The sequence below is a fragment of the Heterocephalus glaber genome, unplaced genomic scaffold, assembly GCF_053883595.1.
Source record: "Heterocephalus glaber isolate CG9 unplaced genomic scaffold, H.glaber_assembly_v1.0 deba00001428, whole genome shotgun sequence".
In the NCBI taxonomy this organism is placed as follows: Eukaryota; Metazoa; Chordata; class Mammalia; order Rodentia; family Bathyergidae; genus Heterocephalus; species Heterocephalus glaber.
In genome coordinates this window covers 25,813,585-25,885,027 of record NW_028258293.1, presented here as the reverse complement: position 1 = coordinate 25,885,027, position 71,443 = coordinate 25,813,585, and the positions used below count along the sequence as shown (strand labels likewise).

General features: G+C 39.4%; 6 protein-coding genes across 7 annotated transcripts; 2 read left to right on the top strand and 4 right to left on the bottom strand.

The window, feature by feature from the left end:
• Positions 1–3,556: 3,556 nt before the first annotated feature.
• Or51d1 (olfactory receptor family 51 subfamily D member 1) lies at positions 3,557–4,831 on the top strand. The gene has a single exon (XM_004863453.2). It carries the CDS (start codon positions 3,809–3,811, stop codon positions 4,829–4,831), a length of 1,023 nt encoding a protein of 340 aa, XP_004863510.2. The 5' UTR covers positions 3,557–3,808.
• A 3,546-nt stretch (positions 4,832–8,377) lies between these two features.
• On the top strand, positions 8,378–19,467 carry Or51e1 (olfactory receptor family 51 subfamily E member 1). Of its 2 annotated transcripts, none has more exons than XM_004863340.4 (2): positions 8,378–8,733; positions 15,967–19,466. In XM_004863340.4, the coding sequence occupies exon 2, from the start codon at positions 16,009–16,011 to the stop codon at positions 16,963–16,965; it is 957 nt and encodes a 318-aa protein (XP_004863397.1). In that variant the 5' UTR covers positions 8,378–8,733; positions 15,967–16,008; the 3' UTR covers positions 16,966–19,466. The 2 variants fall into 2 exon arrangements, with proteins under 2 accessions (XP_004863397.1, XP_087067964.1); XM_087211838.1 differs by lacking the exon at positions 8,378–8,733 and adding an exon at positions 11,168–12,005 and having other exon boundaries at positions 15,967–19,467.
• Positions 19,468–22,061: 2,594 nt separating this feature from the next.
• On the bottom strand, positions 22,062–28,765 carry LOC101697584 (olfactory receptor 51I2-like). Its single transcript, XM_087211404.1, has 2 exons — positions 28,706–28,765; positions 22,062–23,090 (listed from the first exon to the last, which is right to left on the bottom strand). Exons 1-2 carry the CDS (start codon positions 28,763–28,765, stop codon positions 22,062–22,064), a joined length of 1,089 nt encoding a protein of 362 aa, XP_087067530.1.
• A 354-nt stretch (positions 28,766–29,119) lies between these two features.
• Positions 29,120–35,305, bottom strand: LOC147828028 (olfactory receptor 51I2-like). Its single transcript, XM_087211403.1, has 2 exons — positions 35,084–35,305; positions 29,120–30,554 (listed from the first exon to the last, which is right to left on the bottom strand). Exons 1-2 carry the CDS (start codon positions 35,303–35,305, stop codon positions 29,553–29,555), a joined length of 1,224 nt encoding a protein of 407 aa, XP_087067529.1. The 3' UTR covers positions 29,120–29,552.
• A 9,779-nt stretch (positions 35,306–45,084) lies between these two features.
• On the bottom strand, positions 45,085–47,554 carry LOC101711499 (olfactory receptor 51E2). Its single transcript, XM_021243336.2, has one exon. The coding sequence runs from the start codon at positions 47,511–47,513 to the stop codon at positions 46,560–46,562; it is 954 nt and encodes a 317-aa protein (XP_021098995.1). The 5' UTR covers positions 47,514–47,554; the 3' UTR covers positions 45,085–46,559.
• Positions 47,555–58,671: 11,117 nt separating this feature from the next.
• LOC101697957 (olfactory receptor OR51C1) lies at positions 58,672–68,646 on the bottom strand. Its single transcript, XM_004863455.2, has 2 exons — positions 68,638–68,646; positions 58,672–59,601 (listed from the first exon to the last, which is right to left on the bottom strand). Exons 1-2 carry the CDS (start codon positions 68,644–68,646, stop codon positions 58,672–58,674), a joined length of 939 nt encoding a protein of 312 aa, XP_004863512.2.
• Between the last annotated feature and the right edge of the window lie 2,797 nt (positions 68,647–71,443).

The following is a 71,443-nucleotide window of genomic DNA, read 5'->3' as shown; positions in this document are numbered from 1 at the left end:
GAAAACAGAGTAAAGTGGACCCATCAAGATTAGGTGTCAGTAAAGTCTCAGGAAGGAAGTTTAAACAGACACTGAAGGCTAAGAATGAATTAGAACAAGGAGTGGGATGAGTGCTTTTACCATGAGGAAAACATATGTACGTGAAGGCCAAAAATGAGAAAAAGAATTAAAGTTGTGGGACCATTTTGGTATATCCGGAACTCAGCATACAAAAAACAAGGCAAAGTGATTACAGATTGGAATGGAAAAGCTGAATGGAATAGGCTCATGGAGGCCTCCTGAGCTGGGTTTTGGAATGTGAACTTCAGTCTTTAAAGGTAAGAGAGTTTACCATCAACTAAATTTATGTTTGGAAGATCATACTGGCCACACTGTAGGCCTTGGAGATTAGTGTTGGTGGGAAAGCTCTTCAGAGAGACTGACCAGTGATCAAACTATTCTGATGATCTAGGGAAGAGATTATCTTGTCTTGGACTGGTGTAATGCCACAGGAGACAGAGAAAAATAATCTGATTCACAGTATTTCTAGGATACAGAGTAAAGAGCACTTGGTGACTGATTGTGGTTGGGAGGGAGAGGACAGAAAGAGGGAAGAGGAAAGGATGATGGGCTGGTTCTAAGCTTCTGGCTTGGGCAACAGAGTCATTATTATGACTGAACAGAAACAGGGAACATGATTCAGTTTGGGAACCAGAGATATTGAGCTTAGTTGATAATGAGTTTAGAAATGAGTTAATGTTGAGTTTGAGGTGCCCCAGAAACTCCTACATCCATGGACACTGCCATTCTTAAGTTTAGAAGAGTGGTCTGGCCTATTTGAGTGATAGAAGCTATGCAAACAAGTAAATTGCTCATTGTTGCTGTATAGAGGGAAGAGATAGCATCTACCTTCACCATATCCTTGAATCATGTGAGAAGTACAGGACAGGAAACCTCTCCATAATCCCATCCTGTTGATATTTACTTGTGTTAGTCACTTCCAGCTCCTAAATGCACATTTAAAAAGCTTTCTGTGGAGCTATCAATTCTTCACATATTGCCCATTTCACTGCTTCTGTTCACATGCAAGCATCTTAAGAGAGTGGTCTGCATCCACTTTTTCCATTTCTTCCCAAACTACTCACTTTCACTCTGCAGCATTAAAGAATGTCCTCACCAACACATTCAAGCAGTTCTCAAGGCAACCTATGACTTTATACTTTACTTCTCAACCAGTTTTCTTTGACACTATCTCAATCACGTTTCCTCCTACTTCACTGGATCCTCTAATTTTTTCAAAGAATAACAAATATTCACTGGAGAATTGCTAGTGTCCTATTTTTGAATCAAACTGAAGTTTGGTGTGGTTAGTACATTAGTAATTGATTATAATTAGTAACTGGGCCCAGGTCTGTTTCCTGCACAGCTCCACATTCAAACCACTGTGCTATCCAGTCTGTTTTCTGGAGGGACAGAAGAGGTAACTGGTAACCAAATGAAGAAAAGGCAGTTTGAGAGGGGAGGGAGAGAGGTAATGTCCTGTGTTGATTACAAGACTGCAGTTCCCCAGGGTGACCACAAGAGGACAACATTAAGAAGCGAAAGCCCCCCCCCCCCCCCCCAAACAGCAGCAAAAGGCCATCCTGTTCCAATGCAGCTCTGGATCCCCTTGGTTGGTTTGTTCTGAATGTGAGCACTGGTAGACCACTGCTTCCAGCCACACCCCTAATTCCATTCCAGTAGCTCATCTCCCAGCCCTGTTATTTCTCTTTTCCCCTCTACCCTAAACACCCCACTACTCACCCAGTTTCCTAAACTGGTCTCAGAAGAATTGGGTAGGAGTCTGGCTCAGTTTTCCCCGGACACTAGAGCAGAGCTAAGGTCCCAGTTCACTCCATGGCTACCTTCATACTCCCTGAGGCCCCCAGAGCAGATACTTGTGGGTAGTGGCTGAGGGCTGAGGCACTGATTGCAAACGTGCAAGGCTGGAGCAGGGAGGAGAGGGAAGGGAGGTTTGTTTTGGCTTTGGGAAATCCAAGGACTGGGTGCTGTCAAGGAAGCTGGGCCTTGGATCACACTACCCAGCTACTGAGACAAGACCTGACAGACAGCAACCTTTCCATGCCACAGTAGCCCGGATCGCAGACTGTGTCCAGTGATAAAGAGGAGTTTCTTCAAGCTTCTCCAAGGCATCTTCCAAGCTTTGCCTTATTCCTTGGCCAGAACTGCCCAGTTCTAACCTCCTACCCTCCACTTAAGAAGCAGAGAGCAAGGGAAATTAATTCAACCAGGAAAAATGTAAAGTGTGTGTGTGTGAGTATGTGTTTGTATGTGTATGTATTGATTTTCAATGAATGGTGGTGATGGATAATGAAGAAGGAAACTGAGAAGCTGGGCTGGAAAGTTAAGTTGGACCCACACTGTGAAGGGCCTTGTATGCATACCATAGAGTTCTCACTTTGACTTGAAGGCTATGAGATTCACCTGTATCTTGCTAAACTGTGTAAGATGGGTTGGAATAGACAGGGTTCAGAAGCAGGGGGATGAATTAGAAAGGTTTTACATAATAAAGGCGGAGGGATTGATATAATGACATTGAGGGAGGGAGGGTGTGTCAGATAAGAGGAAAGACCCCACTAGACTAGTTCAAAAAGCGAAGTCACACACAGGGGTGAAAGGGCAGATAAGTCGAGATGGGGCTAGCTAGCTGCCGAGACTTCGGTGACCTGGGAGCTGGGTGGCACCATTCACTGAGCTCAGGACCAGAGCCAAGGCACAGGTTTGCAAGGGGTCTTATCTGGGGCAAGATGAGTGTGAGCCTCATAGTCTACTCTGATGGAAATGTTAAGCAGGTGGTAGTTTATATGGCTGGATTTCAGGGCAAAAGCTTAGAGCAGAGAGGTCAGGAAGAAGTTGGGCCTGAAGTGATATGAGATCAGTAGGGAGAGAGGGTGGAGGAAGGAGTGTGCCTTTGACTACCACAGAGCGATGACAACAGCACTAAATGATTCTCTTTCCATGTCTGGAATGCATCTGGCTTCCATGTCCCATCCCAGCCAGGATAATTTGTTAGTGACTGTCACGTGAACCTTGAGAGATCTGGTGGCAGATTTGGTTCTATACTTTGTCCCAATGGTTAAGACAGTTCCCTGTCACCGTATTTCCCCACTCCCAGGACACCAGAACAGCTTTCCCCAATTTTCTTTGATTAAGAATAAAATCACTTAGGGAAAAAAGACTTGTGTTTTTTGAAACAGATCTTGGAAATTTTGATTATCTGGGGCTTGGAATAAGTCCTGGGGTGGGGGTAATGGGGTTTACAACCAATTATATCAGGGAAATTTGAGAAATACCACACAGACCTAAATATAAACCTGTCTTAAAATCTAGTCCCAGATCAGTCCATGCTTCTGGCTCTAAATCAGATTATAGTAGGTCTTACAGTCAACCACATACTGAAACTCTGACTCTGGACCTAAAACTAAAAGACCTAGGATAGCAGTGGAAGATTTCTGCACACCTGTCTATCCTGATGGGGAAGGGCTAAGAGCAGTAGCGTGGTCAACAATGTGGGCTTTAAAAATAAAGGACTCTTAAATGTTTTATGAATGAGCATGTACACATTGAGACTAATAACACTAGAATTGTTTTGTACAGCACTGGGGCCTTGGGGAACAGGATAAGATTTGGGGTATTCAGGAAGGTGTGTATAAGGAGAATTAAAGTAGAGGGATGCTGGGGTTCAGAATTGCTAGAAATATTTAGTCCTCTTTGCTACTGTTACTGTTCCAATGTCTTTCCCTTAGGAGCCCTTTCTCTTTTCTGAGATATGACTGAATATTTCTTTTTTTTCCCTTTCCTAGACTCTGGATTTGGGATGCAGAAGTTACAGCTCTTGGGGCCTGTCATGGCCACTCCAAATGGAACTCTGGTCCACCCAGGCTATTTCTTACTGGTGGGCATCCCTGGCCTGGGACCTAACATACACTTTTGGTTGGCTTTCCCACTGTGTTTTATGTATGCCTTGGCCACTCTGGGCAACCTGGCCATTGTCCTCATCATTCACGTAGAGAGGCATCTGCATGAGCCCATGTACTTCTTCCTGGCTATGCTCTCCACCATTGACCTGGTCCTCTCCTCTGTTACTATGCCCAGGATGGCCAGCCTTTTCCTGATGGGGATCCAGGAGATTGAGTTCAATGCTTGTCTGGCTCAGATGTTCCTTATCCATGCTCTGTCAGCCATGGAGTCAGCTGTCCTGCTGGCTATGGCCTTTGACCGCTTTGTGGCCATATGCCACCCATTGCACCATGCTTCTGTGCTCACCAGGCCTGTTGTAGTCAAGATTGGACTAGCTGCCCTGAGCAGGGGATTTATATTCTTCTTCCCATTGCCCTTCATCCTGAAGCGGTTGTCATACTGCCGAACACATACTGTCACACACTCCTTCTGTCTGCACCAAGATATTATGAAGCTGTCCTGTACCGACACCACAGTCAATGTAGTTTATGGACTCTTTATCATCCTCTCAGTCATGGGTGTGGACTCCCTCTTCATTGGATTCTCCTACATCCTTATCCTGCAGGCTGTGTTGGAGCTTTCCTCTCGAGGGGCAGCACTTAAGGCTTTCAATACCTGCGTCTCCCATCTCTGTGCTGTCCTGGTCTTTTATGTGCCCCTCATTGGGCTCTCGGTTGTACACAGACTGGGTGGTCCCACCTCCCTGCTTCATGTGGTCATGGCTAATGTCTATCTACTGCTACCACCTGTAGTCAACCCCATTGTCTATGGAGCCAAGACCAAGGAGATCAGTTCAAGGGTCATTCATATGTTCTCAGGAGGTGACAGGTGAGAAGGATACCCACCCCAGTGTCCTCAATTTTACCAAAGAGGAGAGGATGAGCGTCTGTCCAATGTCATGGTGATTGGAACATCCAACCTATTGGGCTGTCTGCTTTCTGTTGTCTAAATAAATCTTTTATTTCTGTCCCCAGGAATGATTCAGTACAGAATTTATGACCTTGTCTACACAGGCCATCCTGGAGAATGACTGCTATAATCCCTCTCTTAGGATGGCCTTGTCTTCTTCCTCCTTCCTAACTAGAAAATATACACAGTTTTGACATAAGAAGGCTATAAATGCCACATCTTATGATTCACTGATGTATGATTTTTAATTATGCTTGCTCCCATGTGTCTCTGAATCTGTGTTGGCTATAAACTTTATTGCTTATGCCCCAAAGTGGTTACATAGTTGTAAATAAAGGCTAATGAAGGTGTTTGGTGTAATAATTGGAGGGAGCCTGTAACAGGGGAGGATGTAGTCGACATGAAGTGTTTACATTTCTTTATGCATGTGAGTATGTTTTTGTGTAATCTGCCAATGTCTATCACTGTAACTATGTGAGGAGTAATGGTTGTGGATGTAAGTGGTATATTTATATGGGTATATGTGTGTGTATGTGCATGAGACAGAGAGAATGAATGAATGAATGAGAGTGGAACATGTGCCAGCTGTGTCCAGGTGAGTGTGGTACCTGTACTGTGGTACATATATGTTTTATAAGTTCTGTTTCTGATTATACCTTTACTCTGTTTTCATGATATCTGAGTTAGTATGTGATAGGCCTCTATGGGAGAATATTTCTATGTGCATCTGTTTGTTGGGCAGTGTTTTTATGTGTATCTGGTGAGAATGCGCCCTGTGATTTAGAAATCTAAATCTTTCCTTTTAGATTAGATGCATGTAGAATGTGGTGCACACATGTGTGGACTGTGTAATATTGGGAGGGTTTCACCTTTCAGCATGTGTGATGTTTATGTTTGGGTATATGTCTATCGTGAAAACTATTTTTGATATCAAATTTTTCGTGTGCTGCTACATAGGCCTTTAGACAGATGTGGGTGGAATGTAATGTCTGAAGTATGTGGCTATGTGTGATTTGTTTGTGATGATTGTATCTTTGGGTTTGTGTCTCATGCTTATGTTTTAGGGCCCTTTCCTTTGTGTAACAGGTATGTTTTGTGGCACAAGACTGAGTATAAGTTTTGTATTCATGAGCATTGCTTGATGTATGATGTCTGTATGGGTGGAGGCAGGGGATTAAATAAGTCTAATCATAAGAAGCAAGAATAATTTTCAATGTTGAGAGATAAACCTCCAAGAAACCTAAATTCTTGGTCTGGGCTCAACCAGAGGTTATTCTGCTGTGATAGATTTTACATGATGGTGGTCTGTTTATTCTTTATCATAGAACTTACATATCCATGTGACAGTTGTCTGTCTCTCCTGAGGGTGGAGCCCATGCCTTATGCTTGTTTTCAGAGCCTGGATCCAAAGTGTTGGATGTTCAGCTGGGGCTGCTCAGCAAGTAAAAGGCAGAATGGGTTCTGGTTCACTTTAAATAAACAGATTCACTCTTGTTTCCCTATCAACCCTCATTTCTTGTTCCTCTCTCTCTAAATTATTTTCCTTAATTTGACCTGTGTTACATGAGGTCTAAACAGTACTTTCCCCAGCTATTAATAATCAGCTAAGATCTATAAATAACATTATATTTTAGATCATGTTTCTACTCCCATTTTAGTTAAGCAAACCAAAGCTCTAAGAAGTTAAGTGACTACTTAAGGTTGAAGAGCTGAAACCAGGACAGTGACTCAATGCCAATTTTTTTCTTCACTTGAACCTCAGATCTGAACATTTTGTTAATATGTACTAAAAGGTACAAAAGCTTTGATTGGTGGGGCTACCTGAGGACCATGCCCTCATGGTGTACCCCATTTCCCTATGATATCTCTACCTAGCTTGGCTCAGGAAAGAATCTTTTGAGACTTTATTTATTTAAAGGATGGCACTTAGCCTCCCACAGCCATCTTTCTTAGGGCAGATAATTCTTCAAGTAATACTCATAATTTTTTTTGTTCTGATCTTAAGAGGCAAAGGGGATCTACATCTTCTCCCTACAACCTTACCCCTTCCAAGCCCATCAGTTAGAGTACATAATAGTGCATTTAGTCTTGGAAAAATATTTCTGACAAGTTTTAGAGACCAAATGAGAGACCTGTGTTCTATAGAGGCTCTGGTTTATTACATTCATCTCAGAGCACAGAATTAAGGTTACCTCAAAATTTAAGGTTACCTCTAATCTTTCAAAGTGATTCTTTCCCTAGCTTTAGAAAGCCTGCTTACAGGCATATACTGATCAGTACTTGGCTGAATTCTTGAGGAAGATCTACTTATATCTAGTATTCCCTCTCTGTGTGTGTCTCTCATCTCTAATACTTTACCTTCAAAATATAACTAGGTTAGTCTTCCTGAATCTTTAATTTATCACCTCAACTCAGGGAGCCCTCTAGCTTCTGCCTGGATTCATTTTGCCTTTGCTGCAGCACAGAAACTTTTTCCAGGCAGCAAGCTGGCAAACTATGGATCACATTTGTTTACCTTGTCTTATTTCTCACTGTCCTTCACTGACTGATGCCTAGTATCTTGAAAATTATTTTATATAGGTAATCTACTGTTTCATTTCTTCAGGTTGATATTACTTCCTATTATTCCATCTTGGATGGAAACAGAAGTCCTTAGGGCACTTTGAAAAAGCCTTTTTATCTTCTAAGCTTATGGGAGGATCAACGGAGACAACAGAGATGTCTAAGGCGGTGGCAGAAAGTGTCAGGCTGCAAGATCCACAGGGAGCAGGAGCTCTTGTAATCAGTAATTTTGATGTGGTTTGAGTTAGAATGGCCTTGTTTGACACTGTCTTTTTTATTGAGTTAGCATGCCTTATGTTGTGAACTCATAACTATGATACCGGTGAGTTAAACCAAGTAAAAACCATGATGCTTTCTTTATCGCAGACATAATTTTAACTTATTTCAAAATTTAAGGTATTCAGTTTCACATTCAAATGGTTCTCTGTCTAAAAATTCTCTTACTATTTTTGCCTTTAAGAGAGACACCAGATGGCGTTGGTCTTATATGGCTGGTGTTGGGGGTAGGGAAGGTTAAAGAGAAAACGTCCTTCTTCCTCAGCCAGAAATTTAGTAAACTAAGGCGGGGGAATGGGAGTCCTTGGGTACCCCTGTAATGAGCTGGCCAGACACAAGAGCCAAGCTTTGGAGACAAAGAAGCCCTAGGACTTTGGGAAGGGAGGTTAGGTCCATTAGGTTCAGCGTCCATCAAAGGAAAGGCAGGGGAGAGAGAAAGCTTCAGGATGGGAGAAAGCTGACATTTAATCATGAGGTCCCTTTAAAAATTTACGTTGTCGTTCCTCTGACTGAGTGTGATAAGATTATGAAGAAATTTGGAAAAAGGTCATCAGAAAGACTACGGAAAAAATGGGTTTCATTAGCTTTTTCTTACTCTAACTTTTCATTGTGAACTAACATATATGCCAGCTCTCAAAGGCCCATTTGAGAACTCTAGAGACCCACATTATCCACTGCTCCTCCTTTCCCATACTACTAGGTAGAATGTGGACACTAAGAAGAAAATCTTTATAGAATGTGGACACTGAGAAGAAAATCCAAAATCACAGTTGGCTTGTGAGGGGTATCTGCTGATGAACTCTGGACAAAATCCTGCATGCCCAGAAGGGAGGAGCAGGAAGGAGGAGGGCAGACTGAGAATAAATAACCCCTGCCAGTGAGACCTCAAAGAGGAAGTGGAGACAGAGAGGGCTGGGCTTTAGCACAGCCTGCTAGACTTCTTTTGGAAGAGTGCTGGGAAGAACACACTCCTGCAGGACAACTGAGGTGAGTGCAGGAGACCAGGGGGTATATCAGAGCATGTAGGTTCCTCTAGCTAGGGATCTTCCAGCAGGATTGCTGAGAGAATGAGAAACCAGGCTGTGAAGAATCAGTGTACAGGGTGGGGCTGGGGGATGTGGAGGAAGCCTTCCATCCAAAGGATGACAGTTTTAGTAACTTCTATGTTTGTGTGTGAAGGGGAGCATTGGGTGTTCCATGTTGCCTAAGGATAGTTTTCAAGCAATTTTTCAATGACCAGTGTACAGGAACAGCCATCTAAAGCCTGGCAGGGGCATGCACAAATATGAAAGAGACAGAGAACACAATTTGTTGGGGTTAGATTTGGGTTGGATTGGGGTTGGATTGGTTTAAATGTGTAGACAGGGCCAACCCTGGTGTTGTTAGTGTGGCTGAAGCTCAGTCTATGATTGAAGATCAGGCTTTGGGTAGGGTTATCTTGCCGCCTCTGAGCAGGGTAGATAGATGCCCATCCTATACTTTGCATCAGGAGTTAGGCTGTAGTTGAGATTGGGATTTAGTGACCTGCTGGGGCTTCAAGCCTCTTTAGTATAAGCCTAGTATCAGGGTTCAGTCTTCAGCCTATTTTTTTTTGTCTTTCCTGGTACTGGGGATGAACTCGGGACCTTGTGCTTGACAGGCAGGCCCCGGAACCACCGAACTAAATCCCCGGCCCTCTTCAGCCTATTTAAAAGTGGCTTAAGGTCTACCCTGCAGTCACCTCTGGCTTTGTACTCTTTTTCCCAGCCATCTAAAGTACTTGCAGCTTTCCAAACAAGGTCTCTTCTCTTTCGCTTTGGGTCTTTGCCTTTGCCGGAGGGCACTTTCAAAAATAAATTAGATCAAGTCCATTGCTTAAATTCCTCCATTCATTCAGAATTAAGCCAAAGCTCTTTGCCATGCCTCACAGACCCCTGTCATCTGACCTAGTCCTTGCCTTCCTCTGCCCTAATCTTAAAGTCTTCAGTGTTCGGGCCACCTTGACCTTTCTATTCCATGAACTACCAGACTCAGTCTTGCTGAAAGACATTTTCCTTGTGTGGTCTCCCGGAATGCCTGGGATGCTCTTTCCTCAAATCTTAGAGGGGCTGGCATTTTCTCATCACACAGCTCTCAGCTCACATGTAACCTCCTCAGAGGCTTTCTTTGGCCCTCACCTCAACTCCACCTTTACCTGAAATTTTCTTGCCCATTTCTTTTTTTGTTGTTGCCTTCTTAGTATGTGAGTTGCAAGAGAGCAGTGATCTTTCCTATTTTGTCCAGTGTTTGATCTCCAGTTTTCATACTCAATTTGTGTTTTGCTATCTGTGTGCTGCTGTCTCTACACTCACCTAACTCCCTGGTTAACTGAAACTGGTTCTAAAAGCATGACTCAGTATCATCTTTTTAGGGAAGCCCTCTGAACCTAAAACTTTTGTAAGCTATTGCTGTCTTTGCTTCTGAGATCTTGGTGCTTGCCTTGTCCTAGTACTTACCCCGATGTGCTGTGATGGTTGAGTGTTTGTCTCAATTTCTCCCACAGAGGGGTGGACCTGTATCTTTGTTTACTCTCTTCTTCAGTAACTTCAACACTTAGTGTACAGAGTGGCACAGAGGAGCCAGCCAGTCAATAATTGTTGAAAAAAAATCAATGTATTGATCAAAGTTCCATGTCAGTCACTTCCCTTTTCTTGCATTTATCAACAGGCGGGCACACACCACACTAGCTCTGGACACTGACATATAAGTAGGCCAAGCTTTGCAAGCCCCTAGAACACTTAACTGGTCCCACTTAAGAAGGGGTGGTGATGGTGGGGACCTGAACCCTAGATGTCTACATAAAGTGGTATAAGGGGACCAGTCTGACTTGAGTGAATAAGGTAGGGTGAGAGCTTCACAGTCATTTTCAGGTTAGAAATTGTACTCTCATCTTTCCATTATTAGCTTAGCAATAAAAAAAGATTGGCCAATATTCTGCAAAGGTTCATCTGCATCATCAGATTCAAGCAAGGTATGGGACACAGTGGATGAAGATAATTTGGGTGATTCTTGGGAATACTACCCTCGTGAAGTCTAAGGACAATTTCTTCCTCTCCAAGAATCAGGTGTCTGTCAAGCTCCTTCAGTCTTTTACAGCCACAGCATTGTCCTTGAGGTCAGTCTTGCCTCTTTGGGTCTGGCAGCAAGAGCCAGAGGCTCCCAAGTCTGTCTGAGATTACCTTCAAGAGTATTCTCCTTCAAATATCCCCACAGAGGCTGAAGCAGCACCACAGGTCTTCAGCCCATTACTCTGAGCATGGAACATAATGAGTGTTTAGCTAGATGATGACAGAAATCACAAATGCCCTCCTTTTCCTTCTTTTATCCTTTTCACACTGCACCTAAGTGGGGAGAGCCAGTCAGGTGTCCTGAGCTATAGAATGTTCCTTTCACTCATGAGCCCTTTATTTTGGATATCTTGGAAATTAACATGAACCTTGTCCTTATAAAGTATTTTACTCATCTTATAAAGACTGGGAGAGAGGCAAGTTAGTAGCCTGGAATACTGGAAAATCAAGCATTTGGCATTTAGGGCTCTAACTAAACATCGATGTCTTTATCTACCAAATGGGATGAATACTATTTGACAGATTGATGAGAGACTTTAATTAGAAGGAGGTAGAGGACAAAGCATTTTCATCACCACTGAGGGGCCTGCCAGTATCACAGCTAGGGGAGTTGGGGCTGGAAGAGAAGGAGGGTGCCTCAAGTTCTCATCCAGGAAAGCTCTCTTTACTGTCCTCTTAATTACCCTTCTAAGATTGTTCCTGGGCCAGGTGTCTTACTTACCAAGCACCTGCTCTACCTTGCCGCTGGGTGGTTTTTGTTAGATTCCAGAAAGTACAGTACAGCACAACTAAATCCCAGAATAAGGGAAAGCATGCAGGTCTTGGGGTTGTCTAGGTGAAGTTTCTACTTTACGAATCAATTGTTGAACACTGGGAATGTTATTTAACTTCTTGGAGCCTCAGCTTTTTCCTCTAACGCAGAGGAGACATACAGATCTCCTATCATGCATAATTGTTGCTGGGTTACAGATAATATTTTGGCAGTTGGTACAGTGGCATTTTATAGGCACTCAGTGATCTGTTAATACCATAGAAACAACAAAATAAGTGTTGGGGGTGACTGGCGGGACACAAGAAAGGCTGAAGAGCCCTGGCCCTCTTCTCCATCAGCTTTTCCGTGGGTCTGTGAGAAAGAAGGAATTGAGAGCCGGGGAAGAACGTGGAAATGAGCAGGTAAGGAGCGCAGAGCTGGCACTAGAGGGCAGACTACCGAAGGCCAGAGGGAAAGAAGAGGACTGAGGCCCTCAGGATGAATTTCCACTCTGTATAGTTGGTAGGGCCTGCTCCCCACTTTCCCCAAAAGCCAAGATGTTCTTCATAATTCTCCAGGGAACATTCCAGGGACATGCTAAGACACTTTGGCTTTTTAGAGAAAATGTTAAACACAAAGCTGTTCCTTGGGGATTAGGACAGTGTGTGGGCTCTCTCAAAAAAATAGAAAAAAATATACTTTCTTAGTTTATTTTTCATTAATTGTGTTTTGTTTTTGAAATAGAATGATCTAGTTCCAACTTTCTCCCGAGTGCTAAACCGTCTCTTGAGTATATGTGAATAGTTCTAATTACTAGCAGATGTTGAGGCTGGAAGGCCACCTGGGAGTCATCTCTTCTCTCTCCTGTCTACTGGGGAGACTGTGGTGGTCTGGGGTGCCTCAGGGTTGACAGTCTGAAGAATGATATTTGCGCCTTCTGTCTGGCTTCCTGCCCGTGCCTTCATTCCTTTTCTGCTGACATTTTATCTCTAGCCATAGCTGCCCAAGCACCTCCCAGGCAGGCCAGCTGGCTTCCCCTTTTTGATTTCTGGCATCTTTTATATCAGTACCCAGCCTTGCCATTGTGAAGATTTATTGCTATAGGTACGTGTGTATGTGTGTGTGCGTGTGTGTGTGTGTGTGTGTGCGTGCACGAGTGAGTAGAACAGGTGTGTATAGGAATTAAGTGATTGAGGTGATTGCGAGAAATAAATTTTTGGAAGCTTCATACATTTTCATAGACCTTGTTCCCCGCTTTTATGGAAAATGCACTGTGATTATTTTTACAATGCCTTTTGACGTTCTTTATCTCATATAATTTCACCGCAGTGCTAAGAGGTTGTTATTCTTCCCTGCATTATTTAAGCCATGATTTGCACTCCTAGCCCCAGGATTCTGCTCACCACATCAGTCTACGCTCAGAGGCAGTAAAGCTGCACATGGTAACCCATGACCCCTTCCCAGTATGTGTGTTTCCCAACACAGCATACTTTTGATCGCGGGGAAGCCTGCACTAGCAGGTATGTTCATGTGAAATTGCTAGATGGCAAGGGCATCTGGCCCTCGGAAGCATCAGAGCCTTCTTGCTGATGTCTCCAGGTTAGGGACCCCAGGTCTCCCTTCTTTTCAGCCCAACTGTGCTGTACAACCTCTGCATTTCTGCTGCAGTTGCCCTCTTTTCTATATACCCTCTCAGGCCCTCTGGCTTCCTGGGTGAAAAAAGGCTCTTCTCTTTGACCCTGAAAATTCTTGTTCTGAACTTAAGATTACCCTGAACTGACCTTGAAAATATTCTTTCCTCCCTCTCAAAAGTCTCTTAAGTTCAGGAATCTGGCAGTGCTACCTACCTCTTGGCTGTGTTATCCTCATTAGATACTCATGGAGGGATTCTTCTATTGATAAAGTTTATTTTCATCTTCAGCAAACACCAATTTAACATGAATTAATGAATATAATAGGATCTTTGGCATTAAGGAGTTCATGATTCAGCAGAAATAAATATAATGATAATTACACTTATTACTATTAGGGTAAATATATAAAATGAGACCTAAGTAAAATACTTTGGGAGCACAGAGCAGGAAACATTTAATTATACCCAAGGGAAAGCTTAGGAAAGTAGTATAGGATAGAGAAAGTAAGCCAGGATATGAAAAATGAGTGTGGGGGGAAGTAAAGGAGGGAGATCCGGTATGACAGAGGGATGAGAAATAAACAAGACAAAAAGACACAGTTATGGATATCAGTGCTACATTTATGAGGCAGCATGTATTCCAGTGTGGCTGGGGCACAGGGCCATGGTGAGGAAGGTGAGGAGAGACCTAGGGTCATAGCACATTCAGAAAGGATAGTCATGTTAGCCGTGTTCTCAGAATTGTAATCTTCATTCTAGAATCCATTTAGTTTTCAAGAGTATTTTTAAAAACAATAGGCAGTGGTCTGACTTTATCCGGTTAGGTTGCTGGATTTGTGCTGAAGGAAAAGTTTTTAGTAGAGGCCTAACCTGATAGAATCCTGGTCTAGCTTATGTAACTGGTGACTACCATAAAAAGAAAAAAATAAAATCTGGAGGAAAACAGTCAATAACAACAAGAATTATTTTTCATACTTAGTATATGTGAGAAGTTGTGTTAAAAGTTTTGCCCTCATTATCTCATTTAATCCTTACATTGGCCCTATCAGGCCGGGAGTATTAGCATTTTAAAGATGAAGAAACTCAGGCTTAGCAAGTTAAATGATTTGCCCTGTATTGCACAGCTAAGGATTGGGATTTGAATTCAGGATTAATTTCAAGGCTCATTCTCCTATTAGCTACACAATGATTATGATGTACTTTACAGACAGCCAGGTGGACCTTTTTAGTAAGACGTTAGAATTATGAATCTGAATCACAAAGAGAGTTCAAGACTCACTAAACAGACCAGGAACTAGAGTACAGCTGTGTGCCTCTGGTGTACGTGTGTAAATACATTTGAAAACTGCAATGTACCTAATCTGATTAGGTGTACATGAATATTTCCTCACAGAAGCAAGAAAGGATGGGGCAGAAGGGAGTCAGCTAACTCTCTTAACAGAAGGATGCAATCTGAGATAGCCTGAGTCTGATATCCCACTTGAGCAACATCTCCATTTTATAGCTAGATTCAGTTCAGATTCAGCCTGAACCCTGCTATAGCCTGAACCCACCATCTCCGGCTTTGAATTCTAATTGAGTCAGTTCTGATCTCAGGATGAGTGGGGCTCCTAGAAGCAGAGCATGAGAGAGACTCTCATTCAGATGACATAAAAGTGGCCTCCTGTTAACTTGGGGGACTATGTTCCATGTCTCCTAGTGGGTACTTGAAATGGAACCCTATATATACTATGCCTTTTCCTATACATACATAGCTATGATACACTTTCTCTTTTTCACCCAAAGGAAACCTTTAGGACTCCTCTTTGGCATATCCAAATTACCAGCATCATTCCACTTAGAGGCAAGGAGGCTGGCTTTGTGTATCCTTAGGTCGGGCAGTCCTTGGCATCTAGCAAGGACAGTTCTCTCAAGGAGAGCTGTGAGCCCTTAACACTGAACACCCACTGCAGGTGGGAGACAGGTGCTCTGGGTCTGGATGAGATATCAATGGCATCCACTCTGGTTATCATTTTCAATTTTCTGATGTAACCTGAATACTATGGACAAGTGTAAAACTTTGATTAGACATTTGGGCAAGGTTGAAATAGAGAATTAGAATTCAGGATTAAATTCCTGTCGGGATTTTATTGGAATTAGGTTTATCATAATAAAGTTGTTATTATTTTGGGGTTAAGATTTAAGTGGCCATTAGATATTGGGTTAATGTTAAAGTTATGGTTAAGGTTAGAAGTGGGGAGATCAACAGATTAGTGATGAGGTTAGGTTTCAGTGTTAATCTGTGTTAGTGCTAGTATTACTATATTTATATTGGAATTCATTTTAAGATGGTGAAATGATATGATTAGAATTTACTATCAGTATTAAGTACAGGGGAGCTAAAGATACAATAGGAAAAAGGAAGTGATTTTATATCTATTTATTATCTATCTATCTATCTATCTATCTATCTTAAATCAATGTATATTTGGTAAGTAGCCTTTCTTTGAGAAATAACTTAAAATATAATTACAATTTTGTCTTAGTATTTCACTTGTTAACAAGACTGACTGTGCAGGTGGGGTTCTGGGGTTAGTGAATAAGAGTGGGTGAATTTGTATTTGGTGCTTGTGTTAGTGTTAGACTGAGTTTAGATAGGAGCAGAATTTGGATGGGCAATGGAGTTAGAGTTTGGGGAAGAGAATAGAACATCGGGATGAGGGAGTTTGGGATTCTTGAGGACCTGACAATGGCTTATCTTTGCATTCCAGCTGCTACGTGCCTGGCACTGGCCTCAGCCCAGCTCCTTCACTATGGTGGTCCCCACTGGCAATGAATCCAGTGCTACATATTTCATCTTAATAGGCCTCCCAGGGTTGGAAGAGGCTCAGTTCTGGCTGGCCTTTCCATTATGCTCACTCTACCTTATTGCCGTGCTAGGTAACTTGATGATCATCTACATTGTGCGGACTGAACACAGCTTACATGAGCCCATGTATATCTTTCTTTGCATGCTTTCTGGCCTGGACATCCTCATCTCCACTTCGTCCATGCCCAAAATGCTGGCCATCTTCTGGTTCAATTCCACTACCATCCAGTTTGATGCTTGTTTGGTACAGATGTTTGCCATCCATTCCTTATCTGGCATGGAGTCCACAGTGCTGTTGGCCATGGCCTTTGATCGCTATGTGGCCATCTGCCATCCACTACACCACGCCACTGTGCTTACATTGCCTCGTGTTGCCAAGATTGGCATGGCTGCTGTGATACGGGGTGCTGCACTGATGGCTCCCCTGCCTGTCTTCATCAAACAGCTACCCTTCTGCAGCTCCAATGTCCTTTCCCATTCCTACTGCCTACATCAAGATGTCATGAAGCTGGCCTGTGCTGACATCCACGTCAATGTCATTTATGGCCTCATTGTCATCATCTCTGCCATTGGCCTGGATTCCCTTCTCATCTCCTTTTCATATCTGCTTATCCTTAAGACTGTGTTGGGTTTGACACGTGAAGCCCAGGCAAAGGCATTTGGCACTTGTGTTTCCCATGTCTGTGCTGTTTTCATATTCTATGTGCCTTTCATCGGATTGTCTATGGTGCATCGTTTTAGCAAGCGGCGTGACTCTCTCCTGCCTGTCATCATGGCCAACATCTACCTGCTGGTTCCTCCTGTGCTAAACCCCATTGTCTATGGAGTAAAGACAAAGCAGATCCGACAGCGCATCCTTCGTCTTTTCCATGTGACTACACATACGACAGATTCCTACTGAACAACTTTCTTTTCACTCAAAGTCCTCCAATTCAGATTTTTCACATCAATGTTTTGGAAGACAGTATTAAAAAAACAAATCTCCCTTAACAGAATACAACTCAGATCCTTCAAAGATGAAACTGGTTGGGAATTCTCTATGTGGAAGGGGATGGGAGGACCATACAATCCCAATATCCATTTTTTCCATATTATATTCCCCTTAGTTTTTTCTTCCTATGATTATTAAAATTCTGGCATAGTGGTGGCTGGAAGATTTTCATTTTAACATTCAGTCCAGATTGAAGTTGCTTTCTCTGGTGGTCCACAGGGCTCTGAGAAAAGGATAGTGCATCTGAAGGACGTTTGCCAAAGGCCTAAGCATGACAAAAGGAAAATAAATACAAGAATCCAATAAAATTAGGTCATCTGGTTTAAGACTCCAACTTTCTCTTCAGAAGTCCTAATATTTCTGGATCTCATGAAAGAAGATATGCCTGGCTTTTTTTCTTCAAGACAACCTCCACAGAGAAGAAATAATTGCTTTTTCTTGGGGCACTGGGCTCCAAAGAGAAGGTTGCAAATAAAGTCTTAAAAATATCATATTGGCCTGTACTTTGTTCAGAGAATGAAAGATAACACATTTTGTTCTGAAAGTTTCCACAGCCTATGAACTCTCATTTCCTTATTTAATTTTAAAAATCAAATTTTTGATTTAGGCAGAAATATTAGCACCCTCATTGTACAAAGAAGAAATTAATGTTTCATGGGAAACAGTAAATTGCATAGGATCACATAAGCTCAAAAGAATTAAGACTTTTAATATTCAATTTTACAGCATATGACAGGATTGGTAGACCAGTGTGTTAGGTATTTCCAGAGTTTTGCATTTTCTAGATGAAGCATTTAATCACTCATTCTGTGTTGTATTGGGGAGTTTCCTGTCACATGGCTTTAATTCTAATAGCTCTTGTTCTTCCTGATTTGGTTGCCACCATGCCTATATTGTGGAAGCAGGAATAGGTTTGGGGAGTTCTCAAATAGTGATTTATTTGGGAAATATTGTGACTAGCAGTGGAATCAGGGACATCTAAGAGACCCTTTAGGAAGAGAAGTAGCTGAGACCATCCAGCAGCCCATGGAATAATGGCAGGACTTGTTACCACAGACCAGAGAGTCGAAAGCAAGAGGCACCATAGGTTTAAGTAGGGCCAATAGCCCATATGGCTGGACTGCAAGCAAGACTGACGGAAAGTTGGATGGGTAAAAAGTGAAGAGAGTCTACACACAGGCACTGCATGTCCTCACACGTCCCCAGGGCTTTGAGCTGTCCTGCAGAGGAAGGTCATAAAATGAAGGTTGTTCAGCAATGTCAAGTGAAAGAGCAATGAAGACTGCATCCTTGCTGGCTGTACTTAGCATGAGTTTGGCCCTGTGGTCCACCTGGGAGCCCTATAAACCAGGCACAGCACTTTTAGAAGGGTGGTGGGCACCATGGGAATATAAGTACGAGTGGATTAGACAGGAATTGAGATCACCACCCATGGGGAAAGCCCTAACAGACCCAAGGTGAGGCAGGTGAGTGTGAGAGCAGGCAGCATAGTGAAGAGTAGAGCATGTTGCCAATCTGAATTTTCTTGCCATAGCTAGAGGCACAGAGGCCTACCTGGTAGAGAAGCATAGAAACAGCATATGCAATTTCTTGGACTGTGATGGAAGAGATGATGATTGTGGCCAAAATGAAATTGGCTGGGCCCAGGTGAGTGGTGGACAAAAGAACTAGTAGCATAAGATGGGGTCAGTGCAGGCTTCAGTCACTTTGAATTACATGGAGAATTAGTTGATCTCTCAGAAGTGTGCTGACTCTGGAGTTGAAAAAAGAATAAAGAGAGAGAAAAGATGCATTTTCTTCTTAATAGGAAAGCAATATATGATCATTGTAATAAAAAAACTTCATACAATGTGAAAATATAACAGAAATAAAAACATAATAAATATCTCCAATAAAGTTGTTACCTTAAAAGAGTTAAAAAAACATTGTTAGCATTTTGGTGTTTTTGTTTCAGATTTTAAATATGCATCTGTCTGCATGCTTCTGAATGGGCACAAGATGGATATGTGTGTCTGCTTTATATTTGTAATCCTTTTGGAGGTAAAATAGAAGGATAATAAACAGATGAATCAGACCCATTTAAAATGTTTCTAGGGATGTAATCTTTATCCTAGGTTTTAGAAGGACAAAGATTCATGAATTTGGTCCTGACTGACCGAATTGTGTCATGAATCTAAATATACCCACCACAACTACCATAACTGCCACTCCCTTCCTGGTGTTTGGTAGAAATCTCCTAACCTCTAGGCCAGACTTCTGGTGATTTAGTTCATGAATACTCACTGAGATTCCCTGGAGGGGTCTAGAATAAGAACTAGGATGAAGAAAAAAAGTGCTGATCCTTTTAGGAGATGTGATTGCAAAGTTAGGTTGCAAAGTTGAAACCTCCTGCTTTTGGCCCCACTGTGTCAGCCTCTTGGGCCTTTATCAGGTCCTAGGGAAGTCTGAGTAATAAGTTGAGGTTATTTTTCTAGATTTTATCTAGAAATGTTTCATAAACATGTCTTGTGGACTTCATTTTGACTACCAATGCTCTGTCCCAGACACTGCCACAGCCTGCACATACTCTCTTTTTTTGATGGCAGCAAAGATTTTTTTAAAGTTAGGAAAAGAAACAGGCTCTGGAGAGCAAGTTTGTGCCAAGTAAAAGTAGGAAGAGAAGTACACCCTACAGGTTGAGGGTGGGCCACCATGCAAGACAGCGAAGACAGTGGCCCACACTTTTTATCTGGAACATCTTTTGCTTCGGTCCCAAATCCCAAGTAGTTTACAGAAGTTTTGGCAAACGTAACTCTGTGATGGTCTTAATCTGCTCCTTAGAATCCATTAAACATCTTTTATTGTCTCCTAAATAGAGCCCAAACTATTAGAATAACAGCGTATCCTAAAGTAGATTTCCCTTCCCTTTTATATCCGTTTTCGTTCTATTTTCCCAGTATATATCCAGTTTTCAAAAAATGTTATTCTGATATTTTAAAAGACTTATTGTCTCTCGGTGATTTCCTGTACATTTTTTTTGTTTAGTATTGGGGATTAAATTCAGTGGTACTCTTCCACTGAGCTACATGCCTAGTGCTCCCCCCCCCCTCTTTTTTGGTACCAGGGATTGAATTCGGGACCTTGCGCTTGTGAGGCAGGCGGAGGAACCACTGAGCTAAATCCCCAGCCCTAGCCCTTTTTAATTTTTATTTTGAGATAGTTTTGCTAAACCTGTGATCCTTCTGCCCCAACCTCCCCTGTAGCTGGGATTAAAGGTGTGTGAACCATTCTTGGCTTGATGTCATGTAGGTGTAAGCTTTGGTTTGACTGTTTCCTTTGAATTGCCTGTGCTATTTTAATTGTACTAATCACTCATAAATTGAAGCTCTTTGTGAATCGTTAAGCCAAAAAAGTATACATTGTTTGGTGTTTCCAGAGTTTTCATACCACTTTACAACTGGACTATTTCTAGTTCAGAAAAGTTTGAGTGATAACTGAGCCATTGAGCTGTACCTATTCAAGTTAACAAACCATTTTATACCACTCCTTACATTAATTTGCAATAAGCTTGCTGTGTATGAGGAGGGCCATCCCCTTCTGCTGTGTCTGGGTTTCTGGACACAGGTAGACCTGAATTTGGGAAAGGATCACAATTGTACCATTGATTTAAGGTTTTAGTATTGTTGTTCATGGTTTATCATTTAGACACAAAACCCTCCAAGTTCTTGCCTGGAATCTTAGAGCTTTTTACTTTAGACTTGATTCAAAGGAACTGAAGCTGATGCAGAATTAAACTGTGACCCTGCCTTTCATACTCCTAAGGGAGCCAACGGTAATGTAGGGCTTTTAACTCCAAGTGAAAGAAAGTGAAGGATGAGGGTAAGGAAAATCTGGAGATCTGAAATGAGGACATAAAAGACAATTCCTGACAGAGGTTACAGGAAGACTCTATGCTGAGGCTAGTGGCACCATAGCACCTGCCTAATACATTTATTTATTCAATAAACACTTCTGGAAGAAAAGCTATAAGGAAAGGAAATGTATCAGAAAGAGTAGCACTAAGGAAAAGAATGAAACAGAGAACTTGACCATATGGAACTTCTACTTATTATATTTCTCCTTACAATAAGTGCTAGCTTGCTCCCTGACTCCAAAACATTTTTTTATTTATTTCTGCCATTGAAGTTATAGGTCAGAGTGGTAGCAGAGATAAAAAGATTTAACTGATTAGTCTTCCCAGTTCCAGTCTTCTTCATATGTTCAACACAATCCTAGTGTGCAATTCATACTACTAATTTATTTTATAAGAAAAATATTTAGTAAGTGATTTTTATGTACTAAGTACAAGCAAAACTATTTAGCACAATATGCGGAATCCTGTACAAATTGGTCATCTACCTTTCTGGCTTCATCTCCTCCCCTTTCTTCCTTAACCCATGCCGTATCCATGTATAAAAAGATAGCATAAGTGGTAGAGGGACAAAGATATGCAAGAAAGCCAACTTCCTCAAACATATTCACTTCTTCAAAATGTGGGGACTTTTTTTCAGATTGTGATTTTTTTTCTGTTACTTACTCAATTTCTACCCCACCTAGAAAAATAGTATGCATTTTTCAAGTTAAAATAAAAATTATTATATCTGGTATGGAAGTTTCTCAATCTTCCAAGGCAACTTCTGTCAACTACTGATTTGCTTTCCCTAATCATCTCTTGTATATTGCTTTATTAATGGCCTTCATTAGACTATAGTCTGGTTGTGCCTTTACATGCCTTTTACCTGGCATATAACTATGAATTTCTAGAGATAAAGGATCACATTTTAGGTAATTATAAGTCTTCGACTTTCATCACTGCTTCTTTACAAAGTAAATGTTGAGCCTAACACTGCAACATAAATAAACCTGACAGTCTTTCTCCTATCTTAGCATGGATAGGGATTTTCAGAGTGTGCTGAACCTAACTGGTTCCCATAAAGCACCAGCAGTCTCTTTTATTTTATTGAGATACTATTATGTTCTAAATGTCATCAGCCTTGGCCTTTCTTCCTCAGAACCCTGAGCATGGCCTCCCTGATGGGCCTGGACTTGACACTGTAGATGATGGGGTTCAGCACAGGAGGCACCACCAGGTACACATAGGCAACAAGAGCATGTACAAGGTGGGACAGGTGCCTCCCAAAGCGGTGGATCATGGACACACCTATGACAGGGATGTAGAACACCAGCACAGCTAAGATATGGGAAACACAGGTATTGAGGGCTCGGACCCGCTCCTTGGGAGATGCCAGCCCCATCACTGTATGAAGGATAAGGGTATAGGACAGGACAATAAGCAAGGAGTCTAGACCCACAGTGGACAGAACCACATATAGCCCATACAGGATGTTGACAGTAATGTCAGCACAAGCCCGTTTCATGACATCTGCATGGAAACAGAATGAATGTGACAGGATGATCTTGCCAGGGCAATAGTTCAGCTGCTTCAGCAAGAAGGGTACTGGGAAGAGGGACAGAGTGGCTCGAGTCACAGTGGCCATCCCAATCTTGATGATGACATTATTTGTGAGAACAGCTGCATAGCACAGGGGGTTGGAGACGGCCACAAAGCGGTCAAATGACATGGCCAGGAGCACAGAGGACTCCAGCACAGAGAAGAAGTGCAAGAAGAACATCTGGACCAGGCAGGCATTGAAGCCAATGAAGCGGTAGTCAAACCAGAGCACAGACAGAGTGGTGGGCAGTGTGGACAGGGTGAGGCCCACATCGCTGAGGGCCAGCATGGACAGGAAGTAGTACATGGGCTGGTGCAGGGAAGGGGTCTTCCTCACAGCCAGGACAATGAGGCAGTTTCCAGTGAGCGCCACAGTGTACATGGAGGAGAAGGGGATGGATATCCAGCTGTGACCAGCCTCCAGCCCTGGGATGCCGATCAGGAGGAAATCAGGTGGCTGGAAGAAGGAGATGTTTGTGTGGGACTGTGGCGGGACCCTCCTGGGGAAGCAGCTGAGGGCTCTAGAGAATGTGATCTCTTCAATCTCTATAGAGACTGAAAGGATCTAGGATGTCAGAAAAGAACAAGTTAGTATTAAATTAGAAGCTTAAAATCAAGTTTCATAATTGATTCTATCATTTATTGATATGTATGAAAGCATAATAATGAAGAGAATTAAACTTCCACCTAGTCTGTTATGTTCTATTTCACTAGTGTGCTAGTGCAATTGCCTAAGTTTTCTTATATTATAATAAAAATAATCATAACTCCCTTTTGAATATCAGCCCCTTTCAAACACAGGCTTGTGGCCTTAGGGTTGTTTCGGTATTGCCCGCATAATCTTATCTATCAAAAAGTTATCATTTTTGGGGGGCCCGGGATTTAGCTCAGTGGTTCCAGCACCTGCCTCACAAGCACAAGGATCCGAGTTCGATCCCCAGTACCAAAAAAAAAAGGTTATCATTTTTAAGGTTGACATCTAGTGTAAACTGGTGGAATGAAATTTTACATGTTAGTAACTTGCAATTGGAGTTCAGAGAATCTAGCCTGTGTCTACTTTTTGCCCCAATTGAAGATGTGTTATTTCCATGTGCATAGAGGAAAGTGGAAAGTGCCTGTTTGGAAAGAGATAAAAATAATTGAATTAGATAAGCTGAGAAAGGCAAGTGTGTGAGAGAGCAAGTAATTGCTCTTTTCCCCTTTCTGAAGTCAATTATTCTTGAGGTCGTCTGTTTATCTTGCCCTTAATTTTCCTATGATACAATTTTGATGCATAATAAATTCCATAATTTATGCTTAAGCATTTTATGCTGCATTTCTCAATGTTTAGAATTAATAGAGACCCTGAACAATGCCATGTTTTCCCTTCCATTGTACAGGTCAGGAAACTGAATGTCAGGAGTTGTAGCAGCTGGCATGTTGCAGTTTTTTTTTTTTTTTTGGTACCAGGGATAGAACTTGGGTCCTTGCGCTTGGACAGCAGGGGGCAAAACCACTGAGCTAAATCCCAGGCCCCTAATATTGCAGTCTTGAAGTTTGAATCCATCTCTGACTGATTCCAAATCCAGTACTCTTCTAGTGGCCTCTTCTGAGAGACAAAATGTGTGAAAAATTGTCTAAAGGGCCTAGCACCGCAGACATGATCTTTGTTGTTACTATATTTATGTAGGGATGGAACACGGAGGAAGAGCACAGATATAAGATATATTGGACAGAGAAACTGAATCAATAAGAAAATGCTCACCAGCCATAACCCCCCACAGTTCATTTGATGGCAAGCTGTAAAATCACATCTGTCTTGTGGGTATTCCCACCGGACTTTCTAAAGTAGAGTATGGATAAATCAAATATTTGAAATTTCTTATTGATATAATAAAAACCTGTTGTTCAGAAATTTAGCCAAATTCCTCTTCTATGCACAGTCACCCATAACTCAAGGTTATGTCAAAATCACCTGGGTGTGTAACACATGATTGCCTGGGATTAGACCTCATTTCCCTCCTCTTATAAACCAGCCACTGATCCTAGTATTCCAAGCCCAGGGGACCATAACTCATTTTTACTTCCTTTTCCTTTATATGTTTCTAGACTTGGTTATTCATTATATTATTTATTCACTCAAACAAGCAAATGTTGACCTAGAATGTACTCCATTCTAGGCACTGCAGTATGCAAGAGTTATGTGTTAACAAACAAAACCAGATGGCTGCTATATTCATGGATCTTACAGTCTAAAGAGAAAGATAGAAAATATCAAGGAAAGAACTCACTTTAAAATTAAAAATGCATTCAGTGGTGTAAAGGGAGCTGAAAGTGTGTGGGGTGAGGTTAACATATGGAGGGTGTGGCACAGGGGGCTGACTTGGTGAAGTTGTATGAAGAGCGACTCTCTGAGAAGATGATGCTTAAGGTCAAAATGGAGGAGGCAGCCATGTTAAAAGCAAGGAAAGTGTGCAGACAGGGCACAAAAGCTGAAATAATATTTGAATTGCTAATAAATCCTGTGCAAGAGGTGGGCTGGCGTGCAATACAAGTGGAAAGTTAGGCAGGTGCTGCTTCACAAGAGGGTGTAGGCCACATCAAATGGATGTTATTCTAGTGCACGAGGAAACCATTGAAGGATTTTATGCAGAGGAGTGACATAAACAAGTCAGTCCTTCAACACCAGTTATATCATCCCTAAAGCAGGAATAGTCATCCTTCAGGGTCTACATTTCAGAATAACTGTAAGGAAAAAATGGGTCATATATAGTGAGAGATTTTGAGAAACACTGTCCAGTGCTGTGCAATACTTGGTTGTTACATCCTCATTTCTCCTATAGTTTCTTAAGGCAGCTGCTTGGCTGTCATCCTTGCCCTCTATCTACATTACCACCTCCCCTCTTCTCCCCAACACTCCCCACATATTTCTCAAACGGTGTAATCATCTTAATCTTAAAACACCACCTTTAAATTGGCTCACCCCTGCTCTGTGGAATTTCACAGTCATGTTCTACCCTCCTCCTCTTGCAACTTTATCTGGAGCTCAGTACTGGCACGCACAAGTACCTGGGACTGGAATATCTGGAACAACCTCAGGCCTCTCAATTGTTGAAGTGACTCTAACCAAAAGCATGAGGCAGAATAAATGAATTTCAGCTTTTAAAAAGAGGTTGCTCAGAGGCAGAAAAGAAGTTGCTAGATTCAGCAGTATTATCACATTGTTGTATATGCTGTGCATATGTGGCACATACTAGGAATTTGGTCAAGTTTTGATAAACAATGAATTCAGTAGTACTGCACTCTAAATAACTTTCATGTGTACTACAGTGTAACTTTAGTATACTGTTCCTCAGCTCTGATATAATGTCGTAAGGTAGGTCCCACCTTCTCCATTTTTACATATAGAGGCATCTGTTTTATTGGTAGGATAAGTCATTCATGATTCTGTTTGGTACCAAATACCTTATTTTTAAAAATTAATTTTATCAGTAAAATTTAAATATACCTAATGATCACATTCATCAAAGGGAATTTGTACCTGTACATGGTATATCTTGATTCCTCTTTTTCTCCTAAACCTCTCCCCTCCATATTTTTTTTAAAAATTTACTGTCAAAGATTGTGAAGAACATCAGGCTCATTTTCCCTCATTGTCCCCAGTTTCTTCATCTGTAAAATCAGGGGTTTGAAATGGATCCTATCTTTTGAACTCTGGCCTGTGGTGATTGCAAGATTCAATGTTTCCAAGATACAATTCTTTTTTACTGTCCCACTTTACTTTGCTTTGATTTTTAAAAAATAACCTAACTTCTTTTATTCAAATAAAACCACACATCAGAATCTTATTCCTCTGAATATACTTGCCCCAAAGTTTTCTTGCTCTCAAACTTTAAGCAGTTTTCTTTTCTTCTTTTTATTAATTCATGCATTTAAGAAACTCTGCACACCCACTTACACAATAATTTCTAACTTATCCTCTGCTTTAACTAGTTTAAATTTAAGGCTATTTCTGTTTTCTGCCACTTTCTTTTCATTGACTCTTCTTCAGGGGGTGGTGAGGAGGAGCCCTCCAGGACTCTGGAAATAGAGAGATCTGAGTGTGGCCCTCGTTACTTACCCTGGCTGCTGCCCTAGGCTGCACGGTTGTGCCACATCACACAGAAGCCCAGGAATCCCCTACAGCAAGGTGCTCTTCTTTATTCTGCTGCAAGAAAATGCAGCCAATCTCTAGGCACAATAGGCTTTGATTCATAGAGAAATCTCTCGGCTCAGGCTCACTCCTGGGGTGTGAATATTAGATGAGTAGATGCGATGGCTTGTGAAGGAGCAGTGAGGAGAAAGTTAACTTCAGAGAGGTTAGAGGCACGGATGTTCAGAACTCTGAGGCTCAGCCTTCTCTAAGACAAATTTTCAGCAATTTTGGTTGCTGCAGTGCTCCATCTTCACTTCTGCCCCTCACTTTTAGAAAGCGTATCTTTCTATTTATTGGAAGGAGGCAGAGTTAGACAACCCTGGAGTCAGACTGCTGGGAGCTAATAACTAGGTTAAAGATTCACTAGGTCCTGAGGAAAGAAGTAATGGCTATGTCACAGAAGGGAAAACATGTCCTCAAAGAGCTTAAAAATGGAAGAAATAGGATGTTTGAATATGAGCATTGAGATTGCTGACCAAGATGTCAGAAATCAGGAAGCAGGAAATGTTCTGAATTCTCCATTAATATGAAATTTTGATTAACTCCTCAGAAATTTTTCAGGTTGCAACATCAGTAAAGGTTTTATAGGTTTAGCAGCCTTATTCTATCTGCACACTTTTCCAAAGTAAGGAAAAGTTATTTTATCTGGTATCTCCCACTGTCAAGAAAGAGGTTCAGCACTCGTTTTTGGATTTCAGAGACAGCACATAGTACCCGTAGAAATAATTTCTTGATCCCTCCATCAGGTAACCTGATGGGCTGCCAGCTTGCAGTGGGCCTAGGGAAAGAGAAGGGTAGGCAGCAGATTCTGTCTGTGGTGAAGGCAGCTTAGGTATTTGAGTTACAAAACCATAAGGCAGTTGGGCATGGTTGGGCCCTCAGCACAGAAAACAATTGAGGCACATTCACTGAAGATTAACATTAAAAGACAAACTACTAAAAAAAAAAAATAAAAAAACCCACAAACTACTACACCCACATACTTTCCTTAGGGATGAATAGCAGCGGTTGATACTCTAAATAGACACCAAGCATCTTAATTGGGGACCAAACCTTCCCTAGCTAGTCCTTTCCTTCCAGGAAATCCTCCTGTGCTTGCTATGTAACTAGCTCCCCCCCCCAATTGATTTCCATTTAATCAATATTACCTGGGATACTATACTTGTAAACTTATTGGTTGATGATGGTTTTGTACCACCTCATGCCCACCTTGAGATTTTCCACTGGATCTTATGGTTTTGTCTCACTTTGTACCTGCCTAACCTCATGGCTTTGCTCAATAAAACACCTTTGAGGTGGGCAGGCAACCCACCTTCTGGTTCCCCTTCTGTCTCTCTTAGACAGAAGCTATCTTTCTCTCAATAAATTCTTCCTACTCTTAATCTTTGTTGTTCCTAGAATTCACTCTTCGATTTTAGAGGACGCAAACTTGGCATTTCAGATATCTAGCAGGTTGGGAGTTATAATATTTCCCTTGTTTGGATTATTTTGCTTATTTGGATTACTTGCTGCCCTATGACAGAACCATGACATCAGTAATATCTCAGTGGACAAGGACATTGTGTGGAGTGTTTATCAAGTCCTAAGATGACACTTACTAGGTATGTATACAAGTAGGATAAAAACCTCTTGGACATGGAAGTGGTTGCAAATTCATCACCATGAGAATACAGCAAAAATGATACTAAATGCTATTTAAAAGAACAAGGATTCTTTTAGGATCCTATTTGCCCTTCAGATTGCAGCATGGCCCATGGAGGCAGACCAGGCTTGTGTTCAAATGCAGATCCAGTTTCCTCAGCACAGAATGGAAAAGTTCTACTTGTGTGAGCCCGACCTTCCCCTCTGTCCTCCACCCTACAACTTCACTGTCCTCTCCAGTCATACCTGATCACTTGCTTTCCTGTTCAAGCAGCATACTCCTCTCTCAATTTACAATATCTTCTCCCTCTACAATTTCTCTACTTCCCCAAAACACTCTACAGTCTATCATCTGCATAATATACCTCTTCTTTTTCAAGAGCCCAATGAGAGCATTCAGAAAACTCCTGAACTGTTTTCCCCATTCTTAGCTGATATCAATAACTTTTTACTTCTTATTCTACTTCTTCACTTATTTATCTCTCTACTAAAAATGGACTGTGAGATTCTCAAAGTAAAAGTTGGTCCCAGAACTCAATTGTTGGAAGTCTCAGAATTTTAATAACATTTGTTCAGATGGATGATTAATAGAATAAAAAGAACAGACTATCTTATTTAACATTTCCTATATATTATACTCTATATTAATTAATGCAAAATGATCCTTATATTACTATAAGTTAGGTACTATAATCATAGAAGTTACCATATACAGAATATACAGATAAATAACTTGTTCCTCTGTTAACCCAGGACTCTGCACATGCATTTAATAATGTACTTATTATAGTGTACCAAAGACTTTCCAGTTTATATATTTTACATATGTACTCAGATTTGAGCTTTTGAAGGACAAGACAATGTAGGAATAATTTCTGTGTTCCTGGTACCTAGCATAGGACCAAAAAACATTGGCATTAAGAAAATACATGTGATAAATGAGGTGATTAATGAATGAAAACAAATTTTCGGCGTTATAGCTCAGGTACAGAGTGTTTGCCTAGTACATGTGAAGCCCCGAGTTTTACCCTCAGCACAAAATAATAACAGTAATAATTTTTCATTCCAATTTGACATCTCCTTTCCTGGATGCTGAGAGGAAGACTATGGATAGGATTTTATCCATTCAGAGGTTGCTTTGTTGTTTATTTGTTTATTTCTTTACTAATTGCTTTACAGTCCCTAAATCCTGCAATCATCTTGCATTATCAGCTATGACTTTCGCTTTAACACTCTGAGCAAGGCCTCTCTGATGGGCCTGGACTTGACACTATAGATGATGGGGTTCAGCACAGGAGGCACCACCAGGTACACATAGGCAACAAGAGCATGTACAAGGTGGGACAGGTGCCTCCCAAAGCGGTGGATCATGGACACACCTATGACAGGGATGTAGAACACCAGCACAGCTAAGATATGGGAAACACAGGTATTGAGGGCTCGGACCCGCTCCTTGGGAGATGCCAGCCCCATCACTGTATGAAGGATAAGGGTATAGGACAGGACAATAAGCAAGGAGTCTAGACCCACAGTGGACAGAACCACATATAGCCCATACAGGATGTTGACAGTAATGTCAGCACAAGCCCGTTTCATGACATCTGCGTGGAAACAGAATGAATGTGACAGGATGATCTTGCCAGGGCAATAGTTCAGCCGCTTCAGCAAGAAGGGTACTGGGAAGAGGGACAGAGTGGCTCGAGTCACAGTGGCCATCCCAATCTTGATGATGACATTATTTGTGAGAACAGCTGCATAGCGCAGGGGGTTGGAGATGGCCACAAAGCGGTCAAATGACATGGCCAGGAGCACAGAGGACTCCAGCACAGAGAAGGAGTGCAAGAAGAACATCTGGACCAGGCAGGCATTGAAGCCAATGAAGCGGTAGTCAAACCAGAGCACAGACAGAGTGGTGGGCAGTGTGGACAGGGTGAGGCCCACATCGCTGAGGGCCAGCATGGACAGGAAGTAGTACATGGGCTGGTGCAGGGAAGGGGTCTTCCTCACAGCCAGGACAATGAGGCAGTTTCCAGTGAGCGCCACAGTGTACATGGAGGAGAAGGGGATGGATATCCAGCTGTGACCAGCCTCCAGCCCTGGGATGCCGATCAGGAGGAAATCAGGTGGCTGGAAGAAGGAGATGTTTGTGTGGGACTGTGGCGGGACCCTCCTGGGGAAGCAGCTGAGGGCTACTGAGGATATGATCTCTTCAATCTAGTAATATATCTAGAGAGAAAAGAGAAAGTTATCAGAAAATGCAAACAAACAGTACTGATATCTGCTGACAGAGTTTCAAGCACAATGGTAAATATGACTGATGTGAAGTAGATTTAGAAATAAATAGCACACACATGTATAAATACCAAATAGTTTCTCTATTGTGAGAAACTGAAAGTGTAAATAAGGACTAAAATGTATAATAGGTAATGTGAAATAGGAAGTAAAGGGGCAAAGGGGAAGGAAGTGGGAGGGCTAGGGGAAAGGATAGAAGGGAATGGGATTAATATGAGAAAATGGAAAAATAGGAACAAAATCTTTGTAAATAGGGAGGACTGAAGGGGTTGAAGGGAGATCTGGGCAAGGGTGAAAAATAAGAACCAAGAGAGACTATGTAAAGGTGCAAAAATCCAATGATGAATGTCATTATATTGTCTACCTAAAATGTACCAATGATTAGAATGAATAATTGATAATGCAAAATAGGAAGAAAAGGTTCAAAGGGGTAGGGGTAGTGGGAGGGGCAGGGGAAAGGAAAGAAGGGAAAGGAAAAATGATGAGAAATGGAAAAAATGGGAATAAAGTCTTTGTAAATAGGGAAGGGTGGAGGGTGTGAAGGGAGGGCTAGGAATGGGGAAAAAATAAGAACCAAGATGGATCATGTAAAGGTACAAGTTCCCAATGAGAAATGTAAATGTGTTGTATACCTAAAATGTACCAATAAAAGAATTTAAGAAAAAAAATATTCTTGCACCGAAAAGAAAAATAGGGAGTAACTCTGTCTTAAACACATGATCACCAATGTATATTCTAATTGTGTGAAATCATATTCTCTTCACAACTGAACAGAACGACTTTTCTTTAAAAATATGTGAGGGATTCCTGAAAAGCCCAGTGAATAATCTGTTTAAAACAAATGGCGAGTTCATGGAAATAAACTGTAACCATTCTGGGGAAGCATGAAAGGTAGATAGCATGGACTTGTTATATTGTTAAATCTCAAAGCAAGTAATAAATAAGCAAATAAATAAAACTAATAGTCAAGACATAGGGCAATTAAAAAGTTATAGAAACAGTTATTCAAATTTTCTCTAGCAGAAATTTAAAAGTCAAGTGAAATAAACTTGTGAAGTAAAGTAGAATTTACTGAGATCACTGGGGCTTGCAGTTATGTCAAATCTGGGCAAAGTTATCTGCTTACTTTAAATGAATGGCCAAGACTGGCCACATGTTCTGCTGGGTGGATCAGAAGCATAGGTATCACTACAGGGCAGATTATTGTGTAATTTTAGTAGATTTCTAAGGAATACAGATGCCAAGGGTGTCTGTTCAGTTATTCTCCAGTCTCTCTCTTCATCCACTATTTTTGAGAAAATAGTAAGCCCTGATGCACCAGAAAGATGAGTGAAAAACAATGAAAAATATATATCTTTTTAAATTAAAAGGGACGAAACAAGTTAACAATATGCTAAAATAGTCCTTGAGGCAAGGAATTATAACAGGAAAGGAAATAAAAGTTCTGTATAAAATTTTCTAAATACTTTTAAAAGTTAAAAGAAGTGTGACTTTAAAATTTGTGTTAGTAGAGGGTAAAAATGAATTGATAATGAAGAGAGGAAATGTAAATCAAAGTTTTAGACCAAAGAAAATAATAATGCAAATAATAAAGGCCAGTATAAAACAAAAAAGGCTTATAGCACAAAAAGGTATATTGTTTAAAAATCTCAGAAATGTAGAGAATAGAGCCAAGTGTGGTGGTGCATGCCTGTAATTCCAGTTACATGGGAGGCTGAGGAAGAATTACAAACTTGAAGCCATCCTGGGGGAATTTAGCAAGACAGCATCTCAAAGTTAAGTTTTAAAAACAGGGCTGTAGCTGTAGCTAACTGGCAGGGTGCTTGCCTAGTATGTAGGAGACCCTGGGTTCAATCTCCAGTACAAAAAATGTGGAATTGATAATAAAGATAATTAAAATGGCACAACAACAAAAGTAGTTAGATAGAATTAGCAGCAGTGTGATCTCAGCAACAAGGAATACCCTGCTGCTTAAATGTGGTCTTTCTGGAACGACGTGGAATCTCAGGATTGTTTTAATTTGTATCTCTCGAATGACCAGTGATGTTGAACATTTTTCATATATTTGTTTTCCATCTGTATTTCTTCATCTGAGAAGTGTGTATTCATTTAGATGTCCATTTTTGGATTGGGTCTTTAAATTTGGGGGAGGGTATGTTTTTTTGAGTTCTTTATATATTCTAGATAGTCCTTTGGGAAACAGGTGGAAAATTTTTTTTTCCCTACACTGTAGGTTGTCTCTTCACTGTTAGTGACCACCAAGGGATGAATGGATTAAGAAGATGTGGGTTTTTTTTTATACAATGGCATACTACTTAGCCATAAAGAAGGATAAACTCAAGAGATTTCTAGGTAAATGTATGCAACTTGAGACCATACTCTTAAGTGAAATAAACTGGGCACAAATGTATAAATATTGCATTTTTTCTCTGATGTGAGATACCGAAAGTGTTAATAAAGACCAAAATGTATAACAGATATTGTGAAATAGGAAGAAAATGTTCAGATGTGAAAGGGACTATGGAAGGGGGAGGGAAGGAAGGAAGGGAAAAGAAGAAAACAAGAAAAGAAGGAAAAATGGAAACAAAGATTTTGTAAATAAGGAGGGGAAGAGGGGTTGAAGGAAAGGGAGGGGAATAGCAGGGAGAAGAATATATCTTATATATCATGTACAGGTACAAATTCCCTATGATGAATGTGATCATTGTGCATACTGAAAATGTACCAATAAACTTAATTAATTTTAAAAAATGTGGTCTTTAATTACTGTGTCTCCTGAAAGGTGTCAGACATCAGTCGACAAATGGTTGATTTCAAACTTTGTGCTGAAAATACCCCAAATGAAGTTGAACATCTTTCAATACTAGAAAACAGGGAACTAATACAAAACAACTGAAGTCATTTTAAAAAGACAAAAAAGTCCCCTTGAAGGGGCTTCCATGAGGTAACTAAACATCAATAAGAATAATAAGTACAATGGATTGGAACACATTAAATGTGTGCTCATCCTCACTCCTCATTGGTCACTGAAACTAGGCACTCAGTATTATGGAAACTGTCAAACAACTTGCTCTTATTCTATAACCTGTGGCATGACATAAACAAAAAATTTAATGAGGGAAATATTCTCTTTAAAGAAGCTGTGTATCTAATAAAAATAATAGAATTAAGTATTTTTTTAAGCTCAGTGAAATAATGGAAAAAAATCAAGGGTCAGTAGCATCATAAAATGAGAGAAAACTGGATATTTTACCATAATAATGTTGGACTAATAATCAACTACCAGTTTACAAGAAGTAGAAGAGATAGCAGGCAAGTAGATGTGTTAAAACATACAAATAGATACAGTCAGAAAAAAAAAGTTAAAGCACACTTGAGGAGAAAAAATGCCAATTTTTTTTCCACAAACAGATTATAAAAAATAAAAAAGGAAGACAAAAAAGCTGTAGATTACAAAGACTTGACTCATATTGATGAAATGCAATGTATAGACTTTGCTAGGATCTTATTTTGAGCATAGCAAATATAAAAAGTGAATAACAAAGAAAAATACTTTTATACCATAATTAGGAAAAGGGAATAGAAACACTACTTGAATTTTTTATGATGTTTTGATATGATTATAATATTGTAGCTGTCTTTTACTCTCTGAAAATATTTTTAAAATATAGAATGAGATAAAGACTTGGATTCACTCAGAAATAATTGGGAAGTGAGGGACACTTATAGCCACAAAAGTGGCTAAGAACTGATGATTATGGCAATAGGAGATGGTAATATAGACCTTTGTTGTATTCTCTAATTTTGAATATATTTGAAATTTTTCATAACAAAATATTACTAAGATTAATAGTGTTCCTTTATAACAAGTAACAACATTCAGGGAAAGTGTTAGATGTGGAGCTTTGTGTAAATAATTTATCACCACTCTCCAAAAATCTAATTTAAGTGATAGTAAAAACTAAAAGATCATTAATTCACAAAAAATAGAATGAGATATAAAGGGTGCAAATAATATGGTTTATAGGTGGAAATAGGAAGAATAGTGAGAAACTGGCAGAAATAGTTCCATTTCTTGTAGAGAGGCTACACCACAGTCCCCTCTAAAAGGACAAAGTTAGAATTGATAAGAACAAGACTGAAGAGTGGTATTGCAAACAGGATGGCTTTATGAAGAGCAGTGATAAACTCTTTTGCCTTCACTATGCTTTCCACTCTTGCAGAAGACAGACTTCTTTCTGGAAAAATTCTACCCGCAAAGCGCTGGACCCCAAGATGCCAGACAGAAATGAGAGACGGACAGTATTGAGAGCAAGCTATTAGAGGAAGGTGTGATTACCCAGCTCTTTTCTGTACTTTATTTCCAGAGTTCTGGCAATCAGGCTTGTTCTAAGTCACCTGATGGGCTTCCACGCTGGAAGGAATGTCTACGGAGAAATGCCAGTCCAGACAAGGTCAGATGAGCTGCTGAACTGCTGCTCAGGCGACCTCTGAATCCAGACGGGAGGAGAACTGGACACATCATCCCATCCACACTCCCTGCAGAGACTGAGGGGCATTATCTCCCTGGAAATATGGTCTGGGATCCTAGTTTTCATCTGACGTGTAACTCTCAGGACTGTGGGAAGGCAAGTTCTTTCATCATCTCCTCTTAGGATAGCACCATCTCTCATTGTTCCCGATTGAGTATTTCTCTTTCATTTGCTTTATATCCAGCCCCTTCCAATTTTCCAATTGATGTTGTCATCTGAGGTGCTTGGAGGTGAGATGATTGGAGCCACCCGTTTGGGAAGGGGAGAAGGGAGTGATGTGTTGAGACCCAGGTACTCACCTTGGCTATTGTCTCAGGCTGCCCTGACCCTCACGTCTTGCAGGAGCACAAGCTGTCTGCAGCAGTGGGACCGAGTTTTATCTCACTGCACAGGGTCCTTTGACAGTGTCACCTGACTCCAGGGAAGACCAGGCTTGAGCTACAGAGGAGTCATTCCACTCAGGTCCCTGGAGGGTGCGAAAGTTGTGCATGGCTTTGAAATTAAAAGCAAAGTGTTTGGAGGAATTAAATCATAAGAGGAAAAGGGAGTCTGTTCTAGAGAATACTAGACTCTACAATGTCCCATCAAATTTAAATTGTCTTGAGATTTTCAGCTTCAGTGGCCCAGCTGAATTTGAAATCCTTCTAGGGAAGTATTTCTGAAGCCTCTAGCCCAGACTTCAGGACAAGTCCTGCAGGAGCTTGCAGTCTTTGCCACAGGTAGGCACGTGGAGGGATGTGGCTGAGAGCCAAGCAGTGGCCTACTCGGCCTGAGGGAGTCAGGGAAAGCTTGAGAGGAAGCGGAGAGAGGATAGATTTCTGAAAGGCCCAGAGACCCTGTGCTGAGCTTTCAGCTTCATTCTGGGACAGATACCAGGACCGAGTATGAATGAATCCCCAGACTAGAACAAACAGATTCTGACCGTGCTGCTAGCCTGGCACTGACCTACTGAATCAAGAAGGCTCTAAAAGGAGAAAACTTGGACAATGGGAAGATGAATTACAATCTAGTCTGACCTAGACTCAAATACTTCAGTCTATTTCTTCCCACATCCAAGCTTCTTCTCCATCCTGTCTCTCATTTCCTACAGAACTACCACAACTGCTCTGACCTCAGCTCTTTTATTTCTGGTACCGGGGATTGAACTAAGGACCTTTGTGCTTGTGAGGCAGGCACGGTACCACTGAACTAAATCCTTGGCCCTTTTCAGCTCTTTTAAATCAAATGGGACTATGATGATTCACCTTGAACTACTCTTTTTCATTTTTTTAAAAATTAAATTTTTATTAGTACATGTTTTCAGTAAGTAATGATTACATTCATTGTGGGGAGTTGGTACATGTACATAACACATATTAATCATTTTTACTCCTTACCTATCTCTTCGTTCTCTTCCAACTTTCAAAAGCTCTATCTTCCTGTTTCCTATATCTGTATTTTACTTTGTTCTTTAAATTATTTATACTTTTAGTTTCTTATATAAGATAAACTATGAAATATTTAAGCCTGTTTGATTTATTTCACTTAACATTATCATCTAAAGGTATATTCATTTACTTAAAAAAGACTCAAATTTATCCTTCTTTATGGCAGGGAAGAACTTCATTGTGGGCAATATCACATTTTTTTTTGTTTGTTTGTTCATCTGTTGATGGACATATAGACCTCTTCCAAGATTTAGCTATTACGAGTTGTGTTGCTATAAACGTGTGTGTGTGTGCGTGTATCATTGCAACATATGTCTTTAACTCTTTGAGGAATACACCAAGAAGAGGAATATCTGGGCCAAATAAAATTTCAATTATTAGTGTTTTGAGGAACCTCCACACTGGAGATTCCATAGTGGTGGTACTAGTTTACATTCCCACCAACCAAAGGAGGATTCCTTTTTCCCCACAGGGGAAATGAAAAGATATCTCCTGTTCCTGGATAGGCAGAACAAGTTATCAAAATGGTCATACTATCAAAACTGATATGTAGATTTATGCAATCTTAAACTACCAACAGCATTCTTCATGGAACTAGAAAAACTAATCCTAAAATTCATATGGAACTAGAAGAAACACAGAATAGCACAACCAGTCCGGGGAAACAGGAACAAAGCAGGAGGCATCAGAATTCCAGATTTCAAGTTATATTACAAAGCCTCAGGGATAAAAACAGCATGGTACTGGCACAAAAACAGATGCAAAGATCAATGAAACAAAAAGTAGGAGCCAGAAAAGGCACATTGGATCGTCTGATCTTTGACAAGGGGGCAAAAAGCATTATGTTGTAGGAAAGAGGTTCTGAAACAAATGGTGCTTGGAAATTTGCTATACATATGCAAAAGACTGAGCTAGACTCATATCTCTCACCACATATAGTACTAAAATAAAAGCAAAATGAACCAAAGATGTAAATATTAAAATAAACAATCTGCTGGAAGTTGAATAGGTCAGTCTCTTAAAGACATAGAAATAGGCAAGGACTTTGTGAACAGAACCTTAATTGCACAAGAAATAACAACAAGAATCAACAAGTGGGATTGTATGAATTTAAAAACTTCTGCACACCAAAGGAAACAACCAACATAGTGAAAAGACAAATTATAATGTGGGAAAATTTTTTTGGCAGAACTCAAAAAAAAAAGATTAGATCCTTCAAAATAAAAGACATAATCCAAAAATGGGCAACTGAAATGAGTAGACACTTTTCAGAAGAAGTACAAATAGCCAAAAAATATATGAAAAAATGTGCAACATCTCTGGCCATTAGAAACATGTAAATTAAAACAGCGCTGAAATTTCATCTTACTTCAGAAAGAATGGCTATCATCAAGAAATCAAATAACAACAAATGCTGGCGAGCCTACAATTGCTTTCTGCGGGCACATTTGACTCATTCTTATTTTTTGTTTTGGCCTCACTTTCCTGACTGACTTGGTCTCAGCCTATTTATATTTCTCTTTTTGAAGAGATAAGTAAACTTAGAGAAAAATCAAAATCACATAAACTTGAAAATTTAAACAAAAAATCTGAGGTGAGAATTTAACACCACTTGGGATTCTTTTCTTTCAGTTTTTAGATCATCACCATTTTTCTCAACCTGTTCCCTCTAAACTCAGTAGCTAATTTGTTATTACCCCTATCTTCACAAAGAAAAAGGAAGCCATCAAATGGGCCCTCTTTAAGCTTCCTTCCTCCTCATCTGCTATCTTATCCATTTCTATTTCTACATTCACTCTACCAGAGAGACCATGAATATGTTTCTTCAAATTAACTTCCTCTCCCCCAGTTTAGTAGCTTCTTTGTTGACTGCCTTTCACTTACAGAAAAAAAAAAAAATCCTGAATGGCCTATAATGAAACCTAAGGCTTTTAAGGGTTAAAAAATAAAACTTATTATATTGAGGTGGCTGTAGATTTTTATGCACTTCTAATTCAAAGAGATCCCACATGTACGTTACCCAGTTTCCTCAATGGTAACATTTTGGAAAGCAAAAATAAAAAATATAAAAATAAGGGTATTATGTTGAAGGCACAGAAGGGAGGCACACTGGCATAATATAGACCATATATGGCAAAATCACAGCTAGTGTCATACTCAATGGCGAAAAGCTAAAAGCATTCCGTTGAAGATCAGGAATAAAACAAGGATGCTCACTCCCACCACTTACATTCAATATAGTACTAAAAGGATTAGACAGAGACATTAGGCAAGAAAGCAAAAAGGTATCCAATTTAGAAAGGAAGAAGTAAAATTATTTTGCTGTGCAGAATAACAGTCATCATATGATATTGACCTAAGTGTCCAGCTCAACAGATAAATGGATAATAAAAGTATGACAGACAGAAGAATATTATTCAGCCTTTCAAAGGAGAAATTTCAATCATTTGAGAAAAATGAACCTGGAGAATGATACACTAAGAGAAGTAAGTCAGGCACAGAAAGAGAAATACTGAATGATCTCACATTTGGAATCTAAAAATGTCAGTCATAGGAGAAATGAAACCATGTCTCTCTAGAGCCCCTCTGCTTTTCTTCATTTACTGCCCTCAAACCAATCTGGCCTCAGTTTAAATATCATCCGTTCATGGATCTCTCTCACATTCCCACAGTAAAGCTGCTGGTCCTCTCTCTCTCTTCTCTGTGTAGCCATTGTACATATAAATCTCTCTATGGGCACAGAGGGCTTGCTGTTAATAAATTTTGTTTTACATGTCACCCACTATAGCTTCCAGTATTGTTTATTTTCGTGTTTCCTTCATTTTTCAGCATGGAACATTATGCATGATTCCCGAATGTTTATAATTGATTGGAATTAAGAGATGGGTCCTGGGCACTAACTTTGGGACCAGCTGAGAGAATTGAGTGGTGATGGCTGTTGGAAAGAATCTAAAACATATGATGCTGGTAAAATCTGATTGTAAATATATATTGAGTATAAATCTTTCCCTCCAATAATAAAAAAAAAAATCCTAGGGAAATCTCTATTCCCAGAAACAAGGAAATTTATGTTCTTCTCTTTTCTTATCAACCGGGTCTGGGATAAATGATGCGGTTTGGAGACAGGAGTTAGATGAAATACTGGGAGATGGGAGCTGTCCTAGCTGTCCTAGTCCTTAGGAAGCTTTGGACTGTGGCTCTCAAGGGGAACTGGCTACCTAAACTGGTGCCCTCCACTGACTAGGCCAACATAAACATGGCTGGGAACAGGGCAGTGTTTTTATGGTCCTCAGTCCCTGGAGACCTTGTTTCACTGGGAAAGATGTCCTCACCACAGTGACCACTTGCCTGAGACTCCCAGTTTTAGAGGACTTTTAGCAGGAGTTGTCTGGGTTAGCTGCCTCAGCTCCCCAAATGCCCGGAGGAGTCCAGGAAACGCTTCTAGATATTAGGAACAAAAAAGCAAATATTCTCCCAGCACCCTGGTCTATGAAAGAGGGATAAGCACTGCTATGGTCCCTTCTTTAGTTTACCATCTTCTGACATAGCCACATTTACCTGAGAAAACTCTAGAATCTGTTCTTTCTGTCAGCCTTCCTCTTCCAAGGCACAGGTCAGCCATCATTTTCATCCCGTCTCCCTCACAGGCTATTCTTTCCTTTTCATCATATAACAGCCTTAGTCCTGGAGAGAGAGAGAGAGAGAGAGAGAGAGAGAGAGAGAGAGAGAGAGAGAGAGAGAGAGAATATGATATTTTTGTAATATTGGAGATTGAACCCAATGTTTTCACAATGAGCTACATCCCCAGCCACTTTTTATTTATTTTTTAATTTTTAATTTTTTATAGTAGTAGAAGTTTATTTTGGTTGGTGGTTTTTAAAATTTATATATTAATTGGTGCATTTTAGGTATACAATACATTTACATTTAGCATTGGCTGCTTGTACCTGTACATGATGTATCTTGGTTCTTATTTTTTTCCCCATTCCCTGTGCTCCCTTCACCCCCTCCACCCTTCCCTATTTACACAGACTTTGTTTCCATTTTTTTTTCTTTCTCATAATTTTTCCTCTCCTTTCTTCCCTTTCCCCTTCCCCTCCTGCCACCCCTCCACCTTTGGACCTTTTCCTATTTCAAATTATCAATTATTTATTTTAATTTTATTTTGAGACAGGATCTCACTAAGTCACTAAATTGCCCAGGTTGGGCTCTAATTTGCAACCCTCCTGCCTCAGCCTCCCAGAGTGTGGGGACTACAAGTGTATGCCACCACTCCTGGCTGAGAGACTCATTCTTAAATCTCAAGCTCTTAGCTCATTTCACTTGGTAAGTAAAACCGTGTGACTTGCTTGTCGTGGCCCCAGTGCACATTCTTATTCTCCCACATGTCTTGCAGCAAGGATTTTTACCTCCTTCCCTTCCATGGTAATAATAATGACACATATTTGTTGAATTCATACTGTGTACTAAGTACTATGCTAAATGTGGCACAATGCTTATATTGCACACAGTTCTCATAAAAGCACTGAGAAGCAGACACAGTTATCCTTGGAGAAAACAGGGAAATGAGTCTTACGGAGAGTGAATTGACTTGATGACTCACAGAACATCTGCTCTGTTTGTTGGGCCCCGTTTCCTTTTAGAGAGCTTGTGAATACCTCCTCTGGTGGAAAATCCCGTCTCTGGGAGCAGTTTTGGTTTTTGGAAAGAGCCCAACCTGGCAGGAACAGTGAGCTGGAGATCAAGTAGAGATATGCCGCCGTGTTTGGGAGACAGCAAGTATGCCCCCAGGGGAAGAGCTGACTGTCCCTTGTGGGCAGAAGCAGTTCTCAAGGAAGCCCAAGGGTATCAGCCCCTTTGGACTTTGATTGTCTGTGATTTTTTTTTGTAATTTTTTTTTTTTTTGGTACCAGGAATCAAACTCGGGTCCTTGCGCTTGCGCAGCAGGAGGCGAAACCACTGAGCTAAATCCCCACCCCATGTCTGTGACTTTTTAATGGAATTCAAAGAATATCACGTGTGGAATGGGGCTGGGATTTAGAGATTATCCAGTCCAACCACTGTATTAGCCCAAGAGATTATGTGAATTAGATAAAGTCATCCATCTAGTGGCAGAATAGAGAATATGACTCTGAGCCCTCAAATCCTATCCCAGGGCCCAGTCCTCCCCTCAATATGGGATCCAGAGCATACTAAACTTCTGAGCCTCCCCAGATTCTCTCTGGACCAGCTCTAAACACACATAATATGGGACAGGAAAGCAGACAGTTCTTAAAAAGCAACTCAGCCTGGGGCCTCTGATTAACAGTACTGTATGTGTACTTAAAATTTTGTAAGGAGGGTAGATTTTTTTCTTCTTTTTAATGAGAAAATAAAATTTCATAACCAAATAATAAGAGAATAACAATAGTTATTATACTATCTATCGTTATCTTCAAAATATTATAGTTAGGAAAAGACAGAAACCAAAAAGATTTTTACAAAAATGAAACAAATAGATGATAATACAAACTTTTGTTTCAATGAACTAAGATAAATTATTAGTATAAATGAAACAAATTAGCATATATATTGAAATATTTAAAAAGTGGAACATCTAATTTGGGAAATATTTGAATTTCTCCCTACTTTCTATTTATCTCTCTTGTAATTTTGCTCTTTATTTGTATATACAGTGTTTCTCACATTTGAGAAACCATGCGATATTTGAGCTCATGCGTCTGACTTATTTCACTTAACCTTATGTTCTCAAGTTGCATCCTTTTAGCTATGAATGCCTCAAGTTTATCTTTCTTTTGGAAGCATAGCACTCCATTGTACAGTGTTCTAAGAACAAAAACAACAAAGAGGGCAGGAGGAAGCTCTTGGAGGTGAGGGATGGGTTTATTTCATTGACTTTAGTAATGATAGTTTCTAGAGTAGATGGTTACATCCAAATTCATCAAGTTGTATACATTAAATACCTACAGCTTTTTGTATGTAAATCATCTCAATAAAATGGTTTAAAAGGTAAGGAACATCTCATAGAACTTTGCAGAGTGGAACCTGTGAGAGTAGGGATGATTGATTTTACTCATTGATATTCTTCTTTCCTTTAGAGGAGCCTTGGAAACTTTGGAAGCCAATGATCCTGTGTTTGTGTCTGAATCCTCCTTGAGGTCTGAAGGGCAGATGTTGCCCTGAGCCCAAGTTTCAGATAGAAAAACATGGGGAAGTGATTTCTCTGGAATCACTTCTGGCCCAGGAAGTCATTTCTCAAGACCCCTTATCACTTACCTGGACCAGCTAAGGCCTGCTGGTCAGGCTGCAGTTCTTATCAAGGGTAACAGAATGATGCATGAAGGAAGACACTCAAATATCAGGAAGGTCCGGTTTCAAGTCTGGACTCTGCCTTTCATGACTGAGTGACTTTGAGAAAATTCTATAACGTTTTTGTGTCTGTTTCCTAGAGTGCAAAATGGTCATCTCAAATGTGTGTAGGATTATATAGGTAAAGTATTATTATAGTAGAGGACGAATAGTGGGTCTTCAATAAACGGTAGCTTTAAATATAAGAGACACATCAAATCCTACATTCCTCACACCTGCACACCTTTCCCTTCACCCACGTAGAACAGATGCCCTCTGTGTCTCAAGTCACACCTCCTAGAATCATCTTTGACTTCACTGGTAGCTATGACAGACACTTTCATCCATTTCATCTCCCACCTCAAGTAGGTGCCCCTTCTTTTTGTTTTTCTGCTTTAAGGCTTTCTTCAAAGCACACACTGAATATAGAGAGTATTTTAAAGCCTCACGTTCAACCCTCAGTCGAATCAGAGTGAGACTCGATGGACAAGCGTCTCAGTCCAACTTTAGGATGGATAATTCACCAAGGCATCTTGTACAGAAGTCCTGGCAGACTCAGGTAATTTTGGTAATAGATCTGTATTGAATTTTCTCTTTCCCAATGTCACTCTTTCTGTTCCCTCACTTCTGTCTCCTAGAAGCCTGTCTTATTTACATTATTTCACCCAAGTCCTTGCCTGAGATTCTGCTTTGGCACTCTCAGTCCAAAACACTAAGCATTTCTTATGCAAGCCATTGCCTCTGCTTATGGGATTCTCATTTGTTCACCATTTTGCTAAAGATCACCAGCAAAAGACCGCCAGAGACATACCAGTAGTAAAAGAAAGCTAGTTTTATTAACTTGATGAAGCTAAGGAGAGCATATCAGAAGAATCATTAAGTATTTCAAAAGGAAGTATATTTATAGAATGGGGTCCTGGGGTTATCCAGAGAAAAGTTTCTGAGCAGATTCTTCAAGAGCCTTGTCTTTAAAAATTATGAGTCTTGTAAATTAGCAATTAGTCTGTCTTTGGTCTTGAAGCACATGATCTGAACAAACAAGTTTTACAAAGTTTTGAGCTTGGATAGTTTGTATGCCTGTCAAAAATTAGGCTGGCTAGTCAATATATTTTATGTCTTTCATTTTACAGTTTTTATGATTTTTCCTTCAATTTTCTGTTCTACCTTATAGGTTAGCTGCTTATAGGGATAATGTCTTCTTTTTTCAACTTTCAGGTTTCTATGAGTAAGGGCTCTTTAATAAGATGGATGGGTAGATATAGATAGATACAAGAGATGTAGAGAGAAAAAGACCTATGTTAAGAATTGGTTCCATGATTATAAAGGCTGGTGAATCCAAAATCTGCAGGCTAGGCTGGCAGGAGAGACATCCAAAGAAGGGTCAACATTGCGTTTTAAATTCTAAAGCTGTGATGGGTGCAGAATTCTCTTTTGGCAGAAAGAATAGTCTACTAATTCCTTCTACTGATTGGATGAGGGTCATATTATGGAAGGCAATGTGATTTATTCAAAGTCCACTGATTTAAATGGTAATGACATCCCAAAACACCTTAATGGAAACATCTAAAATGTTTGACTAAATATCTGCACATCATGGCCCAGGGAAGCTGATAGATAATATTAACCATCACAAGATTATATGATTTTGTCTTACTGATATGATCCTTATTTTATTATTCCACTCAGAAAGATCTTGCTGAACTATTATCTGGTAGTCACAGAAGGATCTGCAAAATGTACCTGAATTTTTTTTCAATTTCTGTATTTTTGGCTCAGAAATAAAGTCTAATGTGAGGTTATAGAAAGTGTGTGACTTATCCAAGTGTCAGGACACAGTGACAAGACCCTTGCTCTTCACTTTCTGTTGGCTCATTCTTAGGCTATATGACCGTATGTGAATACTCTTGGTGTCCTTCATGATGACATTTGAAGACTGTATACATTGCCACTAAAAACTGTGGTCCTGTTACCACCTTAGTAGATCTGCTATTAAAGCTTTGTTAATTTGGACTAAATATCACCCTTTTTAGAGCTACTTAAAAGAATAAACACGTGATATATTTTCTTTAGCCCAGTGTATGCAAATAAAATAATTTTAATATGTTTTTATATAAAATTTATAACAAAACATTTTACATTCTATTTTGGTAATTTTTTATTATTTACACAGCATAAACCTTTCCATTTAAAACATTAAGTATAGAGTTCATGGCAACAAGTGCATTCATATTGTTCATACAGTCATCACCACTACTCATTTCCAGAAGTTTCTCATCATCCCAAAGTGAAATTCTGTACCCACCCAAGCCCTGTAGTTCCAACAATTGTGCTCAGGTTTCTGCTACTCATTGGAGCTGCTGGGCAATTCAATAGAAACAGCCAACCTCAAAACAAGAGGCATGTGGCGTCTTTACAGATAGGCAAAGGGTTCCTGTTAGGCCCTTGCACTGAGAAAAAAGACTGAAAAATTTCTCACATCTCTAAATATTAGTTCATAGGATCCTATAAACACAAAACAGTAGTTACAACACTTAGTTATTTAAAAAATTTTTTTATCAGATACCTAAGTTAAAACTCAGATAATATTATATGCTGTACATTCAAAATATTTTACAGATACAAGACATAGTAAGATAAAGGAAGAGATGATATAGGAGATATGAAACAAAAAAGCAAAAATATTTTCCCTTAATCTGGGAAGAAGCATGTGCTAACACCATGAAAGATGGCTGTAAAACACAAAGAGTGAACCAATCTGGATTTGTTGCCCCCCAGGGTTATCTCTCAGGACAAACACAAAGGCATTATTTTAGCACACAGCAGAGAGAAAACAGAGGGCTTGTACAGGTGGAGGAAATAAATGGCAGATGTTAAACAGGAAGCAACGTGACATGGTAGTTAAGTGACTGTATTCAATTATCAAATTTAATTTCAAATCTTGGCACAGCACACATGAGTGATGTGACTTAATTACCTTGCTAATGTAAGCTTTATTTCTGTCACTTGTAATGAGGGTACCTATCCTGTAAAATATAAAAAATGGTTCCTATCCTGTAAAATCTCAAAGATCAATAAAAAGATGTAAAGCAGTTATCACGGTGCCTGGAACATTGTACGCACATAAGATACATCTACAAGCATTATTATTAAGGGTTTGGATAATTCAGGTAATGTGTAAAAACCTCACAGTGAGGACTGTGGTTTTCCTAAATTAGCAGTTTTATTTCCTCCAGTTTAAAATTTGTACTTGTCAGTTAAACAAAACATCCATGACAAAGCATTTAAAAAGTAGGAACAAAGCTAACACCATGGGTAATTTGAGCACACTTCTTCCAAGGCACAGGCTACTTTTCAAGTTAGTTTCAGTTGTATATCCTTATTGTTTTTGCTCAATGTTACATGAATGTTTCATTTTAAATCACAGTCTTTGACCAAATAATATGTAATACAGATTATTCCATATAATATTCCATGAAGAAGATCGATCATACTTTAGTTTGCTGTTTCAGCTGGAGAAAAGCACTGATGTGCTTACAGGCAACTGGAATTTAGCTTCTGTTATGGGACAATTATATGAAACCAATAAGGATGGGGAAGTGGAATAGTAAGGGTCACCCATGTCACACAGTTTGGATGTCCTTGTCACAGCTGATCTTGAACATAGCCAGCACCCGTGTTCTGATCTGTTTGGTCTTGGCACCATAGATGATGGGATTGATGACAGGAGGCAGCAGTAGGTAGACATCCCCCATGAGAACATGTACAATGGGATCAAGGCTGTTTCCGAAGCGGTGTACCACTGAGAGGCCAATGAGTGGCACATAGAAGGCCAGGACCACACTGATGTGTGACACACAGGTCCCAAAGGCCTTCGCTCGCTCGGACTTGGAAGGCAGTTGCAGAACTGTTCGTATAATCAGGAAATAGGACAAGGAGATGAACATGACATCCACACCCATGACCAGCAGAATGGCAGTAAGACCGTAGACTACATTGGGCAACGTGTCAGTGTAAGCCAACTTCATCACATCCTGGTGCACACAATAGGAGTGTGAGAGCACATTGGAGTGGCAGAAAGCCAACCGCTTGATGAGTAGTGGAAGTGGAAAAAAGAAGAGGGAGCCACGGACCACAGCTACAATGCAAATCTGGGCTGTCACTGTATTGTTGAGGACTGCGGCATGGCGCAGTGGGTGGCAGATGGCCACATAACGGTCAAAGGCCATGGCCAGCAGGACGGTGGATTCGATGGCTGAAAGAGCATGAATAAAAAACATCTGGGCAAGGCAGGCATCAAAAGTGATCTCTCGGGAGTCAAACCAGAAGAGGGCAAGGATCTTGGGCATGGTGGATGTGGATAAGGCCAGGTCAATGGCTGCCAGCATGCAGAGAAAGAGATACATAGGTGCATGCAGGCTGCGCTCCGTCTTGACGATGAAGACTACGATGCAGTTTCCAAACAGTGCCACAGCATACATTGACAGCAGGGGGAAGCCGAACCAGAAGTGGGCTTCCTCTAGGCCTGGGACACCAATAAGCACAAAGGTGGCATGTGTGAAGTTGCAGGAACTCATAGCTGGCACTGAGGAGGGGGGCTGAAGAGGGTGAGGTCACACTGGCAGCCTGCTAGGACACAGAGCACAATCAGAGAGTCCCCTGGACACCTGGGGGCCAGGTGTATCTTGGCTTCTCTTTTCCCCCATCCCACTTAAGCGCTTTCATAAGCTCTAAGGCTCTCTTTTCCAGAGGAGAGAATGTGATAGCCCAAACTGACTTATTACGCACTACTTTCAAGATCCATTTAAATTTTAAAGGGAATCTTCGGAAGAAAAAATGGTTATCTCAAAATGTAGCTTTCTTAAATTTTTTTAGACTTTTCCTTCTTACCCATATCTTGGTCATCTGGATACTAGGTACCCCCTTTTTTTAGAAAGGTACTTTTTGGGAATTTCTTTCAGATAAAACTGTCCTTTTTCCCTCTCTTCCTTCCTCCCATCTTCCCTTTCTTCTTTCTCTTTCACTTGGATTTTCCCTCCTTTCATTATATTTGTTCATTCATATTCATTCATATGACATGCTTTGCACAAGGCCAGATGCTAAATCCTATTGATGCAGAGATGAGAATAATTCTCCCTGCCCTTTACATGTGTTGTTTGGGATGAAAGATAGCCAAGTAACTAATATATTAGAGTTTGTGGTAAGTGCTAGCACAAGTTATCTGTTTAACGCATGGGAGGGAGAGAGGTATGATCTCCATGAGAGGAAGGTTCAGAGGAGCCTTCCTGAAAAAGATGATGCTTTTGTTCAGTCTTGAAATATGAATAGAAATTAGACAGAAAAAGGAGTAAAGGGTGTTCCAGGGCAGTGAGGATAGGAGATACTTTGCAACTTTTCAAGATTCTAGGTCTTCAGTTCTAATGTTAGCAAGGAGGAAAAGAACCACAACAGCGATAATAATAAAACCCCTGAAAATAAAACAAAAACTAGGAAAAAAGACACAAAGTAAATTTCTTAAGAAAAAAAAAAAGGACTCACATCTGGGTGCATAAAACCAGAGGCACTAGCTCCCTCTAATAACTTCTTCAGATATGAAGGTACTGGCAGTGGTTTGGCCTTCAGCAGATCCTACCTACCTGGCTTCTCCCCTGTGAAGTTTCTTTCTTCTGCTCCTGGCTGGTGGGGACCTCCAGTTTAAAAGTTGTCTCAAAGGCCAGTCCCATTGACCAAAAAAAAGATTTTGGGTTAAGTCCTGACTTTGGAAGATTATTACTGATTTTACAATGATATTCTAGGGCTTTTTTTTTTTTTGAACCTGTGCGCACAAATCACTCCTATCAAGGGAGACATTTTTTGGTAGACTAAAGTGCTTTGGCTCAATCCTCTACTGTATTCAAACTCTTGGACTCTGACCTCATCAAAATCTTTCTCTGCTAGATTCCTTAACTTTGCTGGTCATTAGACCACTATGTCCAGGAAATGGAGCCTAGGGTGAAGAAAAGGCAGGTATGGAGTGGTGTGGCATTCAGGAGAGAAGCGTAATGAAAGTTTCCATATTCAAGACCTTTTACTCATACTACTACAGGTAGTGCTGACAGATACAAGGGGCTCTGTTGGCCATGGAGTTAGGTACTTTCTTTCTTTTTTTTCCCATTAAGTTTACTGGTACATTTTAGGTATGCAATACAGTTATATTCATCATTGAGAGTTAGGTACTTTCTTAACCTCTCTCTCCAAGAGCATCTCTTCTGGTTTGCCATCTGCATTTTCTCACTGAAGTCCAAGACTTTTGGGCCATCATCTTGTCTCCAGGTGTCTCTATTCCATGAAATCTTATGTCTCCCTCCCACATTGTCTGGCTTCTTGCCTAAAGTGGCTCCTTGCTAAACACTTTAGCTTTTTTGTGGTTTTGGATGAAGCTGGTGCAGGTATTCTTACCTGCTTTTCCGGACTGTCAGTTAAGGCTCTGAGATATTTCTTCCAAGCCTGTGAAGGTATGAGTGGGACACAAGGATTTTCCTCTGGGTTCTCATCAAGCAGTTTGTGGGGTCTCTCAGGCCCTTTAGGATGGCAGAGGCCACAGGCTCCCAAGTTTCAGGTGAGGATGTGCTCACCTGAGAATGGTGCAATCTTCCTTCCTTAGCTGGACTGTTGTTACCTTTGTGTAACATGCCTTTTAGGGTTCTACTCAGAGGCCCATAGGAACAGGCAATGGGAATATGAGCTGAGGCTCCAAGGACTTGGAGGACAGAGGAATAACATCTCCATGTCCACCTGTGTGCCATTCCCAATGGCTTCCCGTTACCCTGTCTCAGGAAGCAATCTCACAGGGCCCTACTTCTGCTGTCACTCCTACATTGACACTCAGAGGTCTCTCCACAATGTGTCCCCACTCTTCCAAGCGAATTCAAGCTCCTGTGGTCAGTCATGGATAATGTGTTTCCTCATTAGTGACTTTGCAAGACACAATAAGCAAAGTGTAGTCAGTTACGGTCCTTGGGTTCTAAGAATTTATGTCTTATTTTTCACTTGGTTTTATTTTATTTTATTTTATTTTATTTTATTTTATTTTATTTTATTTTATTTTATCAGTGCTAGGGATTTAATCCACAGCCTTTACACTGACCTACACCCACAGCCCATTTTATAAATTTAAAAATTTTTCAAATTGAGACAGGATCTTATTAAGTTGCCTAGGCTGGGCTTGAACTTGTGATCCTCCTTCCTCAAACTCCCAGAATGCCAGGACCTCAAAATTCAAATTAAGGACAAGCACTTCCCCAGCTTCTCTCTCAGAAAAAAACCAAACCAAACCAAAGAAAACCCCACAAAAAACCCTCAGACAGCTCCGGAGGCAGTGAAGTCACTCCTTATTCTACGTGTGTCTCAAATAAATGACAAGTAGGAAGGCTCTTTGTTCTAAGTTACATACTTAGTGATGTTTGTTGGAGAATTGGAAGAATTTGTTCATCCACATTCAACAGATATTTGTCAAAGGGCTACAATGTCATAATAAACAAAACAAAACCCCATATCTCACAGAGTATGCATTCTGGTGAGAGAGGCAGACAACACATGGAATTAATATGTAAATGTAAAATAATTTTAGATGATCATAGGAGAAAAAGTAAAGGGAACAGGGGAACAGGTAAATATCAGAGGGAAGGAGTTGAAACTTAGGATGAAGTTGCTGGGGAGCATCTCACAAAATGCAGGGGTCCGAGGAGAGGACCCAGGCAGTGAGGGATATAACCATGGAGATATCTAAGGAAGATCATTCTGGAAGGAAGGACTAGAAATTACAAATATAAGTTCTGAGGAAGGAGTATGCCTGGTGGTTTAGAACACCAAGAAAGCTTGTGTGCCCAAACCAGAAGAAGGGACAGTAGAAGAATCCAGAAAGATCCTGGCAACTAGGCCATATAGGGCCTTGTAGGACAGACAGGTCATCAATGGGCTTTCATTTAGGCTCTGAGTGAACTGAGAGTTTATCAGAGAGTTTTAAACAGAGTAGGGGTATGATGTGAAATAGAGTTACTCTAAATTCTATTGGATTTGTCTTCTTCAACTCCCTCATGGGGTTGTATGAACTGATGTGCTGCTGCCCATTTGGATCTTTTTTTGTTTCTTTTCCATGACTTCTTCATATTGAGTGTATTTAAGGTTTATACTGAAGCTCTACCTTCTCCAGAAATTATCTCCAGTTCCTGTAGACTCTCTGGTCTTTATCCTCCAGTGATATGTGCTCTTCCTCGTACTTCTCAGGGTTTTCATTATACTTCATTCAGAACTTTAGCCTGACCTATCTTGAGCCCTCTGTAACTATGCCTTACATTAGTAAGGCATACCTTGCCATTGATCTCTGAAGACACCAAGAGAATTATTTTCTTATCAATCAACCACCAAGACTTTCTGATTAATCACCTATATCTGGCAGTGAAGTTCATTCGGCCATTCATTGTTTAATATGCATATCCACAATACTAGTTTTATGTGGGTACTCTGCCATGCTCAGGGGCTGCAGAGATGAAAAAGATGAAATACTTGTCCTCTAGGTGCTCACAGACACCTCCAGAATCTTAAAATAATATGAAAGTACAGAAAATATCACAGATATTTATGAAAACTTGAGAGGAGGCATTTAATTACTCAGGGGAGTATATACAAGAAGAGAGTATTTGGGGAGAAAGAAAATCATGGAGGAAAGAAACAGAATTATCTATGGTGTGTGTGTGTGTGTGTGTCTTAGCAGTGTAGTGTGAAGTACAAATACAACACAAAAATGGAGGAGAAATTGGAGAAGCAGATGGATGTGAGCTGATGATGGGCTGTTGGAATTGGGAGGAGAATAAGCTGTCCTCAAAAGTGAACATGTGTTTCAGGTTGCATTTCTAGAAGGTGTTGAGAGAGTGAATCAGAGGAAGATTAGATGTGCTTATGCATTTACTAGTGAAAGACAGAAACTTAAAATGCATATTTTTCCTCATTCCTCACATTTAAATTCTTCAATTTATTTTTCCTTCTAAAAATCTCTTGAATATTTCTTGGTTCCATTTTCACCCTTTCAGCCCCACACTATTAGAGTGATTTCCACAGTGGCCATATGATCTACTGCTCTGGCTTCTAAGAAAGTCCTAGACATGTAGTGAACCCATCCTCCTTGGTCAGATCATCACATTTGTTCTGCAACCCACTTATTCTCAGTATTCAAATGATCCACTTCTTAGTGGTGGAAGCTGACAAGTCCCCAGATTTGCTGGACTGGCCTGGGCCCCAGTAGGACTGGCCACAGATTAGTGAGTGGTGGGTGAAGTGAGGGAGGAAGAGCTGTAGAAGTGGGTGTCTGGTCTCGAGACAGAAGTTGCTTCACTCTCTCATGTTTAGGAATCTGCATATGTCCATCCTTCTGTAGCCCAAATTGCTCTTTCTCATTCTTTCCTCCCTCACTCCATACCCTACCTTATATAGTGTGTGGGAACAAAGAAACAAAAATCCAATATATAAGTGAGCTTTTCCATATTTCCATCTTGGACCTGCCTGTACTTTCCTTAGATTTTTGCTTTTGCTTGATTGTGAGTTAGGGGTGTATCAGGAGGATAATCCAGGTAAGGGAACAGAAAGGGGTGGAAGTAAACAGAAACTGGCAGTGTATTCAAGATATAAATCTCTTCTAGGGCAGAGAAGCTCAGCTGGTCCCAGCACCGGGAAGGAAGCTCCCCCACTGCCATCCCAAGCTTCTAGGGCAGAGAAGGTGAGTCAGTCACAGCACCCAGAAGGAAGCTCCTCTGCTGCCATCCCATGCTCCTAGGGCAGAGAAGTTGAGCCATGGCAGGAGCCAGAAGCACCCCCCCCCCCGTGGAAATGAGAAGACATGTAAACAAGCCTCAAAAACAGACTTCTGGATCACCTACAGAAACCCCAAAGGGAACACAAGATGGGACAATATGATACTCAACTACCTGGACTCTTTGAACTGGCAACAAAAGAGGATCTGGGAAAAATGAAATCAGAAATAATTACTCAGATAACAGCAAAGACTTTGCTCATGGGGCAAGACATGATTAATAAATCTAGAGAGGAAACAGATAAAAAAATAGAAGATCTGAGGAACATGATGGAATCCCAACATAGGAAACAAAGGGAATCCATAAAACAGACATAAACAGATTTCCAGGAGATTAAAAACTCCATTGAAAGTCTGCACAACAGAATGAACCAATGTGAGGAGAGAATTTCAGATATAGAAGAAAAGATTGCGATTAGTGACTAGGAAAAGAAAAATTGCTTTAAAATTGTAAAGGAACAGGAGAAATCAATACAGCAGCATTATTATGCTAATAACATAAGACTGATTGGAGTCAATGAAGAAACAGGAGAGAGTGCAGATGACTTAAAAAAACTCTTCACAGAAGTGATGGCAGAAAACTTCCCAAGGAGGGGAAAAGAACTTGACGTACAGATAAATGAGGCATATAGGACTCCAGCTAGCCTTGATCAAAAAAAATCTACACATAGGCATGCATAAAATAGTTAGGATTCCAGAAATCCAACAGAAGAAAAAAATTCTACAAGCAGTGAGAGAAAAGAAGCAAATCACATACAAAGGAAAGCCCATCAGAATCACAGCAGACTTCTCAATGCAAACCCTCAAGGCAAGAAGAGCCTGGAGTGATGTATTTCAAGCCCTAAAGGAAAACAGCCTCCAACCCAGAGTGATGTACCCTGCAAAACTATCTTTCAAAATTGATGGAGAAATAAGATACTTTCATGATAAAGAGCACCTCAGGAACTTCATCAATACCAAACCGGCACTCCAAAAAATTTTAGACAATACCCTAGGAAAAGACAATGAGGATCACAACCCCAGGAAACCCAGCAGAATGAAACCATTGGGCGTGACCAATTAAACAGAAAGAGGGAGAATCCAACAAAAAGAAAAAGTCATGACAAGGCTTTTGAAACTTTGAACTTCATCTCCCTAATGAGTGTGTACTTCAATGTTGTTATTGTACTGATTAGTATTTTTCTGATTCTAGAGTTGCATACCTTTCCTTGTGCTATACTGGCTATTTATCATCTTCTTATGTCTACTTTTTAATTGGATTATCTATTAATGAGCTCTAAGAATTCTTTATATATTCTGCTCATAGGATATATGCATTGGAAATATGGTCTGTTTAAGGAACACTTTTCATTTTAATGATGTCATTTAAAGTTCTAAATTTTGATGGAATCTCATTTATCAATTTTTTTCTTTTATATATCATGTCTTTTGTATCCTAGGTAGTTCTTGCCTACCCTGAATTCAAAAACATTTTCCCTTATAATTTCTTCTTAAAGTTTCATACTTTTAGGCTTTCATATTTAGGTTCATAGATCCCTTCAAGTTATTTTCATGTATGAAAAAAAAGGGTTGAGGTTAATTTTTTTCTATACAGATACCAGGTGTTCTAGTGTCATTTGCTGAAAACATTTTCTCTTGCTTGGCTCTTGAATTGAGTTTACATTCTATAAAATGCTAATGTTAAATAATCTTTCAAAACTCAGTGGACCATATATGTGTGGTTCTATTTCTAGATTCTCTCTTTTATTCCAATGGTCTATATATCTTTCCTTACACCAACACTGCCTTGATTACTGTAGCTTTACAAGAAGTCTTAAAATTAGGTACTAAACATCTTTCAACAGTGTTTTTTTTCTTTAAGTTTTCTAGTTCCTTTGTACTCCTACATAACTTTTAAATTTCAATATCCAATTCTTCATTTATAGCAAGTATACACAGACCTGAATTTTTATATATACCTTGTGTTTTCTAATCCTGCTAAATTCAAGTACAAGTTCTAGGGGCTCGTAGAGATTTCTTAGTATTTTCTCTGTAGATGATCATTTCATCTACATATAAAGATTTTGCTTCTGCCATGCCAATCCTATCCTAGTTGTGTCATTTTATTGCCAGACTATTTTGGTAGGGCCTAGGTTTCAAAGTTTAATGGACAGATAAGGAGTAAGCATATCTGCCCTTTTTCTCCAACTTAAGGAGAAAGCGTTGTATCTTCTCCATTCATATAAGGTGTTCTGGCTGGAAGTGTGGAGTACATGTCTTTAATCTGTTGAAAAGATTTTGTTCTACCTCTAGTCTCCTGATAGCTTTTATCATGAACAGCTGTAGAATTTGGTCCAATCCTTTTTCTCCAACTAGTGTCAGGATCATATGGCTTTTTCCTTTCCTCTGTTAAAATGATGACTTTTGGGGGTGAATCTTCTAATGCTGAACCAACACTGCCATCCCTATAACAAAACCACTTTCTACATCCTTCCAGATCTGACTTCTAATAGTTTGTTTTGTTAAACAAATTTCTATCTATGTTCATACTTTTTTCTTCTATTATCTTTATCCAGTTTTAGGATTAGCACAATGTTGAGTTCCTAAAATGAGGGGAGAAGTGTTCCTTCTTTTTTCTGCTTTAATTGTTTGATATAATTTATCAGCTAAAATGTTTATGAGCCTGCTGTTGTCATATAGGTAAGTTTTCAAACTAGGAATATATTTTCTTTAATAGGTGCTATTCAAATTTTATATTTCCTCCAGAGTTAGTTTCATTAATTTGTCTTCCAAGGTACTTCTTAGAAGTTGTCAAATTTATTTCATAAAAGATTTTTGTAATATGCTTTCTATATCCTTTAAAATTCTGTAAAATCTATGGTAATGTCTCCTAGATCTTGATATTGTAATTTAAAAAATGTATAATTGATAATGTGTAACAGGAAGCAAAGGTCTAAAGGAGCAAGGGAAATGGGAGGGGTAGGGGAAAGGAAAAAAGCATAAAGAAAAAATATGAGAAAAGGAAAAAAATGGAGACAAAGTCTTTGCAAATAGGGAAGGGTGGATGGGATGAAGGCAGGGCAGGGGAAGAGGAAAAAAAATAAGAACCAAGATACTCATGTAATGGTACAAGATCCCAATGATGAATGTAACTGTATTTTATACCTAAAATGTACCAATAAACTTAATGGGGGAAAAAAAAAGATATAAATCACTTCCTTGAAATGACGCCTCTGTTCTTAGCCAGGGGGATATAGACCATGCTGTAAGTAGAAGTGACAGCCTCTTCACTTTTTAATTTTAATGTTCATTGATTAGTGACCTAATAAAGCAAGTTTTATGTTTGAAGATCGCACAAGCTTAGAATAAGTTTACAGTAGACTGAATGAAGCACAGTGAAACTTTTCACCTTCACTATCCTTCAAAATGTAGAGCTTCGTGGAAAATGTGTTCCATGTGTGCTACTCCAAAGCCTTATGTATCTTTTAAGAAGTTTATTTGTTCACGAATTCTACGAAGATTAGAAGCTACTGTAGCCCAGACACTGCGAATGCAGAGGTGAGAACAACAATGAACAAGACACAGTTCCCGGACTTGGGGGATGAGCTCCAGCCTGGAGAGAGAACAGTTACAAGAGTCTGGGGAGGGCTGTCCCGAGAGACGCTCAGGTGCTGCAGGGGAAGCCGGAGAACTGGAGCAGTCCAGAAAAGTCTCGGAAGGAGTCACTTCTGTCTCAGCCAGGAGGATGGAGACAGTGCTCTAAGTAGAAGTAACAGCTTGTTCCTCGGCTTGAAGGTGACAGAGGGCATGCGAGATTAAGGAAGTGCAAGTTGTTCCTTGTGTCTACAGCACTTACAGAGGAGACGCAATGAAGCTTGAGAAGTAAATAGAGCCCGGCCATTCAGACATTTTATTAGTTTTCCTATGTGGCACATCCTGTTTGTGGGGCTGGGAGACAGAACGGATAAAGCAAATTTCTTATCCTCAAAATTTTCATGATGGGGAAACCAGAAAAAACCCCCCACATATGTGTTATGCTAGGTATTAGAAGGGGTTAGATGTTACAAATAAGGCAGGTAAAGATGAGAGTGAACACAGGTGGAGGGAAAGAGAGAGAGAGAGAGAGAGAGAGAGAGAGAGGTGCTGCTGCTGTTGTTGTTATTATTATTATTTTCCTAGCATCAGACTAAGGCACACTTGAACAGGGATCTTTGGGAAGATTACCTTGAGGGAGGTAATCCACGTGGGTCTTTGGGGAAAGCACATTCTAGGTGAGGAGAAAGGCAAGTATGATGTTAAAAGGGTTGGTGAGTTAAAAAAAGATTTAGAGGCTGATGTGGGTGTAATAGAGTGAATTAAGAGAATAGTAGGAGGTTAAGTTGGGATGGTAGAGAACAACACCCACACAGATCCCTTTGGAAACTGTTAAAATAAGTGAATATTCCCTGGAAAGGACAAAAGGCTACTGGGGCATGTTGAACAGAGAAAGTGACAAGATCTGCCTTATGGATTAAAATAACCATTGCTATGGTTGAAAATAAACTGTAAAGTAGACGTGGAAGAAGAAAGACCCTCCAGAAGGCTATCCATGAATTATTTCTGGTCCAAGATTATGGCTAGCATCATGGAGGTAGCAGTAGAAGAGATATAAGTGGCTGGCCTCTAAATTTTCTCATAGGTTGGATATAGAATAGGAATGACAGAAAGGAGTGAGGTATAACTCCAAGTGTTTTGTCTTAGTAACTTGGAAAGTAGAGTTATTGGGTTAGGGAAGATCATAGGTGAGCATTTTTTCCCCTTGATTTTGGACATGCTGAATCTAAGATGATTTGACTATATATATGTCACATAGGCAATTATATTAGTGTGAACTATAAATATTAATATGAGATCTGACAGCATACAGATGACATTTAAAACCATGATATTAGATGAGATAACCAAGGATGGGAATGTGAGAAAGAAAAAAGTTCTGAAAATGAAGCCTTAAGAGATTCCAACATATGGAAATGAAGATTAACAATAATTGAGAATGAAAATATTGTCAAATATGACATCATTCTTATTAAATAACCAGTACTAAAGTCACTTAATAAACTCTCCATAGGTATGAAAACTACTTCTGTTTTCTTCCTGGACCTGATATTAGCTACAGCGCCCAACTCAACTGAGTAATAACAATGTCTCATTGAAACACATATGTGCTTTAAACTTGAGAATTAATGGAAATAACCAAGGTGGAGATAATTAACTTTCTGGACTAAGGTGTGACATGATACGTATACCACTTATTTGATAATTCCTGAATAAATATCACAAATTGTAATAAATTTGCAATTCATAGCACTTTAAACTTATTCTGGAGCAGAAAGCTGAGGGAGGGCAAGAAGATCATCAGGTAGGAAAACTTCATGAGGTTTGCAGATTTTGATCTGAGTATTTCCTCTCTAATATGGTTAAAAATTTGCTTCTTTATGCTTCCATAGTATAAATTAGATGTTAATTCATTTAGGAAATAGAATCCTAACTTGTTGGAAAAATAATAAATGTTAAAATTATTATTGCAGTCAGAAAATGTTATCTATTTTTCTCAAAAGTGACTTTTTAATAATGTGATTCTTAGGATGTTGATAGGGTTAGAAGACAACAAACATCCATTTGGAACAATAAATGATGAGAAATTCTAGACTTGAGGCTTTAGTCTGCTTACACTTCCTATTTCTATATCTCTACCTCCTTATGTGTAAAATAAAGGGATTCAAGTAGTTGATGGTCTAGCTATATTCTAGCTTTAACTTTAAATGACTTTATACTTAACTTTAGTGGACACCAGGTTGTTTTTTGTTTAATTGATAACATGACCTGAAGTAGACCATCTTGAAGGGACCATCTAGTTCTAGAATCCCTTAATTCTATGTTTCTTTAGAGTGGAAAATTTTTATTACAGCTCTGCGTATCTGCTTGGTTTTCACACTGTAGATGATGGGATTCATTACAGGAGGGATCAGCAGGTAAGTGTTAGCAATCATGGTATGCAGATAAGGTGGGGCTCGCTTTCCAAATCTGTGAACAAAGGACAGACTGATCAGTGGAATGTAGAATATAGCTACAGCCCCAATATGGGAGATACATGTGCTGAAGGACTTCTTCCTCTCCTCTGGGGAGGCAATACTGAGGACAGTCTTAATGATCAAAACATAGGAAAGGAGGATGAGGACTGAGTCCACACCAACAGTAGAAATCATGGCAGTCAGCCCAACTGCACTGTTGATCTTGGTGTCTGTGCATGAGAGCTTCATCACATCAGGATGGAAGCAGTAAGAGTGGTGGAGCTCACGGCTGTGGCAGAAGGAGAGTCGTTTAAGAAGTGCAACCATTGGTGTGAGCATTATGGTCCCCCTGATGACAACTGCCACCCCAATGTTACCTATTCTGGACTCAGTTAAAATAGTAGCATACCTAAGGGGCTTAGAGATGGCCACAAAACGATCAAAAGCCATAGCCAACAACACAGAGGATTCCATGACAGTGAACAGTTTAATAAAGAACATCTGGGACAGGCAGGCATTGAAGCTGATCTCCCTGGCATTGAACCAGAATATACCCAACATGGTGGTCAGTGTGGATATGGACAGCCCGAGGTCAGTGGTGGACAGCATGGAGAGGAAATAATACATGGGTTCGTGGAGGCTGGGCTGAGTGATAATGATGAAGAGAATCAGGCTGTTCCCCGAGAGGGCAGTTGCATAGAGAAGGCAGAAAGGAATGGAGATCCAGGTGTGGAAGGCTTCCAGCCCAGGAACACCAGTTAGCAGGAAGATGACAGGAGAGGATGTGATGTTCTGGAAAGCTGACATGTTGCATTAAAAGTACAGAATAAGTCTGAAATAAAAATGGCTACATTTGATTGTGTTTTAGGCCAATTACTAATAATTTTATTTAACAGATAAATGACCAAAATGAATATATACTATATGAAATATGAACAAATCACTTAAACTGATACAAATTTTTGTAAGATTTCAAATAATATAGTTATCCCCTGCCCATTTAAAAAAATTGTCCCAGCTCATAATTTTTATTTCCTGGAGCAATTCACTGTTAGTTCTATTTATACCACAAGACTTTTTCCCCACTTCTTTAGCCACAGATGACAGGACTAAGAATAGGTACTTTATGCTAGATTAGCCAGTTATATTTCATCCTTTTTGGGAATTTATATTGTATCAGAGAGGTATCACCGAATAAAATTAGGTGGTAACAAAACACAAAAATACTACATTTTCCACTGGTGTGGGAATAGAGAGACTTATAGTTGATGAAAGCTAGAAAATATTGAGGAAGAGATAGTTATGATAAAAAGTAACATTTATGAAGTGACAAATAAATAACTTAGGCACCAAAGGAATCATGAGCAGGTGCCTATAGCACCTACCCATTAAAAGGACACTTATATGTGGCACCTGGCTTGGCATTTGGAGAGATGGAGAGTTAGAATACAGACCTACCACCCACCTCCAGGCTTAGGGACAGAGGACACTCCCCTTTACCTGCATAGTGTGTTGCCATGCTTGTATGTGTTTCTGTCCTCAATCTGACTGAGACTAGTTCTGCAGAACAGATTTTGTCTATTTTGTGAAAACAAATTTCTTAGATGATACCTAATAGGATGTTATTGTTTTGTTTTTGAGGGAAAGTTATGTCTTTATTGAAAATGTCACATCTTTTTTTAACTGAGCTGAGAACTGCAGGTTAGGCAGATGAGTATGCATACATTGGAAAATGGGGCATGGGGAGACACAGATGAGGGGTGTGGTTGGAGAGTGCATAATGAATGAGAGGGAGCCAATTTGAGAATAGGGTCTTCAGTGGTGAAGAAAGGTACTGAGTGGATGACAGGAAGTAGAGGATAAAAAAGGGAATGGAGTGGAACTTAAATGTTTTCAGGCCACATGCATTCACCCAGATAAAGTGCCATCTTGAGGATCACCTGAAGAAATCTTAGTAGATCCCAGGCTCCTAGGACAGAGAAGCTCAGCCGGTCCCAGCACCTGGAAGGAAGCTCCCCCACCTCCATCCCAGGCTCCTAGGGCAGAGAAGCTTAGCCGGTCCCAGAACCTGGAAGGAAGCTCCCCCCCCACCATCCCAAGCTCCCAGGGCAGAGAAGGTGAGCTGCGTGGGCGCCAGAAGCACCCCCCCCCCCCGCAGCCATGGAAATAAAAAGACACATAAACAAGCCTCAAAAAGAGACTTCCAGATCACCTACAGCAACCCCAAAGGGAAACGAGATGGAACACTCTGATACTGAACCACCTGGACTCTCTGAACTGGCAACAAAAGAGGATCTGGGAAAAATGAAATCAGAAATAATTACTCAGATAACAGCAAAGATTTTAGATTTTGCTCATGGTGCAAGACATGATTAATAAATCTAGAGAGGAAACAGATAAAAAAATAGGGGATCTGAGGAATATGATGGAATCCCAACATAGGAAACAAATGGAATCCATAAAAGAGATACAAACAGATTTCCAAGAGATTAAAAACTCCATTGAAAGTCTGCACAGCAGAATGAACCAATGTGAGGATAGAATTTCACATATAGAAGATAAGATGGCAATTAGTGAGGAGGAAAAGAAAAATTGCTTTAAAATTGTAAGGGAACACAAGAAATCAATCCAGCAGCTGCTAGACGATGCAAAGAAGAATAACATAAGACTGATTGGAGTCAATGAAGAAAGAGGAGAGAGTGCAGATGACATAAAAAAACTCTTCACAGAAGTGATGGCAGAAAACTTCCCAAGGAGGGGAAAAGAACTTGACATACAGATAAGTGAGGCATATAGGACTCCAAACAGCCTTAATCTAAAAAAAATCTACACATAGGCATATAATAGTTAGGATTCCAGAAATCCAACAGAAGAAAAAAATTCTACAAGCAGTGAGAGAAAAGAAACAAATCACATACAAAGGAAAGCCCATCAGAATCACAGCAGACTTCTCAACACAAACCCTCAAGGCAAGAAGAGCCTGGAGTGATGTATTTCAAGCCCTAAAGGAAAACAGCCTCCAACCCAGAGTGATGTACCCTGCAAAACTATCTTTCAAAATTGATGGAGAAATAAGATACTTTCATGATAAAGAGCACCTCAGGAACTTCATCAATACCAAACCGGCACTCCAAAAAATTTTAGACAATACCCTAGGAAAAGACAATGAGGATCACAACCCCAGGAAATCCAGCAGAATGAAACCATTGGGAGTGACCAATTAAACGCAAAGGGGGAGAATACAACAAAAAGAAAAAGTCATGACAAAGCTTTTAAAACTTTTGACTTCATCTCCCTAATGAGTGTATACTTGAATCTTATTATTGCACTGATTAGTATTTTTCTGATTCTAGAGTTACATACCTTTCCTTGTGCTATACTGGCTATTTATCATCTCTTATGTCTACTTTTTAATTGGATTATCTATTAATGAGCTCTAAGAATTCTTTATATATTCTGCTCATAGGATATATGCATTGGAAATATGGTCTGTTTAAGGAACACTTTTCATTTTAATGATGTCATTTAAAGTTCTAAATTTTGATGGAATCTCATTTATCAATTTTTTTCTTTTATATATCATGTCTTTTGTATCCTAGGTAGTTCTTGCCTACCCTGAATTCAAAAACATTTTCCCTTATAATTTCTTCTTAAAGTTTCATACTTTTAGGCTTTCATATTTAGGTTCATAGATCCCTTCAAGTTATTTTCATGTATGAAAAAAAAGGGTTGAGGTTAATTTTTTTCTATACAGATACCAGGTGTTCTAGTGTCATTTGCTGAAAACATTTTCTCTTGCTTGGCTCTTGAATTGAGTTTACATTCTATAAAATGCTAATGTTAAATAATCTTTCAAAACTCAGTGGACCATATATGTGTGGTTCTATTTCTAGATTCTCTCTTTTATTCCAATGGTCTATATATCTTTCCTTACACCAACACTGCCTTGATTACTGTAGCTTTACAAGAAGTCTTAAAATTAGGTACTAAACATCTTCCAACAGTGTTTTTTTTTTCTTTAAGTTTTCTAGTTCCTTTGTACTCCTACATAACTTTTAAATTTCAATATCCAATTCTTCATTTATAGCAAGTATACACAGACCTGAATTTTTATATATACCTTGTGTTTTCTAATCCTGCTAAATTCAAGTACAAGTTCTAGGGGCTTCTAGAGATTTCTTAGTATTTTCTCTGTAGATGATCATTTCATCTACATATAAAGATTTTGCTTCTGCCATGCCAATCCTATCCTAGTTGTGCCATTTTATTGCCAGACTATTTTGGTGGGGCCTAGGTTTCAAAGTTTAATGGAAAGATAAGGAGTAAGCATATCTGCCCTTGTTCCCCACCTTAAGGAGAAAGCATTGTATCTTCTCCATTCATATAAGGCATTCTCGCTGGACGTATGGAGTACATGTCTTTAATTTGTTGAGAAGTTTCTCTTCTACTTCTAGTCTCCTGATAGCTTTTACCATGAACAGCTGTAGAATTTGGTCCAATACTTTTTCTCCAACTAGTGACAGAATCATATGGCTTTTTCCTTTCCTCTGTTAAAATGATGACTTTTGGGGGTGGATCTTCCAATGCTGAACCAACACTGCCATCCCTATAAAAAAACCACTTTCTACATCCTTCCAGATCTGACTTCTAATAGTTTGTTTTGTTAAACAAATTTCTATCTATGTTCATACTTTTTTCTTCTATTATCTTTATCCAGTTTTAGGATTAGCACAATGTTGAGTTCCTAAAATGAGGGGAGAAGTGTTCCTTCTTTTTTCTGCTTTAATTGTTTGATATAATTTATCAGTTAAAATGTTTATGAGCCTGCTGTTGTCATATAGATAGGTTTTCAAACTAGGAATGTACTTTCTTTAATAGGTGCTATTCAAATTTTATATTTCCTCCAGAGTTAGTTTCATTAATTTGTCTTCCAAGGTACTTCTTAGAAGTTGTCAAATTTATTTCATAAAAGATTTTTGTAATATGCTTTCTATATCATTTTAAATTCTATAAAATCTGTGATAATGTCTCCTAGATCTTGATATTGTAATTTAAAAAACGTGTAACTGATATTGTGTAACAGGAAGAAAAGGTCTAAAGGAGCAGGAGAATAATTGTGAGAGGTAGGGAAAGGTAAAAAAGGGAAAGGAAAAAATATGAGAAAAGGAAAAAAATGGAAACAAGGTCTTTGCAAATAGAGAAGGGTGGAGGGGGTGAAGGGAGGGCAAGGGAAGGGGAAAAAAATAAGAACCAAGAGACTCATGTAATGGTACACGATCCCAATGATGAATGTAACTGTATATACCTGTTTATACCTAAAATGTACCAATAAAGTTAGTGGAGGGGGGGAAAAGAAATCTTAGTAAAAAGATTTAAGAGCTGTCATGTTCATGTACCAAATACTCACAATGAATATTAACCTATATGTCATAAACGTGAACTAAAATGATAACAATAATAATGAAAATGGAGGAAGGTGGACTAGAGAGGGAAGGAGGGATGGGGGGGGCAAAGGGAATAAAAAAGAATCAAGATGTGTTATGTACATGTTCCTACTCCATAAGATGAATGTAAACTTCATGTATTGCATGTATGTACTAGTACAATTTTTTAAAATTGGGAAAAAATTAACTGAAATTACCAGAAAAAGGTGAAAAAAGGAAGCAAGTTTCATGAGTTGACCGAATACTAAATTATAGTTTTACACTGAAATTTACAATGATGAGACTTCTTAAAAACTGATAAAATTAATATCAGAAGTGCATGATCAAACCTTATAATGGAAAAATGAGGCTTATAATAGCATACAGTAGTTTACATTTCAAAATAGCTAGAAGTGAGGATTTTAACTGTTCTCACTACAAAGACGTGATAAATATTTGAGGTGCCGGATAAGCTAATCATCCTGACCTGATCATTCCAGAATGTATATATAGAAACACCACATCATACCCCATAAGCATATATAATTATTATTTGTCAATTACAATCACTTTAAAACCAAAATAAAAGGAATTAACAGAAAGTATACATTCCAGTTTTGTAGAATTTGGAGAAGGCTTTATAGAAAAAACAAAAACAAAACTGTGTTTGAAATATTTCTGTTTATTGTCTAAGTTGAGATAAAGAATTCTAAGTTTTTGTAATGCCATATGTGAAAGTGTTGAACAAGAATATTGTTATATTTCTTCCCTTGATCCTGCCTTTTGCTCTCAGGAACATTTATTGAGAACCAACATTTTGCATAGCTCTGTGTTAGAAGCTAAGTAGTAATAGAAATAAAATCCCCCTTAAAGAGGTAAGGGAAGGAGAAAGATCAGCACTGTTTTGCAATAACTTCAGAATGTAGTATACAGTGATGATTAATAAAAATATTTATGGCAGTGCAGAGAGCCTTCATATATGTCAATTAATTCTGGGTGTCATGACTTTAATTTAATATGCAATGATTGAGATGCAGGTTTTGTTACTGAGTTCTAGAAAATTTTATGAGACATCACTTTTTTTTTTTTTTTTTTGGGTACCGGGGATCGAGCTTGGGTCCTTGCACTTGCACAGCAGGTGGCGAAATTACCGAGTTAAATCCCCGGCTGAGCCATCACTTTTAAAATTTAAACTCCTATCTGAATAAGTTACCTTTCTACCTGATTTTCCTTTACATTATTTAAATAATTTGGTTTATTCTTTGGCTATCTTTATTTTTCTTGGCAGACTTTTTCCTTCTGTATTTTGTTGAAAGCTCATAATTAAACCAAACCAAACCAAATCAAACCATAGAGTATGGATTGACTTAAGCTGTGTTCAGCCTATCAGAAGAGAACTCAAAAATTTCTCTTTTTCATTGTTCTACCATTATAATTTCTGGCACCCTCCTCTCATCCATTCTGGGTCCAGAGACAAAGGACTGGATGTCCCTTTTCACGGTCAGTAAGTTTACTTAAGCACCCGATCATCTATCATAAACGCTTTGTTCAGTTCAGTAGCAAACATATACTGAGAACTCAGCAAAGCAAGTAAAATAACCCTAGTTTGGTACCTGAGGAAGCAACAGAGGTTGCGAAAGTGTGAAAACCCCAGGCTTATAAGACCAAAAACCTTATCCATAATAAGAGTTGGTTGACTCTTATCAAAAATGAAAATTGATCTCTTTTGGATACCTACTGCATGCCTGACACTGTATGAGGCACCACATGTGTCAAAGGCATCTAAGACAAATAGAGATGACCTATTGGTTGTAGATTGCATGAAGATATACTATTCATATCTAAGAGCTAGAATTGAAAATGACTTCACTGACAGTTTCAGTGTATATGTGTATGTGAATGTGTTTGTAGAAGCCTCAGGAGGAGTTAGTTTAAGAAATCTGAGTAGAATAGATTTAAGGGTTATTATAAATGAAACGGTTTGATGGGTAAAAGTGAACTTACAAGGATGAAAAACAGGACAAGAGTGATCTTGACACAGGTCAGGAGCAGATAGATGAAGGAAAGAAAACAGTAATCAGTTAACTACAGGGAAAGTAATACAATGGAAATTTAAATGTGAATCTGGGTGCTACTGGAAATGAAGCTAGAGAAATTAGACAGGCCAGGTCATAAAACTCTTGAATTCCACAGACAGGATAAGGAACTTAAATTTTAGTAGCAGAGCCTCAAGAGCCAGGCATTTCTAAATATTTTATGAATAAGTAAACAAATCATTCTCCATCTCTTCTAATTCAACTTCAACAAAATTCCTTTCCTTCTTTAGAATCCTGTTTGGTACCATTGGTTCCTTTTCTGTAGTTTACAACCCTCAATTTTTGTCCCAACTTAATAATGAAGGCTTTCCACATTTCATGTTGATCCTTTGAATGCATTCAATTCAATCGGGATATTTTGAGCAGCTTTCGTTTTCAGTCTCTGTTTAGATAGCAAGGTCTGTAAGACATAAACGTTGTTTCTCCCTCAATTTCCTGATATATCTTTTATAACAAAAAATGTTCTCTGAAGAACAGTCTGCTTTTTGTTTATTGCTCCTTCACCTTCAGTAGCAATCAGGATTTTTTCTCCAATAACACTCAGAAAACCTCTAATTGATGTCATCAAGGATTTTTTAATTGGCAACTACAAATGCTTAATTTCAGATTTATTTTTCTCTCCTTCTGAAATTCTGGCAGTGTAGACTATCTCCTCCTTGACACTCTCTCTTTCAATAGCTTTAATGATAGTTACCCTGTTTCTTCCATGTTTACCAATGTTTTGTTCTCTACCTTATCAGCTGTGGCTTTGTGGAAGGGTCTGCTCTTCTTCCAAGAAGTTCCACTTCTCTCTTTCTCTCCAAATACTCTCCTTGAGATAAGTTTGTTATTCCTGTGGCTTTAAATAATGCTTATATCTAGATGACTTAAAAGTCTGCAATCTATGAGATCTCTTAAATTCTATTTTTTTAAAATTAGCAGAATCTTTAAAGTCATGGCAACATTTCTGGTCTTAAAACTGAAGGCAGTAGGGAGGTGATCGAATCTGCAATTTATAGAAATTCTGGTAACAGTTCACAGAGCAAATAAGAGCTCTCTGATTTGAATTAAGTGTAAATAAAAGGTGAACAAAATGCTTTATTTAACTCGGGTGGACATTCTCATCCATAATCTCTCAGACACTTTTATATGAATGAAGCAGAACACACACCCACCCCTCATTCTCAAAAGATTCATTTTTCAGCAAATAGCATTAAACTCCACTAATCATCTAATTAGAATTAATCTCTACCTCCCACCTCTTTCTCATCCCCTACCTACCAATATTTATTAAATTTTTTATTGATTCTACATTTGAAATATCAAAAATCGGAGGCTTCCAAGGTCTATATATGAAGTCTAAGTAATTGAAGACAGTTTCTGGTAGGTACTTGAAGTTGTATTTGATTGTATTTTTCTTACACTGAAAAAAATTAAACATTCTTCTCAGAAGACAAAAGGAGATTAATGGATATTTATTAAGTGAGGCACTGCATTTCCCCCAAGCTATTCTTATGTGCCTTACTTTCAAATTGGTCTGACTCATCTTCTCTATTCCACATACACCTTTATTCTCAGTGTGTGATTGATCTGGGTTCAGATCTTTGTTCAAAAACGAACCAAAGTTTTGTACAGCAGTAACAAATTACTCATAGCAACAGAACCCTTATTGGACGCTTGGTCAACAAACATTGTACCAAGAGCTTTATAAACACTCTTAATTCTTACTACACCACCATGTGGCAAGTACTACTGGAGTCACTTTAAACTCACTTTTCCAATGAAGAAACTGAGTATTAGAGAGGTCACGAAACATACTCAGAACCACGAACAACTGGTGAATGTCATAACTGGGATTCTTAACCTGGTTATTTTTAATTTCGATATTCATGTTCTCACAAATGTTTATTTCACTGAAACCTACAAGTAATGTAAACTTCCTTTGATCCCTTTTCTCACTTATAAGATAGGATATGTATATTGCCTAATACCAGTTTCCGGCATGCACAAGGTGTTCAAAATTGCTAATTTTTATTTTTAATAAGAGTTATTGGGCTTAGAAATAAGATTCAACTACCATGATAAATGTCCTAGCACATCAAAACAATTTGACTAAAGACAGATTGTAGAACCACTACCAAGCAGAACAAAATGTCCATTCTCTGCAGAATAAATAATAATACTTAATTCTATGATTCTGCCATCCTCTTCAGCCTACCATCCCACTATCTAATGTAATTCTGCATATTATGATAAAATCCTTCTCTGTGAATAAGAACACATATTCTTCTAGAGTCAGACATTTTCACTGAATAAACAGTTTTACTTACAGAGCCCATACAGCAGTTCTGTTGTCTGTCTCAGGCAGACTCAGAAGATCAGAAGTCTTTAGATTCCAGGAGAGGGCTGAGCTTATAACAAGATTTACACCAGGCTGGTTGGAGTAAAGGCCCATACACAGAGCTGAGAGGTCAGTTCCTCATGTGAGTGCTAATTCACTGTGTCTCCAGAGTGTGGAGGTTCCCAGAGGACTTCTTTTGCCTGATAGGGTTTTTAAAAAAATATCTGTTCCATTATGCAATTATTTATGTGGCTACATGCTTTATGAGCTGATGTAACTTTTTGTCCTTATGCCATTTTATTGAAGAGTTTCTTGTTAACAGCTTCATTGAGATATAATTCACATATAAAATTCACCCACTTGTGTATAATTCAATAGTGTTTAGCAAAGTCTCAGAGTTGGCAGCAATTATCATCACAATCTAATTTTGGAAAATTGTATCACCCCCTCATAACCTTTAGCAGTACCTGTGAGAGGGGTTTAAAAAACAAAATATTATACTAAATCGTTAAATGCATCTCTTATTCACATTGCACTCCATAACTCCTTAGTATCTGTCATTATTCACAGCAGTGCTGTTTCATTAGCCTACCCATGATTCTTCACAGTAGTAGCAACCTTTTACAAGTAGGAAAAAATTCATTTATTCATCCATGCATATATCCAGTAAGTATTTCATAAAAATACTCTACATCCAAACATCCTGGTGTTAGAAATTAAAAAAGATAATATAAAATGGTTCTTATTGTCTAATAGAAGATAGACAGATTAACTAATAATTGCATGTTAACTAATGATAAGATTATTTTAGAGGTGTAAATCAAGTTCTTGGTGAATACACCAAGTAAACACTTGAATCTAAAACTTAAGTGTACAGAATACTGTTTTATTTACTTTTTCATCATTTTATCTGCTTCCTATTTTGAAGCTCAGACTTACTAGGTGGAAGGAAATTAAAATAATGTGGGGCTTCCCCTGTGTTCAAATTTTGAGAAAATTGTGCAAAGGAATTGGAGTAGGTTGGCTAGTGATACCATCTCATGTGAGGTGCCTATTATTCTTGTTAGTTTTTAGTACACATTGATTGCTATGTATCATTCATTGTTTTTTCCTATTTCTTCTTTAGACCCCCAGATATCCCCATCATTTATAAACTACTTTTGGCATACAGATTTTTGAGTCATTCTTGATTTCTGTCTCTTACCCCCTATATCCAATCCATTGACAAATCTTATCAATGTCTCCAAAATACAGCCAAAATTCAATCATTCCTCATCATGTCCAAAAATTCCACTTTTTACTAAGTTGCATGTATCTCTTACTTTGATAATTTCAATAGTTTCCTAACCATTGTCTTTGCTTCTATTCTTGTTTATCTCCCCATCCTTCCCCCAGTATGTTTAACCACTGAATTGTCTTAGTTTGAGATATTGTATTCTTTATGAGTTAACAAAAAATAATAAAAATAATAACTTTAATATTTTATTGTGCATTCTGTGTCCAAGATAACATACCTTGAATTTATAGTAGGTAGACTAATGACTCCTGATCCTATGCCACTGTCCTGTTTTCACCCTGGTGTCCAGAACCTGTGAATATTGCCTTACATGGCAAAAGGCACTTTGCAGAAAAGTTAAAGAATTGAGCTGGTGAGATTATCTGAATTGTCTTGTTTGGTTGAATATGCTCACAAGAGTCCTTCAAAATGGGGAAGGAGAGGGATGGCACTTGAGCCATTTTTGATGGCTTTGGACCCAGCAAAAGAAGACCACAAGCCCAGGGATGCGGACAGCCCCTAGAGGGAGAAAAGGAAGGTACTGATTTTTTCCTAGATCCTCCCAGCAGTGGGCAGCCTGCTGCTGCCTTGATGTTAGCTCAGTGAGGGCCACGTCAGCTTCTGACCTACACACATCCAAGATAAGAAACTTGGTAGAAAAGTAGATCATTAGTTTGATTTATACAGTATTTAAAGATTAAAGGGTTTAAGCAAATTATTAGGTCTCAGTAATTGGCACAACCAGTATTAAAACCCTGGGTTATCTGATAGCCTTTCAGATTTCAAAGCTCATTGTTTAAAATCTTCATATGACTGCCTATGTTCCACTACCTCCAAGCCATGTTATCTAAACCCAGTGCATGTATGCTTACATGCCAGGCTGGATGGTAATAGGTTATCACTTGGATATACTTGTGCTTTGTACATATTTTTCTCACTATTATATCTCCTCATGGTGAACTTCTTTACATCTTTGAAAAATATTTCCTCTACTAGATTGGGCAAATTCCTTTCCATCAGCCTCAGAAACTATTTGGGAATGGTCACATTTACATCTTCTGTGGCTGAATGAATGTTATTCTTCCCTTAGAGCAACAGACTTATTATAGAAGCAGCATGTTAATTCTGTTTCAGAGGTTAGAGCACATACATGGAATTGGTGTATATTGGTCAGAGCACTCATACACACCTGATGGATATACCTCAAGGTATAGTCTTTCTTACTGTCCTACTCTCATTCTATTGTAGAAATGCTGGTCATTTTATTGAAATTTGTAAAATTATGAATACAATTGTTCATCAATTAAATTATACATAAATGTACCTTATTAGAGTGTCAATATCAGTATCATTGAATCTGGGAAATGTGTCATAGCTTGTGACCTCATGGGACTTATATTAATGTTTCCAAAACTTGGTAACCCAAACAGGAAGGGCAGAATTTGACACAAGAAAACTGTACTGTAGGGATTTGCAATAAATCTTGTTTATTGAGTGTCAACATTTTAGTGCAGCAAGC

What these genes read in the sequence shown, in the direction of transcription:
- Or51d1 (XM_004863453.2), top strand. Translation starts at nt 3,809, where the DNA reads ATGACTGAATATTTCTTTTTTTTCCCTTTCCTAGACTCTGGATTTGGG.
- Or51e1 (XM_087211838.1), top strand. Translation starts at nt 16,009, where the DNA reads ATGGTGGTCCCCACTGGCAATGAATCCAGTGCTACATATTTCATCTTA.
- LOC101697584 (XM_087211404.1), bottom strand. Translation starts at nt 28,765, where the DNA reads ATGGGGAAAACAGTTCAGGAGTTTTCTGAATGCTCTCATTGGGCTCTT. An exon ending in GGGCTCTTGAAAAAGAAGAG is followed by an intron (nt 23,091 to 28,705) that starts GTATATTATGCA and finishes CTGACATCCTAG; the next exon opens with ATCCTTTCAGTCTCTATAGA.
- LOC147828028 (XM_087211403.1), bottom strand. Translation starts at nt 35,305, where the DNA reads ATGAGAGATGGTGCTATCCTAAGAGGAGATGATGAAAGAACTTGCCTT. An exon ending in TCAGCAGCTCATCTGACCTT is followed by an intron (nt 30,555 to 35,083) that starts GTCTGGACTGGC and finishes ATATATTACTAG; the next exon opens with ATTGAAGAGATCATATCCTC.
- LOC101711499 (XM_021243336.2), bottom strand. Translation starts at nt 47,513, where the DNA reads ATGAGTTCCTGCAACTTCACACATGCCACCTTTGTGCTTATTGGTGTC.